General features: G+C 44.0%; 1 protein-coding gene across 1 annotated transcript; it reads left to right on the top strand.

Annotated features, from left to right (window-relative positions):
* The first annotated feature begins 17,985 nt into the window (after positions 1 to 17,985).
* Positions 17,986 to 63,120, top strand: LOC141153629 (eukaryotic translation initiation factor 4E). The gene is made up of 7 exons (XM_073638605.1): positions 17,986 to 18,134; positions 42,876 to 42,967; positions 44,936 to 45,031; positions 54,196 to 54,259; positions 55,570 to 55,683; positions 60,334 to 60,473; positions 62,563 to 63,120. The coding sequence occupies exons 1-7, from the start codon at positions 18,117 to 18,119 to the stop codon at positions 62,675 to 62,677; spliced, it is 639 nt and encodes a 212-aa protein (XP_073494706.1). The 5' UTR covers positions 17,986 to 18,116; the 3' UTR covers positions 62,678 to 63,120.
* The last annotated feature ends 8,969 nt before the right edge of the window (positions 63,121 to 72,089 follow it).

The following is a 72,089-nucleotide window of genomic DNA, read 5'->3' as shown; positions in this document are numbered from 1 at the left end:
CCCACACACACACACACAGGGATCCAGGCTTCACCTCCACCGGAGTCCACCAGACCTCACCAGGCCTCACACGAGCGGTGTTCCCCCCATACACACAGGGAACAGCCTCGTGTCTCTCACACGGTGCCCACACAGGAGCTCCCAACACATAGGAACTCCTACACACCAGAACACACCCACACAGGAACACACAGGGTTTATATATACTGCAGCACACACACACACACCTGCAGATAGGACCTTAACTGTGTGCAAAAGGACCTGTGTGATGTCACGGTCATGTGACCAGTCAGTTAAAGGGGAAGGTACATGGTCATTCAAACTACACTGAACCATTAAAGGGATGTCTGCTACATCACATATTCCCCCCCTCTGTTCAAACTTGTGGGGTTGAACACATAATATACACAAACAGTCTATATCCCACAGTTCACACTGAGACCATGCACTTGACCCTTGCGTTGTCCAGCCCCTGGAACATTAGTCATTGACATTAGCCCACTCCTTAGGGACCTACCATCTGTCAATGTCATCGACTCCGTCAAGTCACATTTCCGGGTCGTAAACTTGTCAGACTTCCCTCGCTCCCAGCGGTCAGTCGTAACCTTGTCAGGTCTCCCCCGCTCCCAGCGGTCAGTCGAAACCCTGTCAGGTCTCCCCCGCTCCCAGCGGTCAAAACAACAGTGTGACTCTACATAGTTCCATCCTCTATTGGGTCGATTGTACGGGCCACTCAACCCTGAGTCACTGGAGGTCTCACTACCTCCAAACCCACTCCCAGGACATCTTGAAAGGTCCCTAACCTCAGCTGCTCTGATATTTAGGGAGCCCTTTCTCTGTCTGGTCTCACACTTTCTAGACGGCTGCCATCTTCCGCTGCTCAGATGATGCTGTCTATTCACTCGCAGTCTAGCGAGATTCAGCTTTTCCACCTCTCGCAGGTAGGTCACTCGGTACTCCACCAGCATGCTCATAACTGCAAGACTTTCTCCCGTTCCTACAGCGTAGAACGATACCATGCCGTCTTCATCCGGCATCCAATCCCGACGATCACGTGGACTGCTTAGTTTTACCACACCAGACTTTTTCACCATCATCTGCATGCCTCGGCCATTTCTCCCAATGAGCTCTCTCACCAGAACACGAGGCACCCGGATGACCTCTTCTCGCAGACTGTGAGCCTTTCTCATCAGCTCCAGTTGTCTAGCGGCTTGCTACGTCTTCAACCGGAGAAACCGCTTCGTGCGAATACATCGCCAATGTATGTCACTCAGGATCGCCACCCTCTTCACCGTGACTTCAGTCATGGACAGGACCACCAGCTGTCTAGCCTCTGAGGTCAAGTACACCTTACAGGCTCCCACGGCCTTCTTAAACTCCTCATGCACGAACTCACGGGTGCATTCTTCCCTCAAGTCCTTGGGTACATCTACGAGGCACTTGTACCGAGACATTTCGGTCTCACCAGTGGCTTCCAGACGATCAACCAGCTCAGGTTTCAGGGACAACTGACTTCCAGCTTCTTCACCCTGGATGCTTCCCCTGAGCTGACTCACAACTACAACTTTACAACTTTTCGTCTTGACCACCTTCACTTCACCTTTATCTTCCAACACCATACTCTTAGCTCTCCTCAGGTCCACCTTCTCATGGTCTAAGGGAGTAAGTGCAACTTGTTTGCCTTTTCCCTTCTCCAAGGAGACCTCGTTCACCGCGTGACACTTTGCTAGGTGACCTTTGAGCTCTAAAACTTCTCCTTCCAGCTCAGTTACTCGCCTCTCAGCAGTCCATCTCTGAAGCTCTTCCTGCTTCAACTGCTCTTCCAGCAGCAGAGCTCTCTCAGACCTCTCCGTCTCCAATGCGCCCACTCGGCTCTCACGCTTCTCTTGCGTCCACTGGGCTTGTAGCAACTCCTTGAGCTGCTTGATCTCGGCTCCGACATCCACCGAATCATCCGAGCTCACATCACTCGAGGAGGTATCTGCTTCATACCTCCCATTACCAGCGGTCAACTCCTGGCCCTGGTCTGTGGCTTTTCCGATGGACTCCTCCATCCTCTCTCGCTCAGCTTCCATCTTGCTGACTGTTTCCTTAAGGTACGTCTCCGCCTTCTGGAGAGTATCACAGGACATCTGTAGCTCCTTCACCTGAGCTTCCAGATCTAGGGTCTTTCCCCAGAGATCATCATTCTCCTCACGGATATCTTGCAGAGTGGTCTCAACCACTTGGCGCTCTTGCTCTGCACCCGCCTTATCCTCCTCTAGTTTTTCTTTCACCTTGAGGAGATCCTCATAATCTCTCTTACTCTGTTGCAGTTCCCTACTGCGTTCACCACACTCCTTCCTGGAGTCACACAGCTCCTGGTTATGCTGTTTGCGCAGTCGTTCTAGGATTTGTTCACGTCCAGAAACACCATCCTGCCGCGCCTCCTTCTCAAGCTTCAACTGCAAAACCTCTTCCTTGATTTTGCGGCGGTCCTCCTTAATTGCGTGGAACATCTCCTTCCACTGGACAACTTCCTCGTTGCTTTCCTTTAGACTTCGCTGTAAGTCCTTCACAACCTGGTATACCCTCTGCCGTTCAGACTCCAGGCACAGCTGGTCTGAGGACACGTTCTCCAGGTCCGTCACCTCCTCTTCTGCCTCTGAAGGAGGATCCACACTTGAAACAATGGCACACACCATTACATTTTCTTTACTTTCACTTTCAGCAAAGAGTACAGGAGCAACCTTTTTGTGGCCCCTGCGCCGTCTACGACGAGAGGTGGACTCTCTCCCCTCGTCTAGCCCCTCCTGACTGACCTCTCCTTCTACTTCCGTAGTGTCAACATCAGCTATCGGGTCTGTGTCACTCCCCATGATGTTGTGGACTACCAGGTCACCTCCCACTTTGACTTCACCCCCTTCCACTGGAGCTACCCCGTTCTCAACGGTCAAATTGTCACTTCTAGGAGGTACCAAACCACCATCATCAACAATTTCGAGTTTTCCACACTCCACACTCTTGTGAAAATCCGCCCCCTTTTTAGACTCCGCCCCCTTTTTAACAACCACACCTGTAAGGGAATTTTTACACAAAAAATCAGCGACAGTCTTAGGACTCAGTTCACAAGACCTCTTACCACCTCCCCGGGCACTCTGGGACAACACGGGCGCCCCCGGAGAGTCCATAGAATGGTCCACTGCCGCCATTCTATATGGTGCCCACAGCTCCTGCGGTTTCCGCACCATGTCCTCTAAGAGTTTCTCAAATACCTGCTCCGGTCCCAACCGGCCCTTCAAACGCTCAATAGCTCCAGACACCTCTGTTGCTTTGCTCACAGCCATCACGGTACACTGTTCACACTTGAACTTCACCGCTCTCCCCGAAAAAATTTTCGTGGCCCCGCCGAGCCACCGCAACACAGGATTCGAGTGCGACGTCAATCTTCGCAACCCCGCCGAGTTGCAGCAAGATGCTTTAACTTCGTGAGCCCCGCCGAGCCACAGCAAACCAGGTTTGAGTGCGACGACGACCTTCACAACCCCGCCGAGTTGTAGCCAGATGCTTTGACCTTCGTGAGCCCCGCCGAGCCACAGCAAACCAGGTTTGAGTGCGACGACGACCTTCACAACCCCGCCGAGTTGTAGCCAGATGCTTTACCACACTCGTCGACCTGTACAGTTGCTCCCAGCAACCAGACTGCAGATGCTCCCAGCACCCAGACTGCAGATGCTCCCAGCACCCAGACTGCAGCTGCCCGCATTCTCCACCACATGTAAGGCAGCGCTTGTCATTATCCTGGGGGATACTCGCTTTGCTGCGTCAATCACTGCACACCAGCAACTACTTTGCCGTTTTTCACAATCCACAGTTTATTACACGTCATAAACCGTATTTCCCATACAAAATGTCCACGAGCCAAAGTGGCAGACCGGCCCACTTGGCTCTAAATACAGCCTCCCGCAAGGTAATAAAACAATGTCCATGAAAATGTCCATAACATAAAGAGTATTACCTTTATCGGCTTTCAGCTGCTTTTAGTCCGCCACCACTGTGACTCTAAGGCTTGACCACACGTGGTCTCCAGCCCTCCACCCCTTAAGGCTTACTGGCGTATTTCACATACCCAGGCTTCACCCTCCAGGATGCTTGTGTGGCACTCCGAGGCTTACTGGCATCCCACACACACACACACACAGGGATCCAGGCTTCACCTCCACCGGAGTCCACCAGACCTCACCAGGCCTCACACGAGCGGTGTTTCCCCCATACACACAGGGAACAGCCTCGTGTCTCTCACACGGTGCCCACACAGGAGCTCCCAACACATAGGAACTCCTACACACCAGAACACACCCACACAGGAACACACAGGGTTTATATATACTGCAGCACACACACACACACCTGCAGATAGGACCTTAACTGTGTGCAAAAGGACCTGTGTGATGTCACGGTCATGTGACCAGTCAGTTAAAGGGGAAGGTACATGGTCATTCAAACTACACTGAACCATTAAAGGGATGTCTGCTACATCACACCCTTTTTCACATGTAAAGCGCCATGGAATAAATGGCACTATAATAAAAAATAATAATAATCTGCCCTTTTTTCCTTTTTGCCATTTTTAAAATGTAAAAGATGATTATTTGCCTAAAATACAAAAAAGTGTCATCTTTAATTTTAGCCCTTTTAGAGATCATTTCATCTTCAACTTGCTTAATTGTTCACATAATTTTGACCAGGGTGCCCAAATTTTTACATGCCACTGTATGCACCTATAATTAAGGCTGGGTTCAGACAGCCATATCAAAAACCAGGCCAGTCGTGTTTACAAAATGTGTGCAGCTTCATGTACCTGTCCACATTTCAGTCAGGTTCTAGAACTACCTTCACATTGCACACACTATATCTTTCCTGTACTGTGGGATATTAAAGGCACTCCCCGGGTCACTGACGGCCATCTTTTAAGCAGGAAGACAGGAGTGCAATCTGAGCTACAGAGGCATGCCCCGTCTCATGCTGCACATAACACATCTGCATCTCTGGCTGCTGTGGGCATAAAAGGGGACAAACTTATGGTGTGGCCCCCATGCTCCCCTGACCTCAACCCCATTGAGAACCTCTGGAGCATCATCAAAAGGAGTGTCTATGATGGGGGGAGGCAGTTCACATCTAAGCAACAGCTCTGGGAGGGTATTCTGTCCTCATGCAAAACAATTGAAGCAGAAACTATCCAAAACCTGAAAAATTCAATGGACGAGAGAGTTCAGAAGCTCCTTTCGAACAAGGGGTCCTATGTGCAAATGTTACATCACCTAGAATATAGTTTTGAGTTGAAAACTGTTTGATTTCAGTTTGTAATAACCTGCTAATGCTTATAATTTCAAAAATGACCATTTTTTTTTTTTTTATTAAAATGAAAAGGTTGAAAACTCTGCTGTGCATAATAATTTGGAACATGCATTTTGAGTGCAGTTTGAGTGTTTTATTTTTAAAAAAATATACTGTTATCATAGGCAGTTTGTACAAAAACCTTTTTGTAAGATGCAGTACCTGTATGTAATACTGTATTATCGTGCGGAACAACATTCGCATGTTTGGTGCACATTTAGTAAATCTATTAGGCTATGTGCCCACGATGCAGAAATGCTCAGGATTTTTTCCTGAGCGTTTCTGAATCTCCCTGGCAGAAAAAAACGCATGCGGATTGTACATACGGATTGTACATGCGGATTGTACATGCAGATTGTACATGCGTTTTTCCTGCCAGGGACATGCGGGTTGTCAAGCGCTTTCCAAGCGATTTTAGCATCACTTGGAAAGTGCTTGACAACTTGGTCACACTATATAAATCCATGCAAAAGGCATGGATTTATATAGTGTGACCCGAGAGAATGTCAAAAAAGAAAAAAATAAATATATACTTACCCTCCGATGGCCCGTGCTGTCTTGCTTCGCTCGGTCCCGGCTGCCGGCAGCCGTAGAGTGAAGGACCTGCCGACTTCAGCGTCGCGTGACCCGTCACATGACTCTGACGTCAGCGCAGGTCCTTCATTCCATCGCGAAGTGCCGGGAAGCAAGGAGGAGCGCAGCGCGGGCCGCCGGAAGGTAAATATACATTTATTTTATCTTTTTTTTACTGCTCTTTTAATGGTACCTGGGTGTGGATGAGACTCTGGTCTCCTCTACACCCGGGTACCATCCGCACATTAGAACGCGCCAATTACGCAAGTACAGATGCAGTCTTACGGAATTGGCGCGTTCTAATGCAAGTCAATGGCGGCGAAAACGCAGCATTTCCGCAAAATAATTGGTAGTGCTGCGTTTTTTTCCGCAATGATAATCTGCAGCGGAAATTTCCGCAGCATGTGCACAGCACATGTGGATTATAATTGGGGAACGTGGCAGGCCTTCTACCATGCGTTTTTAAGCGTTTCTGCAACGTTTTTGCCGCTGCGGAAACGCTTAAAAAACGCATCGTGGGCACACAGCCTTAGTATTGGTTCACATCTGTGTTACAGATTTCCTTTTGTCTTTCCAAGTTTAGGAACAGACAAGTGAAATGAACCCCTTTGTGCACTTTGACATAACTATGTCACCAAAGGGATGTGCTTGTATGTAGCGGTTTCCTGAGCTGAGCCATATCAGGCAGATGTCAGCTGTGATACATAGCTGATGTCTGCGTAACAACAGTGATCAAAGCTCACTTTAACCCCTTAAGGACCGAGCCACTTTGTAGGTTAATGACTAGGCCTCATTTTTTAAATTTGACCACTGTCGCTTTATGAGGTAATAACTCTGGAACGCTTCAATGGATCCCGCTGATTCTGAGAATGTTTTTTCGTGACATATTGTACTTCATGATAGTGGTAAAAGTTTTTCGATAAGACTTGTGTTTATTTGTGAAAAAATTGGAAATTTGGCAAAAATTTAGAAAATGTCACAATTTTCTAAATTTTAATTTTTATGCCCTTAAACCAGAGAGATATATCACACAAAATAGTTAATAAATAACATATCCCACATGTCTAATTTGCATCAGCATAATTTTTGAAACATCATTTTTTTTTGTTAGGAAGTTATAAGGGTTAAAAGTTGCCCAGCGATTTCTCATTTTTCCAACAAAATTTTCAAAACCATTTTTTTCAGTGACTACATCACATTTGAACTGACTTTGAGGGGTCTATATGACAGAAAATACCCAAAAGTGACATCATTCTAAAAACTGCACCCCTCAAGGTGCTCAAAACCACAAGCAAGAAGTTTATTAACCCTTCAGGTGCTTCACAGGAACTGAAGCAATGTGGGGGGAAAAAATGAACATTTAACTTTTTTAACAATAATTTTACTTTAGACCCATTTTTTTTTATTTTCACGAGGGTATCAAGAGAAAATGGACCCCCAAATTTGTTGTGCAATTTCTCGTGAGTACGCCGATACCCCATATGTGGGGAAATACCATTGTTTGGGCGAACGGCAAGGCTCGGAAGGGAAGGAGCACTGTTTGACTTTTTGAACTCAAAATTGTCTGGAATCGAGAGCGGATGCCATGTTGCATTTGGAGAGCCCCTGATGTGCTTAAACAGTGGAAAGTGACCCCATTTTGGAAACTAGACCCCTCAAGGAACATATTTAGATGTGTGGTGAACACCTTGAACCCCCAGGTGCTTCACAAAAGTTTATAACGTAGAGCTGTGAAAATAAAAAATATTTTTTTTTCCACAAAAATTATCTTTTAGTTCAAAATTTTTTATTTTCGCAAAGGTAACAGGAGAAAATGGACCTCAAAATTTGTTGTGCAATTTCTTACGCCAATACACAATGTGTGGTCGAAAACTACTTTTGATGCACAGTGCAAAGCTCAGAAGGGAAGAGGTGCCATATTGGAGTTCAAATTTAGCTGGAAAGGTTTGAGTGTGCCATGTCACATTGGCAGAGCCCCTGAGGTGCCAAAACAGCAGAATCTCTCATAAGTGACCCCATTTTACAAACTATACCTCTCAATGAATTCATCTATGGGTGCAGTGTTTACATTGACACCACGGATGTGTCACACAATTTCATACCATTGGGCAGTGAAGAATTTTTTTTTACCACAAATATTTCGTTTTAGCCCCAGAATTTACATTTTCACATGGGAAAATTGGTAAAAAAAAAAATGGCACCAAAATGTGTCACACAATTTCTGCTGAACGTGGCAATACCCCACATGTGGTTGTACTGCTTAGCCACACGGTGAGACTCGGGAGGGACGGTGCGCTATTTGCCTGCTGGAGCACAGATTTTCCTATAATAGTTTGCGGACTCCATATACAGAGCCCATAAGTGCTAGAAGAGCAGAACCCCCCCCCTCAAGTGACCCCATTTTGGAAATCATACCCCTGCCAAACATGTGGACACTAAATGTGGTTTAAACACACTGTGGGGCTCAGACGGGAGGGGGATTTGAATTTGGGAGCGCAGAATTTGCTGAATTTCTTTTGGGGGCGAGGAGCCATTTCGCTTTTCCAGAGACTTTGTACTACCAGTAACGTGGAAGCCCCCTATATTTACATTAACACATGACAGACCTGAGTGGGGGCTTTTTATGTGAAGTTTTTATTGGGAACATTTTACATAACATTTTGGATCACATTTATCCGGCGCCCTACGCTGAGCACTTACTTTGGGGTTTCCAGCTAAATCTCCGAATGACGTGATTCATATAAACCCCCGAGGGATCCATTCACTATAATGAGATGAGGCACCAGAGTTACTCTAGACTCCGTCTGGCCTCTGTTCAGCGTTGTCCTTTTCAGAGGTTTAAAAAAAAAGGTGGCCGACACGCTTTTATCTACGCCTAAAAGGAAGGACACCGCTGGATCAAAGGTCAGACGGCGTCCACAGTGCCTCCATCTGCTTCATTATAGGGAATCTTACGCCGGGGGTTCCATCTGAATCACGTATTTCAGAGATTTACACAGAAACCCCGGTGTAAGCGCTCAGCGCAGAGCACAAGATAAATGTGAGCAGAGCCACATCTTAGGGATGCAGAATGAACAAATAAACAGCAGGTGAAGAATTGGTTTTATTTATATTTTACGTTGTTTCTCGTGCGGTATACAGTACAGACCAAAAGTTTAGACACACCTTCTCATTTAAAGATTTTTCTGTATTTTCATGACTATGAAAATTGTACATTCACACTGAAGGCATCAAAACTATGAATTAACACATGTGGAATTATATACTTAACAAAAAAGTGTGAAACAACTGAAAATATGTCTTATATTCTAGGTTCTTCAAAGTAGCCACCTTTTGCTTTGATGACTGCTTTGCACACTCTTGGCATTCTCTTGATGAGCTTCAAGAGGTAGTCACCGGAAATGGTCTTCCAACAATCTTGAAGGAGTTCCCAGAGATGGTTAGCACTTGTTGTCCCTTTAGCCTTCACTCTGTGGTCCAGCTCACCCCAAACCATCTCGATTGGGTTCAGGTCTGGTGACTGTGGAGGCCAGGTCATCTGGCGTGGCACCCCATCACTCTCCTTCTTGGTCAAATAGCCCTTACACAGCCTGAAGGTGTGTTTGGGGTCATTGTCCTGTTGAAAAATAAATGATGGTCCAACTAAACGCAAACCGGATGGAATAGCATGCCGCTGCAAGATGCTGTGGTAGCCATGCTGGTTCAGTATGCCTTCAATTTTGAATAAATCCCCAACAGTGTCACCAGCAAAGCACCCCCACACTATCACACCTCCTCCTCCATGCTTCACGGGGGGAGCCAGGCATGTAGAGTCCATCTGTTCATCTTTTCTGCATCGCACAAAGACACGGTGGTTGGAACCAAAGATCTCAAATTTGGACTCATCAGACCAAAGCACAGATTTCCACTGGTCTAATGTCCATTCCTTGCGTTCTTTAGCCCAAACAAGTCTCTTCTGTTTGTTGCCTGTCCTTAGCAGTGGTTTCCTAGCAGCTATTTTAACATGAAGGCCTGCTGCACAAAGTCTCCTCTTAACAGTTGTTGAAGAGATGTGTCTACTGCTAGAACTCTGTGTGGCATTGACTTGGTCTTTAATCTGAGCTGCTTTTAACCTGCGATTTCTGAGGCTGGTGACTCGGATAAACTTATCCTCAGAAGCAGAGGTGACTCTTGGTCTTCCTTTCCTGGGGCGGTCCTCATGTGAGCCAGTTTCTTTGTAGCGCTTGATGGTTTTTGCAACTGCACTTGGGGACACTTTTTCAAAGTTTTCCCAATTTTTCGGACTGACTGACCTTCATTTCTTAAAGTAATGATGGCCACTCGTTTTTCTTTACATAGCTGCTTTTTTCTTGCCATAATACAAATTCTAACAGTCTATTTAGTAGGACTATCAGCTGTGTATCCACCAGACTTCGGCATAACACAACTGATGGTCCTAACCCCATTTATAAGGCTAGAAATCCCACTTATTAAACCTGACAGGGCACACCTGTGAAGTGAAAACCATTTCCGGTGACTGCCTCTTGAAGCTCATCAAGAGAATGCCAAGAGTGTGCAAAGCAGTCATCAAAGCAAAAGGTGGCTACTTTGAAGAACCTAGAATATAAGACATATTTTCAGTTGTTTCACATTTTTTTGTTAAGTATATAATTCCACATGTGTTAATTCATAGTTTTGATGCCTTCAGTGTGAATGTACAATTTTCATAGTCATGAAAATACAGAACTGTACTGTAAGTTGTTAGATGACTTTATTCTTCGGGTCGGTGTGATTACAGCGATGCCAGATTTATAGCGGGTTTGTATGATTGACAGCTGTCACACACTAAAAAAAGCTTTTTTTGCAAAAACTAGTTTTTGCCTCGCCATATTTTGAGAGCTATAATTTTTCCATATTTCGGCCAACAGAGTCATGTAAGTGCTTGTTTTTTGCGGGACAAGTTGATGTTTTTATTGGTACCATTTTCAGGCACGTGACGTTTTTTGATCGCTTTCTAATCCGATTTGTGAGAGGCAGAATAAATAAAAACCAACAATTCAGGAATTGTTTATTTTTATGCCGTTCTGCGTGTGGTAAAATTGATAGGGTAGCTTTATTCTTCGGGTCAGTGCGATTATAGCGATACCTCATTTACGTAATTTTTTTAATGGTTTTGCGCTTTTACATAATAAAAACTTTTATAGAAAAACTAATTATCTTTGCATCGCTTTATTCTGAGAGCTATAATTTTTTTATTTTTCAACTGTTGGAGCTGTATTGTGGCTTGTTTTTTGCGGGACAAGATGACGTTTTTAGCGGTACCATTTTTTATTTACATTCGTCTTTTTGATCGCGTTTTATTCCACTTTTTTCTAGCAGTATGATGAAAAGGCATAGTTTCCCATGGTTTTTTTTACGCTGTTCACTGAAGGGGTTAACTAGTGTGACACATTTATAGATCGGGTCGTTCCGGCGATACTAAATATGTGTACTTTTTTTGTTTGTTTTTATTTTACATAAAAATGTATATTTATTAGTGTAATATATTTTATTATTTTTTAACTTTTTTTATTTTTTTACAATTTTTTTTTACTTTTTTATTTAGGCCCACTATGGGACTTTTTTCACAAGTATAATGTATTGCAATGCACTAGCATTGCAGTACATTATACCTATAGTGAAAGCTCCTGAGACCATGCTGTGAGCATGGCAATGGTCGGGCCCCAGCGTTAACGTTGCGGGGGCGCTGATCTGAAGGCAGAGGGAGCTCCTGTCCCTCTGCCTGCCTCCTGAACACTGCGATCGCGCTCAATCGCAGCATTCAGGGGGTTAACAGCCAGGGGCGGCGCTGACACCGCTCCTGGCTGTTTAGTGCCGGAGCTCAGCCACTGGCAGTGCTGAGCTCCGGCACTGATCGGGCAGGAAACTGACCAATCACAGCGATCTGGGTCCGGGGGCCACCGGCATGGGTCCCTGCACCCCTTCCCCTGCTGCTCAGCTGTCTGTGACAGCAGTCGGCACTGAACTGTCACTGCGTGTTTACACGCAGTGACAGTTCAAAGTCATGACAGAGATAACCTGTCATGGTGCGCGAACTAGCATCATGCCATGACGGGTTATCCCCGTCATTGGGCGTCATGGGGTTAACTGCTGCTGTTTTAAGTATTAAAATGCCCTTGTCAATCACTGTCAGCAGCATTTAGATATCAGGATGGCCGGTGCATTAACTTACCAGCTCCCATCAGCCCCCTATGGTGCAGTTGCAAGTTTCTGATGGATTGCCATGTGTTGCTGCCATTTTGATCATTCTATAAAGCCCAGCCTGTGATTGAATCCTCGGAAGATGTCACAAGGTGCCGGGACATTATTACAGCAGACTCACGTTGTAGTGAGCGGTGACTGTAACAGCTCCTTGCACCGTCCCTATGACAGGAAACGGAGTGGGGTCTGGGGGAATAAAACTTATTTTTTTCCCTGTAGCCAACACTTTTCCAGTACGCAGGCTAACCAGGCTTTAAACACTATTTACCTGCAGATAAACCCAATATCTGCAGATAAATAACATTTCTCAAGGTGACAAGTTTCTTTTAAAGAGTTGTCCAGTACAGTTGTAGGATTTCTCTCTGACTCTTAACATTGTGTAATGTACTATTAGGATTGGGATATTTTCACGCTCTCTGTGCTTGTCACATTACCGCTCGATGTGCAATGTGCATAGAGACAATCACTTGCCACCCAGTTTCTTTTATGCTTCTCTCATTGTTTTAATTAAGAAAAGTAGAAGAGAAAGGTTGGCACATGATTGGCAAACTGAATAAGGATCAATGATGTGACGAGCGCAGAGTGTGAAAACTGCTGAATACAAAAACAAAATCAGAATATATTTTTTAAAGGTGAAAAAGTTTCCAATATTATTTTTTAAAGGGCCTTACTATATAACTTTATTATAGTGTTCAGTTTTTGTCAACACAATTTGCTGTTTGATGAATTAGGCAAAACTATGAGAATAATTTGCAATTACAAATCCACAGACTTTTTATTTCGAGCTGTTCCCACATCACAGTAGTAAGCTTGGTTTTGCTCATGTATCTATGTTGTAAGCTCAGCTCTGGTACTTTACTTATGTAGTAGGTGGCTCAATTCTGTTTCATATCTATGTAGTAAGCTCGGTTCTGTTCCTGGATCTATGTAGTAAGCTCGGTTCTGTTCCTGGATCTATGTAGTAAGCTCGGTTCTGTTCCTGGATCTATGTAGAAAGCTCGGTTCTGTTCCTGGATCTATGTAGTAAGCTCGGTTCTGTTCCTGGATCTATGTAGTAAGCTCGGTTCTGTTCCTGGATCTATGTAGTAAGCTTGGTTCTGTTCCTGGATCTATGTAGTAAGCTCGGTTCTGTTCCTGGATCTATGTAGTAAGCTCGGTTCTGTTCCTGGATCTATGTAGTAAGCTCGGTTCTGTTCCTGGATCTATGTAGTAAGCTCGGTTCTGTTCCTGGATCTACTGTATGTAGTAAGCTCGGTTCTGTTCCTGGATCTATGCAGTAAGCTCGGTTCTGTTCCTGGATCTATGCAGTAAGCTCGGTTCTGTTCCATATCTATGTAGTAAGCTCGGTTCTGTTTCTGGATCTATGTAGTAAGCTTGGTTCTGTTCCATATCTATGTAGTAAGCTCGGTTCTGTTCCTGGATCTATGTAGTAAGCTCGGTTCTGTTCCTGGATCTATGCAGTAAGCTCGGTTCTGTTCCTGGATCTATGTAGTAAGCTCGGTTCTGTTCCATATCTATGTAGTAAGCTCGGTTCTGTTTCTGGATCTATGTAGTAAGCTTGGTTCTGTTCCATATCTATGTAGTAAGCTCGGTTCTGTTCCTGGATCTATGTAGTAAGCTCGGTTCTGTTCCTGGATCTATGCAGTAAGCTCGATTCTGTTCCTGGATCTATGTAGTAAGCTCGGTTCTGTTCCTGGATCTATGTAGTAAGCTCGGTTGTGTTCCTGGATCTATGTAGTAAGCTCGGTTCTGTTCCTGGATCTATGCAGTAAGCTCGGTTCTGTTCCTGGATCTATGTTGTAAGCTCGGTTCTGTTCCTGGATCTATGTAGTAAGCTCGGTTCTGTTCCTGGATCTATGTAGTAAGCTCGGTTCTGTTCCTGGATCTATGTAGTAAGCTCGGTTCTGTTCCTGGATCTATGTAGTAAGCTCGGTTCTGTTCCTGGATCTATGTTGTAAGCCCGGTTCTGTTCCTGGATCTATGTAGTAATCTCGGTTCTGTTCCTGGATCTATGCAGTAAGCTCGGTTCTGTTCCTGGATCTATGCAGTAAGCTCGGTTCTGTTCCTGGATCTATGTAGTAAGCTCGGTTCTGTTCCTGGATCTATGTAGTAAGCTCGGTTCTGTTCCTGGATCTACTGTATGTAGTAAGCTCGGTTCTGTTCCTGGATCTATGCAGTAAGCTCGGTTCTGTTCCTGGATCTATGCAGTAAGCTCGGTTCTGTTCCTGGATCTATGTAGTAAGCTCGGTTCTGTTCCATATCTATGTAGTAAGCTCGGTTCTGTTTCTGGATCTATGTAGTAAGCTTGGTTCTGTTCCATATCTATGTAGTAAGCTCGGTTCTGTTCCTGGATCTATGTAGTAAGCTCGGTTCTGTTCCTGGATCTATGCAGTAAGCTCGATTCTGTTCCTGGATCTATGTAGTAAGCTCGGTTCTGTTCCTGGATCTATGTTGTAAGCTCGGTTCTGTTCCTGGATCTATGTAGTAAGCTCGGTTCTGTTCCTGGATCTATGTAGTAAGCTCGGTTCTGTTCCTGGATCTATGTAGTAAGCTCGGTTCTGTTCCTGGATCTATGTAGTAAGCTCGGTTCTGTTCCTGGATCTATGTTGTAAGCCCGGTTCTGTTCCTGGATCTATGTAGTAATCTCGGTTCTGTTCCTGGATCTATGCAGTAAGCTCGGTTCTGTTCCTGGATCTATGCAGTAAGCTCGGTTCTGTTCCTGGATCTATGTAGTAAGCTCGGTTCTGTTCCTGGATCTATGTAGTAAGCTCGGTTCTGTTCCTGGATCTATGCAGTAAGCTCGATTCTGTTCCTGGATCTATGCAGTAAGCTCGGTTCTGTTCCTGGATCTATGTAGTAAGCTCGGTTGTGTTCCTGGATCTATGTAGTAAGCTCGGTGCTGTTCCGGGATCTATGCAGTAAGTTCGGTTCTGTTCCTGGATCTATGCTGTAAGCTCGGTTCTGTTCCTGGATCTATGTAGTAAGCTCGGTTCTGTTCCTGGATCTATGTAGTAAGCTCGGTTCTGTTCCTGGATCTATGTAGTAAGCTCGGTTCTGTTCCTGGATCTATGTAGTAAGCTCGGTTCTGTTCCTGGATCTATGTAGTAAGCTCGGTTCTGTTCCTGGATCTATGTTGTAAGCTCGGTTCTGTTCCTGGATCTATGCAGTAAGCTCGGTTCTGTTCCTGGATCTATGTAGTAAGCTCGGTTCTGTTCCTGGATCTATGTAGTAAGCTCGGTTCTGTTCCTGGATCTATGTAGTAAGCTCGGTTCTGTTCCTGGATCTATGTAGTAAGCTCGGTTCTGTTCCTGGATCTATGTAGTAAGCTCGGTTCTGTTCCTGGATCTATGCAGTAAGCTCGATTCTGTTCCTGGATCTATGTAGTAAGCTCGGTTCTGTTCCTGGATCTATGTTGTAAGCTCGGTTCTGTTCCTGGATCTATGTAGTAAGCTCGGTTCTGTTCCTGGATCTATGTAGTAAGCTCGGTTCTGTTCCTGGATCTATGTAGTAAGCTCGGTTCTGTTCCTGGATCTATGTAGTAAGCTCGGTTCTGTTCCTGGATCTATGTTGTAAGCCCGGTTCTGTTCCTGGATCTATGTAGTAATCTCGGTTCTGTTCCTGGATCTATGCAGTAAGCTCGGTTCTGTTCCTGGATCTATGTAGTAAGCTCGGTTCTGTTCCTGGATCTATGTAGTAAGCTCGGTTCTGTTCCTGGATCTATGTAGTAAGCTCGGTTCTGTTCCTGGATCTATGCAGTAAGCTCGATTCTGTTCCTGGATCTATGTAGTAAGCTCGGTTCTGTTCCTGGATCTATGTAGTAAGCTCGGTTGTGTTCCTGGATCTATGTAGTAAGCTCGGTGCTGTTCCGGGATCTATGCAGTAAGCTCGGTTCTGTTCCTGGATCTATGTTGTAAGCTCGGTTCTGTTCCTGGATCTATGTAGTAAGCTCGGTTCTGTTCCTGGATCTATGTAGTAAGCTTGGTTCTGTTCCTGGATCTATGTAGTAAGCTCGGTTCTGTTCCTGGATCTATGTAGTAAGCTCGGTTCTGTTCCTGGATCTATGTAGTAAGCTCGGTTCTGTTCCTGGATCTATGTTGTAAGCTCGGTTCTGTTCCTGGATCTATGCAGTAAGCTCGGTTCTGTTCCTGGATCTATGTAGTAAGCTCGGTTCTGTTCCTGGATCTATGTAGTAAGCTCGGTTCTGTTCCTGGATCTATGTAGTAAGCTCGGTTCTGTTCCTGGATCTATGTAGTAAGCTCGGTTCTGTTCCTGGATCTATGTAGTAAGCTCGGTTCTGTTCCTGGATCTATGTAGTAAGCTCGGTTCTGTTCCTGGATCTATGCAGTAAGCTCGATTCTGTTCCTGGATCTATGTAGTAAGCTCGGTTCTGTTCCTGGATCTATGTAGTAAGCTCGGTTCTGTTCCTGGATCTATGCAGTAAGCTTGGTTCTGTTCCTGGATCTATGTTGTAAGCTCGGTTCTGTTCCTGGATCTATGTAGTAAGCTCGGTTCTGTTCCTGGATCTATGTAGTAAGCTCGGTTCTGTTCCTGGATCTATGCAGTAAGCTCGGTTCTGTTCCTGGATCTATGTTGTAAGCTCGGTTCTGTTCCTGGATCTATGTAGTAAGCTCGGTTCTGTTCCTGGATCTATGTAGTAAGCTCGGTTCTGTTCCTGGATCTATGCAGTAAGCTCGGTTCTGTTCCTGGATCTATGTTGTAAGCTCGGTTCTGTTCCTGGATCTATGTTGTAAGCTCGGTTCTGTTCCTGGATCTATGTAGTAAGCTCGGTTCTGTTCCTGGATCTATGTAGTAAGCTCGGTTCTGTTCCTGGATCTATGTAGTAAGCTCGGTTCTGTTCCTGGATCTATGTAGTAAGCTCGGTTCTGTTCCTGGATCTATGTAGTAAGCTCGGTTCTGTTCCTGGATCTATGTAGTAAGCTCGGTTCTGTTCCTGGATCTATGTAGTAAGCTCGGTTCTGTTCCTGGATCTATGTAGTAAGCTCGGTTCTGTTCCTGGATCTATGTAGTAAGCTCGGTTCTGTTCCTGGATCTATGTAGTAAGCTCGGTTCTGTTCCTGGATCTATGTAGTAAGCTCGGTTCTGTTCCTGGATCTATGTAGTAAGCTCGGTTCTGTTCCTGGATCTATGTAGTAAGCTCGGTTCTGTTCCTGGATCTATGTAGTAAGCTCGGTTCTGTTCCTGGATCTATGTAGTAAGCTCGGTTCTGTTCCTGGATCTATGTAGTAAGCTCGGTTCTGTTCCTGGATCTATGTAGTAAGCTCGGTTCTGTTCCTGGATCTATGTAGTAAGCTCGGTTCTGTTCCTGGATCTATGTAGTAAGCTCGGTTCTGTTCCTGGATCTATGTAGTAAGCTCGGTGCTGTTCCTGGATCTATGTAGTAAGCTCGGTTCTGTTCCTGGATCTATGTAGTAAGCTCGGTTCTGTTCCTGTATCTAAAAAAACCCCTAAAATTGCCTGGTTAGGAGGGGATTAAAACCACCTGCCTAATATTGCAGCCAGAACACAGTACACCCCTGCCCTGAGGTGGCCTCACCAGCTGCTGGTTTTAATGTTGTGGCCGCTCACACACCGGTGTACAGCACTAGCCCGCCCTCTGATTCCATACTAGGACATAACGTGCCAGCTGTCGGGAACTTTGACTATTTGCAGGACACCACACTTGTGCCCTTCACCAGCCGCCAAGTCTCCCTCCCCTCTGACGTCAGCCATACTCGCAGGCTCTCCACTATGTTCCACAGGACGCGGCTGAACTACAGCTCCCGGCATGCAATGGGGCGGGGCTGCGCAAGCTCAGCAGTTGCCGGACGTCACGTGACACGCCTCAAACCAACCGTCTTTGAATATTTTTTTTTGTCGTCTCCTCTTCTTCCCTGCCAGCGGCTGCTGTGCAGTCACATCTATCTAAAATGGCGACCGTGGAACCGGTGAGTGGACCCGTGAGCAGGATAATGAGCCCATAAAGCGCAGCTTGGCTGTGGCGGCAGTTTGGCGGTGCCGATGGCTCTCTGAGGAGTGAGACTCGCCGTCAGCGGTAGTGTCTGCTCGCTGGGAGGGGAGAGCGGCGGTGATCTGGGGGAGGAGCCCGGAGCAGCGTGTCTCTTAGCGGAGTAGCAGGCGGCTTGTGCTGCTGCTGTGCCGGCACCGCGTTTCTCCGGCCGCGCCTGCGACGTGTGTGTAGCGCTGTGTGAGGCGGAGGAGTCGGCAGAGGGGAAGGGGGCGCTAGTGCGCGCGGCTGAAGCTGTGGTGGGGGCGCGTGCAAGCGGGCGCGAGGAGAGGCCGCGTGGCGGGAGGTGAGGAGAGCCCGGGCCCGCTCCTCTCCGCTCACACCCAGGCGGCGGCTGCGCGGGGTCTCCCGGCCTCTCAGCGGTGGCGGCCCGGAGACGTCCTATCAGGGCTGTCAGCGCTTCTCTCCCGGGCTCAGGCCGAGGGACATGTGCTGGCGGCTTCCATAGACTACTGTACACACATGGAGGTCACTGCACCCTCAGGAGGCGGCTGACAGCAAGCAGAGGTCCTGCCAGCGGGGAATAGTGGGGTCAGTGTAGTGTCAGCAGCCCGGGTGTTCATGGTGGGCTGTATGGCCCTGCTGGTGTCCATGGTGGGTTGTCAGTCACCGGTGGGCTGTATGGCCCTGCTGGTGTCCATGGTGGGTTGTCAGTCACCGGTGGGCTGTATGGCCCTGCTGGTGTCCATGGTGGGGTGTCAGTCACCGGTGGGCTGTATGGCCCTGCTGGTGTCCATGGTGGGGTGTCAGTCACCGGTGGGCTGTATGGCCCTGCTGGTGTCCATGGTGGGGTGTCAGTCACCGGTGGGCTGTGTGGCCCCGCTGGTGGGTGTCCATGGTGGGGTGTCAGTCACCAGTGGACTGTAGGTGTCCATGGTGGGGTGTCAGTCGCCAGTGCGCTGTGTGGCCCCGCTGGTGGCGGTCTCTGGTGGGGTGTCAGTCGCCAGTGGGCTGTGTAGCCCCGCTGGTGGCGGTCTCTGGTGGGGTGTCAGTCGCCAGTGGGCTGTGTAGCCCCGCTGGTGGCGGTCTCTGGTGGGGTGTCAGTCGCCAGTGGGCTGTGTGGCCCCGCTGGTGGCGGTCCATGGTGGGGTGTCAGTCGCCAGTGGACTGTGGGTGTCCATGGTGGGGTGTCAGTCACCAGTGGACTGTGGGTGTCCATGGTGGGGTGTCAGTCGCCAGTGGACTGTGGGTGTCCATGGTGGGGTGTCAGTCGCCAGTGGACTGTGGGTGTCCATGGTGGGGTGTCAGTCGCCAGTGGACTGTGGGTGTCCATGGTGGGGTGTCAGTCGCCAGTGGACTGTGGGTGTCCATGGTGGGGTGTCAGTCGCCAGTGGACTGTGGGTGTCCATGGTGGGGTGTCAGTCGCCAGTGGACTGTGGGTGTCCATGGTGGGGTGTCAGTCGCCAGTGGACTGTGGGTGTCCATGGTGGGGTGTCAGTCGCCAGTGGACTGTGGGTGTCCATGGTGGGGTGTCAGTCGCCAGTGGACTGTGGGTGTCCATGGTGGGGTGTCAGTCGCCAGTGGACTGTGGGTGTCCATGGTGGGGTGTCAGTCGCCAGTGGACTGTGGGTGTCCATGGTGGGGTGTCAGTCGCCAGTGGACTGTGGGTGTCCATGGTGGGGTGTCAGTCGCCAGTGCGCTGTGTGGCCCCGCTGGTGGCGGTCCATGGTGGGGTGTCAGTCGCCAGTGGGCTGTGTGGCCCCGCTGGTGGCGGTCCATGGTGGGGTGTCAGTCGCCAGTGGGCTGTGTGGCCCCGCTGGTGGCGGTCCATGGTGGGGTGTCAGTCGCCAGTGGGCTGTGTGGCCCCGCTGGTGGCGGTCCATGGTGGGGTGTCAGTCGCCAGTGGGCTGTGTGGCCCCGCTGGTGGCGGTCCATGGTGGGGTGTCAGTCGCCAGTGGGCTGTGTGGCCCCGCTGGTGGCGGTCCATGGTGGGGTGTCAGTCACATCTGTGTCCATACTCTGCCCCCTCTGAGATGCCACATGTGGTCCGGGTAGCGCTATAGGGCACACTCCTGGGGCAGTTGGTTGGGGCACAGTGGTAGGATCATGCCCACTAGTCATGGGTAACATAATCCTGGTACAGCTTTGTGCTCCCCTCCCTATAATTACTGGACCACTCAGAAAACCGTAACTTTTTTCCCTGTTGTAAAAAAATGTCTGAGTTTTATTTTTTGTGATGCATGAAACGTTTGTAAATTGCACACTTCCAGGGGTACAAGTCTTATCCATGGCTGCGTAAAGGTACTTATCAATCGGGGTGCTCATCATCTGGCACCCCATGGATCCAGCACAGATTACTTTGGTGGATGGCACCGACTCCAGAAGTGAAGGCTGCACAGTTCTGATGTCACAAGACCACTGAAGCCTGTGATTGGCTGCTGTGGTCAGCTGACCGGATGTTCTTTGGAGTTGCGCTGTTCTAGTCACTTTATCGCTGCAGCCAATCACAGGCTCCTAACGTCAGTGCTGCCGTCGCTTCGGCAGCCTTTGTCTGTTGCCAGAGTGGCCTGCACTGGATCCATGGGGGTGTCGGGTGAGAATCGCTGTGATAATTTTAACAAACTATTGGTAGAACACTTTTATTGGTAAATGTTTTTGTAACCACATAATTTTTTTTTTTTTTTACTTATAACTCTATTCATTTACAAACTTTAGTTTTTTCATGTGAGTTGAGTATTTTTTTTTTTTGGTGGGCGTTATATTGACCAAGGGAGACTTCCGACCAAAGCCATAGATGCCCTGGAGCTGTTGACTTTAAGGGGTTAAAAAAATGTAGTGGCTCTCGCATTGTAGCTACTGCTGTATAACAGCTTCTGTACAGCCAGAGCTATAAGTGGTTGCGCAGTACTGATAAGTTCATGTTCATCTCTTCAATGTCTGAAATATTGGTTCTGGTCCCTGTGTTTGGCTGTGTGCCCACGATGCAGAAATGAAGCAGAAAATTTCTGCATCTCCCTGGCAGAAAAAACGCATGCGGATTGTACATGCTTTTTTCCTGCTAAGGCTGTGTGCCCACGATGTGTTTTTAATGCGTTTCTTCAGCTGCAGAAACGCATTAAAAACGCATGGTAGAAGGGCAGCAATGTTCCCCAATGATAATCCGCATGTGCTGTGCACATGCTGCGGATTATCATTGCGGAAAAAAACGCAGCACTACCAATTATTTTGCGGAAGTGCTGCGTCTTCGCCGCCATTGACTTGCATTAGACCGCATGGATTACGCATCACTGTATATGTAGATGCGCATTCCATGCGTTCTAATGTGCGGATGGTACCCGGGTGTAGATGAGAGAAGAGTTTCCTCCACACCCAGGTATCATTAAAAATTCTGTAAAAAAAAAAATAAAAAATAAATGTATACTTACCTTCTGGCGGGCCGCGCTGCGCACCTACTTGCTTCACGGCACTTTGCAGTGAATTGAAGGACCTGCGCTGACGTCAGAGTCATGTGACGCTGACATCGGCAGGTCTTTCAATTCATTGCAGCCGGGACGGAACGAAACAAGCCAGCGCGGGCCATCAGAAGGTAAGTATACATTTATTTTTTTATTTTTACCACTCTCTCAGGTCACACTATATAAATCCATGCTGTTTGCATGGATTTATATAGTGTGACCTAGTTGTCACAAGCACTTTCCAAGTGATGCTAAAATCGTCTGGATAGCGCTTGTCAATCCACATGCGGAAATGTCAGTGGGTAACCGCTCCATTTCCGCATGTCCATGGCAGGAAAACGCATGTACAATCCACATGCGTTTTTTTTTCTGCCAGGGAGATGCAGAAATGCTCAGGAAAAAATCCTGAGCATTTCTGCATCGTGGGCACATAGCCTAATACATGCGGATTGACAAGTGCTTTCAAAGCGATTTTAGCATCACTTTGAAAGTGCTTGACAACTAGGTCACACTATATAAATCCATGCAAACAGCATGGATTTATATAGTGTGTCCATAGAATGGTTAAAAATAAACCTTGATACTTGCCTTCCGATGGCCCGGCGTGTGTTGCTGCGCTCCTTCCTGGCTGCCAGCTGATCGCGGGACACTGCACTGAAAGACCTGCCGTCACATGACTGTGACGTCAGCGCAGGTCCTTCAGTCTGCTGGCAAGCACAGGGAAGGAGACCTTGGGCCGTCGGAAGGTGAATATAATCTTTATTTTTTATTTTATTTTTTTTACAGCTTTTAGGGTACCTGGGTGTGGAGGAGAGTCTCCTGTCCTCCACACCCGGGTACCATCCGCACATTAGAACGCGCCAATTAAGCAAGTATAGATGCAGTCTTGCGGAATTGGCGCGTTCTAATGCAAGTCAATGGCGGCGAAAACGCAGCGCTTCCGCAAAATTAATGGACATGCTGCGGATTTTTGAGCGCAGCATAAACGCTGCGGAAAAATCCGCAGCATGGGCATTGAAAGTGTGGAATTGCATAGGGGACCATGGCAGGAGGCTTACCATGCGTTTCCCAAGCGCTTGCGCTGCGGAAAATTCCGCAGCAAAAAAACGCTTGAAAAACGCATCGTGGGCACACAGCCTTACACACATTAACCTACAAATTCCAGGCAGCACCCTTGTAGATAAATGCTTGCAAGATGAACTCCTCCAATACCTCCACTGTGTGATGTTCCATGAACTACAATAACGCCCGTAGATATCAAATCTGGTGGCCACTCAACTGTCGCCCCGTCCAACGCTGTGGATGTGTTGTCATAGTAGGTTACTCTTTGCCTGTGCAATAAAGAGAAAAATATCTAGGTGGTGATGTGATCAGTACTGTGTACCTGCTTTAAGCGAGACTGTGTACTAATATGAACCTATGCATACAATTGCTGTTATATGCCCATTGTGAGCATAGGTGAATTACCTGGATTGTATGGGGACCTCTGTGCTGTTGGCCTCTCCCCACCCCCTTCCTTCTGCTAGTTTCATAAGATGACCTAGCCATTTACTCAGTCCTACTTGGGCATTACCTAACATTGATATTGACCGTCATTAATTTATATGGTATGTACTGCTTCTCTCTGTATGTTTCCCCTATCACTGAACTGTTGCAGTATATTTTGTGTAAGTGACCAAACAATTCTAGGTACAAGTCCCCTTGCAAGGCTAAAACATAAGAAAAAATAAATTAAATCGAACCTGTCACCAGTTTTTTGTCCTATATGAACTAAAACTCGCCTTATGCAACTCCTATGCTGCATTTCATAAATGCTTATGTAAACCCCTGGCTCCCCCTGTAGATCCCCACAAACCTTTTTAAATTCTCCCGCGCTGCATGGTTGTCCGGTCATATGGGCGTTGTTTCGGGCCTCTCCATCCCTCCCTCCGACTGCTGCTCGCCGTCCTCCACACTGCTGGGCGAAATCTTACGCCTGCGCACTATGCTTTGCCCTATTGTGGGCGGAGCCAAAAAACATGTGCACATGTTCCCGCAGTAGGGCAAAGCATAGTACGCGGACCACAATTTCTGTGCGCAGGTGCAAGATTTCGCCTAGGCGAATTAAGAGGAGGACAGCAAGCAGCAGCTGGGGGAAGGGATGGAGAAGACTAAAACCACGCACATCAGACCGGACCAACCGCATTACCATGCAGCACGGGACAATTTAAAAAGTTTTTGGGGAGGTCTACAGGGAGTTATATAAGCAGTTATAGAATGCAGCACAGGTGCTGCATATGGTGATGGTTTTAGTTCATATAGGACAAAACTGCTGACATGTTCCCTTTTAAGCTTAAAAGTTCAAATCGCCCCCTTTCTCAATTTTGAAAATGAAAAGTATATCTGGTATTGTGCATACTTAAAAGTGCGAATTTTCAAAATCGAAAATTATTTGCCCTTTTTGTTAAATGTAGTGAAAAGATAGAAAATAAACATTTTGGCATTTTTATTTTCATCACCTGGCTCGCCAAAAAATTAGCTTTTATTCAATTTTCTAACAGTCATTTGTACCCCAAAATGATGCCAATAAAAACTGTCAATGGAAAAAGTGTCCTACAAAATTGCAACATAAAATTGGATTTGAGTACTGAGTATCAGTAAAACACTCAACTTTTTTTTTTTTTTTTTTTGTGGTAATTCTACAGACTTGAAGAATCAAATTACTGCTTCATTTGAAGCAAAAGAGACAAAAGTACCCTGAAAACGCAGCTACACCTGCTTTTTGAAAGCAGCTTAAAATTTTCATTAAAAAACGCTTCAAAAATGCAACATGTGAACATAGCCTTAGGGTGCTTTCACATTAATAATAATAATCTTTTTATTTATATAGCGCCAACATATTCAGCAGTGCTTTACAATTCAGACAACTTACAGTCGGCACTGTCCCCATTGGGGCTCACAATCTAGATTTCCTATCAGTATGTCTCTGGAGTGTGGGAGGAAACCGGAGAACCCGGAGGAAACCCACGCGAACACAGGGAGAACATGCAAACTCCTTGCAGATGTTGTCCAATTGCAATCTTGTCCACGTTTTTTGGTCCCATCGGGGCTTGCGTCTGAATCCCCTACTAAACGGGATTTGGACGTATGTGACGCCTGAAAATGATACACGTCAGAGCATACATTGACTCAGTCAGCACCATTATAATCAATGGCCCCTTCGGATCCCTTTTTGTGGGGGGTTTGGATGCAAGCCTTGAAAGAACCAACAAGCGTGGGCAAGAACGCAATGTGAAAGGGGCCTTAATAGTTTGTCAACAATAAAATTCAAGGTGAATGAACAAAAGAGAATTCTAAATCAAATCAATATTTGATGTGACCACGCTTTGCCTTCATCACAGCATTGATTTTTAGGTACTCAAGAGTTTTTGGAGGAACTTGGCACAGAGGTTGTTCCAAACATATTGGAGAACTAACCCCAGATCTTCAGTGGTTGTAGGTTTGTTCAAATCGTTCTGTCTATTCATTGTATCCAATACAGACTCAGTGATGACACCAGGGCGCTGTGGGGACCATATCATCTCCAGGACTCCTTGTTCTTCTATACAGTGAAGATAGTTCTTATTGACATTGGCTGTTTGTGGTCGCCCCACTGCAAAATAAATTTCGAGTCAATCAGTTGCCTGCCTGATAGAATTGCATAATGGATAAGCATCTGCCTGTATTTCTCAGCATTAAGGACACAATCTTGACCAAATCGGCAATTCAATTTACTGAAATGCGCCCTACACTTGTAAGGAACCTCCACCATGCTTCAGTGTTTGCAGACATTCATTAATGTACCACTCTACAGACTCTTATTACAGCCAAATGCTTTGCATTTTGACTCAATCCTGAGCACGTGCTGCCATTTTTCTGCACCCCAACTACTATGTTTTTTGTGCATAGTTTAGTCACATGGCTTTGCTTGCATGCTGAAGGTATGTGTTTTGTTTTTTTTTGCCAACAATTTTTCCATGAAGACCACTTTAGCCAGACTTCTCCAAAGTAGATGGTCCCACTGATTGCTGCTAGTTTTGAGCTGATGCCACCAGGGCTGTGGATTCGGTAAGCCAAACCTCTGACTCCTCAATTTCCACGATTCCGACTCCCTCATACATGGCTCATGTTTAAGTGATAAATTTACTGTAGCACAGATTCATCTCAGCTAAGTCTAGACCCTTAGATCAGGAATAGGACAGACATTTATAGGACATTTCATAACTTTCCCAAATTCTTATGAAAAAATATTCCCCACAAACTGCATTGAACTACTGTACCCAATTTATTATATATTTTAGGAGTCAGAGCTGGTCCATTTTATACTGACTGCACCAAAATGGGCTCCGACTCCACAGCCTTGGATACCACTGCTGTACATCCTACAATTTTGAAGGAACATTAACATGGTGTGTCTTATGCTATACTAAGTTTCCTTGTCACCACTGTGTCTACGGTCTTTAATGATGCCTATTTGTGTGAATAGCGCATCATGAAACCTCAGTCTGCTTGAAATATTTGCCTGGGAGATTCCTTGCTGATGCAGTATAACGAACTTGTGTCTTGTTGCTGACCCCAGTCTTGCCATGGTGTATGACCTATATACATGAAATGGTTTTCTAAAACTTCTCCTTTTGTAGCCCTCACGGCTGTTAATGATTGTTTCAGCGTACATTTGAAAAAGTTAAATTTTCACCTTTTTGGTGTGATTGGTTATTCCTACGCTTAATTATAATTCTACAAAATCCTTGACTTAGTGCAAGTGTACCTTTTTTTTTTTTTTTTTTTTTTTTTAAATGTATTCTTTGCAGTATTTTTTTCAACACTCGCCAAAAACGTTAACGTTTGCACTGTACTGTATAGGTTAAAGTGAATAGCGTTATTCAAAACTACAATCAATGGAGGGGAAAAAAAAAAAAGTTATGGCTCTTGAAAGAAGAGGAGGACAAACAAGTGTTAAAAAAGAAAATTGCTTGGTCAGTAAGGGGTTTAATGTACATAGCAGAGATTTGTAAATCTGTATAAAAAAAATCCCTATAAAGAGTTTTCTTTAAAGGGCTATTCCCATCTCCAAGATGCTGTAGGTGCAAAAATAAAAAAATCACACAATGGTTGAAAGAATACTATTTTGGGAATACCCCTTTATCTACTATCTATAGCAGGGTGCCACCAACACATCATGTTTTCAGGACTTCCCTAGTATTGCACAGGTGATGGAATGATTTCCTGTGTAGGTGATGGAATTATCAGCTGTGTAATACTAAGGAAATCTTGAAAACATGACCTGTTGGTGGCCTTGAGGACTGGAGTTGGGGAACCCTGATCTATAGAATATGAGATGCACCGCAGAGCCCCCCAGCAATCCTGAGACTGCCGCTCTGGAACTCTGTAAAGCCTCATCTTGAATGAAACGCAGGATCTCGTGCCCCGCCTTCCCTCCCTCAATTCATTGTCTTAGAGACTACCAAAACTAACCAAGCGCTGGACTCTGCATAGCGTGATTTAAGAAGTAACTAGTTTTTGGTACATTTTGTTAGGGCTTCTGCTTATCTGTATAGTCACCACTTACGTGACAGGCCAACCGTTTAACATTCCACTCATACTTTTCCATCTCTTTAATTTATCCATCATTTTGTTGTCAGTGCCACTTATCCATGAGTAGTTTAGAATTTACAGTCCTTATAGAAGAGCAGGTAAATTTGAGCAAAGGGCCCTCACTCTGTGTTTTGCAGTCTGTGGCCAGTGGGAGGACTAAATGACTGAAGCCCAAGTTCACATGACCGTATTTTCGGCCTGAGTGCTTTTTTCTTTTTCTTTCATGGACGAAATCTACGCGTTAATAAAATCCCAGCATGCAGTAGTTTCTTCCATGTCAAATAAGACTCACCAATTCAGGTCTTTGTGTGCGTAAAAAAAAAAAAAAAAAAAAAAAAAAAGTACCATATACCAGCCCATTTTTACAGCTACATGGCAGTTCTTCAACATAGTAAACTGCTTAGTCTTGTACATTTTTAATAACTACTATATAAAACTGATTGAACATGGATGACAAGTTTAGAAAGTGTCGAGGTTTCTGGCTAAAACTTTAAACAATTTTTTTTCATTTATATGTATGTTTTGGTGAATTTAGATTGGAAAATTCCCTTTAAGGCTTAAAAATAAAAACCTGTCACCTTGCGACTGCAGACTGCTGAATCATGACATACGCAATGTGCACATTCATGATTGCCAATATTCCCTGTGCGCAAAATGCGGTCACATGACCACAAGTGTGCGATTTGCATAGTTATGCTTATGTGCCTCTGCAGCATTGGAGGAACACGGCTGCACTGAGCTGACTGTATTGGACTGTAACAGTGTACAGCAGCGATTCGGACAGCTTATAGAGAACCTGTCGCCTGAAAAAAAAGCTCTTAACCTGCAGATATGGGGTTAATAGCGTTCTGAACTTGCCCGGCGCCGGCACTTAGCCCCACTGCTGGAAGAAATTAACTTTATTCCTGCTGTCAGCGCTCTGTGTTCAGTCATAGGGGTGCTATTGGTGCGGGTTGTCACCGCTCAGTGTATAGAAAGCGGCGGTTATAACGGCGCCCTCGGCCCTGACTGACAGTTGACACTAATGCGGAGCTGCTGTCAGTCAGTACTGGGGGTGCGGTTACAACAGTCTCTCTGTACACAGGGCAGTAACTGACCCTCAGAACAGGATTATTGTTCATAACAATCAGCATATTGTTGCTTCCTTTACAAGGTAAGGCTGCATTTACTGTCCTACCACCTGTTTAGACAGGCCGACTACACTTCTATAACCTTGTTCTCGGCAGCAGATACTGGTTACACAGGGGGATGAGCTGCTGAGAAGGTGATATTTAAGCAAGGTTAAAAATGATTAATTCTGACAAACGAGCCTTATGTTTGTTCGCCTGGTGATTGGCGACTTAGACAGGCCAATAATTGGGAAGCGCTCATTCTGCTATGTGGTTATTTGACCAACTGATTCCAGCGTCAGCAGTTTTATTAATTTACTTAATTAACATTTGCTTATACTAAACTCATAATATTCAGTTTTCTCAATGTGGCGTTTCATTAATTTTAAGGTTTCTTTAGATTATTATTCTCCTGTGTTACCCCTCATTGCTTGGCAACCAGCCACTGCTGCTCCCTGCCCCGCACGCTTCATGTGTCAGGACCTAAGGGTATGTGCATACGATGCAGAAATGAAGCAGAAAATTTCTGCATCATTTCTGCATCTCCCTGGCTGAAAAAACGTATGCAGATTGTGCATGCGTTTTTCCTGCGGATTCACATGCATTTCCGCATGTGGATTGACAAGCGCTTTCCAGGCGATTTTAGCATCACTTGGAAAGTGCTTGTGACAACTAGGTCACACTATATAAATCCATGCAAACAGCATGGATTTATATAGTGTGACCCGAGAGAGTGTATATACTTACCTCCGATGGCCCGCGCTGTCCTGCTCACTCCGTTCTCCCGGCAACTTTGAATTGAAAGACCTGCCGACGTCAGCGTCACCTGACTCTGACGTCATCGCAGGTCCTACAACTCACTGCAAGTGCCGGGAACCAAGCAGGAGCGCTGCGTGGGCCGACAGAAGGTAAGAATACATTTATTTTTTATTTTATTCTAGTTTTACAGCTTTTTTTAATGGTACCTGGGTGTGGATGAGACTCTCCTCTTCTCCACACTCGGGTACCATCCGCACATTAGAACGCGCCAATAACGCAAGTACAGATGCAGTCTTGCGGAATTGGCGCGTTCTAATGCAAGTCAATGGCGGCGAAAACGCCGCGTTTACGCAAAATTAATTGACATGCTGCGGATTTTTGAGCGCAGCGTTTACGCTGCGGAAAAATCCGCATCATGGGCACAGCACATGCGGATTTCTATTGGGGAACATTGCTGCCCTTCTAGCATGCGTTTTTAATGCGTTTCCGCGGCGTTTACGCAACTGCAAAAACGCCGCGGAAACGCATTAAATACGCATCGTGTGAACTCAGCCTAAAGATGCAGATTCTCTAGTTTTTCTTTGAACTGGTAAGAAGTGTTCGTTTTGCAGCTGTGTAGCATTGTCAGGGCATACAAGAAGTATACACGGTGCGTCCATAGAATATAATGAGCCTTTTTTTTTTTTTCTAACTACCCACATACGTTCAGCAAGCAAGTCAGGTGAGTTTTCCTAGTGTAAGCTGTGACCTGCACTAGTTAGTAATGTTCCTCTTCTGTTGCTCCAGAAGCTTGTGGCATTCTAAGGCTATGTGCACACAATGCTGAATTGATGCAGATTTTTCCCGAGCATTTCTGCCTTTTTTTCAAGTGCTTTTCCAAGCAATTTTGAGCATCACTTAGAAAAGTGCTTGACAAATTGGTCACACAATATAAACCCATGCAACCGGCATGGATTTATATTGTGTGACCAACTTATGCTGCTTTTAAATGCAGCATCAATAGTAAAAAAAACAAAACTATTAAAACGTAAAAAATAAAAACATTATAGTTACCTCTCCGGCGGCCCCTGGTCTCCTCAACGGTGGTGTCATCTGACCTCGGCCTCCCGTGGTGTTCTGAAAGGACCTGCGGTGACATCATTTAGTCAGCAGAAGGGTCACGCGACCATCACATGACTAAATGATGTCACCGCCGGTCCTTTCAGAGGACAGAGGGGGCCGCCGGAGAGGTAAGTATAATGTGTTTTTTTTTTTATTTTTTTACGTTTTAATTCTTTTTTTACTAATGGTACCCGGGTCTGGAGGAGAGTCTCCTCTTCTCCAGACCCGTGTACCATCCGCGCATTGAACCGCTTAACATCCGCATGCATGCATGTATACATGCGAATGTTATGCAGTTCAATGCAAGTCAATGGTGGCGATTTCGCCGCAGAAATGGCTGTGCTGCGGAGCATTCCGCAGCATGTTCACACTACATGCAGATTATCATTGGGAAACATGGCAGAAAACTTAACAAGCGTTTTTAATGCGTTTTCCCGGCGGAAATGCATTAAATCTGCATCGTGGGCACAAAGCCTAAATCCAATTTTTATTAAAAACAGGTGGACATCATTCTAGTTTAGAGAGTATGTTCAATATCTTTCTTTACATAGATTGTTGGAAAATATTTGCTGGCCTAGTAGATTTGAGGGCCTACTGTCCTTTTTAGGGATGGAGATTTTCACCTTGCAATTCTTTTTAAATAGTTACTCTTTTAATCTTAACCCCTTAGTGACCATGCCAATTTTTTCAAATCTGACCAGTGTCACTTTATGGTAATAACTGGAACGCTTCAACCTATCCCAGTGGTTTTGAGATTGTTTGTTTTTTCCTGACTCATTATATTTTGATAGTGGTAAATTTAAGTCGATGTGTTTATAAAAATATCAGAAAATTTACAAATTTCAAAATATTTGCTATTTTTAAACTTTGAATGATTATCCCTTAAATCCAGACATTTCCCTCATGTCTGCTTTATGCTATGTGCCCACGACGCAGAAATGCTCTGGATTTTTCCTGAGCGTTTCTGCATTTCCCTGGCAGAGAAAAAAAAACGCATGCGGATTGTACATGCGTTTTTTTTCAGCCCGGGACAAGCGTTTGTGAAGCGTTTTGATCATGCAATTTCACATGCGGGTTGTCAAGCACTTTTCAAGCGATTTTAGCATCACTTGGAAAGTGCTTGACAACTTGGTCACACTATATAAATCCATGCAAACGGAAATTTCCGCATCATGTGCACAGCACATGCGGATTATCATTGGGGGACATAGCAGACCTTCTACCTAGCGTTTTTTTAAGCGTTTCTGCAGCGGAATTGCCGCTGCGGAAGCGCTTAAAAAATGCATAGTGGGCACACAGTCTTACATCAGCACCGTTTTGTAACATGTTTTTATTTTGTTAGCGTTTTAGAAGGTTTAGAAATGTAGCAGTAATTTTTCATTTTTTTTTTCAAGGAAATTTACCCCCCAAAAAAATTTAGGGACCTATTCAGTTTCAAAATGACTTTGGGGTCTTATACAGCTCTGGCAAAAATTGAGACCACTGCAAAATTTTCATTTTCTCTGATTTTTCTCTTTATAGGTATATTTTTGAGTAAAATGTACATTGTTGTTTTATTCTATAAACTACTGACAACAAGTCTCCGAAATTCAAAGCTAAAAATGTTGTATTTATTTGCAGCAAATGATAAAGCGTCAAAATACTAAAAAAGAAACAGTGCTTTCAGACCTCAAATTACTCATGTTTATCCCCGGAAGAGTTCAGAAATCAATATATGGTGGACTAACCATGATTTTTAATCACAGCGTTCATTCGTCTTGCCATGCTTTCCACCAGTCTTTCCATGCTTTCCAATAGAAAACTGTTCAGTGGTCTCTTAATTTTTGCCAGAGCTGTATATTGGAAAACCTGCAAAAGTGATACCATTTTAAAAGAGCGCCCCTCAATATCTCCAAAACTGCCATCAGGTAGTTTATTAACCCTTCAGGTGCTTTTGAGGAATTAATGCAAAGTGGCATGACTGGAATGAAAAATGTTTTTACCTCCTAAATGCTTCTATAGTCGGCGGACTCTAAGGCTGTTAAATGCCATTACAAATATCAGGACCACACAATCCATGCCGATGGGGTTAAAGAGGGAGCCCCCACGCTGTTAACCATTTAGATGCTGTAGTCACTGACAGCCGCATCTAAGGGGTTAATAATAATAATGCGCCAACTTATTCCACAGCACTTTACAATTAAGTGGGAAAATATACAGACAATATAAACAATACAATGTATCACATTTCAACAGTTACAGGAGAATTGAGGGCCCTGCTCGCAAGCTTACAATCTATAAGGAAAAGGGGGGACACAATAGGTAGAACATGCTCGTCAGCCAGTATCCATCTAATACCGTGTGCTATTGGGTGCATGGAGGATGTGGAGACAGATGAATACGCAGGGGTAGATTAAGATTAACATTTAGGAGGGGACGGGAGAATTAGGTTGGTGAGTTGAGGTGAAAGGCTTGTCTAAACAGATGAATTTTTAAAGCATGTTTGAAGTCAGGGGGGCTAGATATCAGTCGGATCGTTTGGGGCAGTGCATTTCAGAAAACTGGTGCGGGACGAGAGAAGTCTTGGAGACGCAGGTGTGAGGTTCGGATTATGGAGAATGTTAGTCTTAGATCAGTTGCAGAACGGAGGGCACGGGAGGGGTGATACACAGAAATGAGGGATGAGCTGTAGGGTGGTGCAGAACTGTGGAGAGCTTGGTGAGTGAGAAAGATGAGTTTGTATTGTATTCTGTGGTGAATGGGTAACCAGTGCAATGACTGGCACAGGGTAGAGGCGTTGGTGAATCAGTCTGATAGAAATATGACCCTGGCTGCTGCATTCTGGATGGATTGGAGAGGAGAGAGATTGTTTACAGGGAGACCGATTAGAAGAGAGTTGCCATAGTCCAGACAAGAGTGAATAAGAGCGACAGTAAGCATTTAAACTGCAATGGTCGGTGCCGGCAGTGATCATGGCTGATGCAGTAAGTTGTCAGTTATAGTGTACAGCTGCTTGATTATCACCTTATATCTCAGGTCAGTAAAAATACGTATTGGTGGTCACTAAGTGGTTAAATGGGTAAAATTGCAAAGTGCTGTTCTCAAGAGAAAGTGATACATTTACTTACAGCTTGTTGCTTAGACTGCAGCAGTGGTTCCCTATCAGCTGTAGATAAACTTGTGAAGTGTCTACAAGCTCGTCCCAATAGAGGGTGTAAGCACTGGTCTCAAGCTGTCTGGGCTGGTGCGTCTGGTCAGTGTGAGTCCCTGCGCACCAGTGCCCAGCTGCTGCTGGATTGACCCTTCGGACCAGCTGCATTGATGCACTGCTGGCTAGAACTGTACGCTCTGATGCTGCAATATGAAGCGGCGTTGTCAGGCTTGTCATTTACAAGAAATTCAGGATGAAAACTATCAGCTGTAAAATTGACAGGAAAGGAAGCTGTAATGACAACAGTAGATCAAAAGGATCTTTATCTTCCAATCCATCAGTTTCCTCAACAATTTCTTCTTGTGCCCTGAAGGCAAGACTAGGGATTCTCCACTGTAAGGGCTTGTGCACATCACACTCTGACCAATGTGATAGTTGGACTGCTTCACTTTTTCTCTTTCAATAAATTGAACTGATCTTTGGCCCTTATAGAATTGATTAAAAATTAGTTTATTCAATTTGTGGGGTATAAACAAGGGGAAAAAGGCATCCAAAAGTTAGGTTCTAGAATTCCTGGTTTCACTTGGCCATCTGTGAAGCCTATACATTTTTTTTTTAAAACCCTTTTCCATGAAAACTTCAAAGTTGATTCTGCGAAGCCCATTTCTGTTTCCTGGCCGAGAGAGCTTTCTGGCTCTGGAACAAATTTGCAAAGCTGCAACATTACAAAATACTACAGAGCGGATGTTTTCTCTTCTGAAGACATGGCTTTGGGCAGGAAAGTCTTTAATGCTGGTGTCTATACCTAATTATTTAATATTTTATATATATTATAGGATCGTAAATCGGAAACATTGAAATGGAGTCGTAAAATATTTAGTATAGCATGTTGCTTTTACGTCCAACAGAGAGATAGATAATTTATATGTATATCTCTCAGATAGGGCAATGCTGGCGCTGTTGATAGTTGTGCCCATCAGGCAGGCATGGTGGCAGCCTTTACCCTGTGACCCCTGCAGGCCTTTATTCTGCACAGGTCACTAAAGAGGTCGGCACTTGCTGTCAGGTGTGACAATGGAGCCGCTCATGTTAGGGATTGCTAGTTATGCAATTCCCTAATACAGAGGGAATGTGACAGGAGTGGGTGCAGAGGAGGAGGGGGTGATCCGCCTGATATGCCCTGGGGCTGTACCGGCCAGATCACAGCGTCGATTGCGCAGTGAGATTTGCAGTTACTCGCTATCTGCCCACTGCTGCGAGGCTCGGGCCCAGCTCATCGCCCAGAGCGTATGGTGCGACCTGCGCCTCTGTGCAGCCTCCCCCCGCTTGTTGCACAGTCGGGAAAAAAACCTCACCTGTCGGAGAAGAAGCAGCCGCAGCGGTGCCAGAGAGCAGAGGCGGCCGACTCTCAGGCGGTGGTTTTGATGAGCAGCAGTGTCTTTCGGCCTTGAACAGACTGTCTCGTCACCCCCCCCCCCCCCCAAACCCCTTGGGGGACACGAAAGGAGCAGAGCATAGGCAGCAGCTGGGGCGAATGAAGAAGAGGGAGAAGGGTTTATGAATGAGATGTCACTAAGAGGGGGGAGAGTCAGCCTGGGACTGAGCTCATAACACCCCCCTCACTGTTGCTTTTACGTCCAACAGCTGGTATATAAAAACGTGTGTATTCGAATGCAACGTTGTAACAAAATTTCAAAGCAATCGGTGAAGAACTTTAGGAGATATACGATTTTGAACATGCGAACATGTATACATGCACTTAGCACTCCAGCAATTTTTATGTGTACAAATAAAGCTACAGGAGCATTTCCTCCAGTTTGGTAGTTTGTTCATTTTCTGATATAATCTTAGAATTTATTGTTTTGTCATTTGGGGTATAGTTAAACTTACGATATCTGAGTGTCCACTTCCCGTAGGCTTACACTCCTGAAAATGATGCACGACAAAGCGCACTATTATAGTCTATGGCTCGTCGGCGCATATGCCCAATTCCTGTTTTGCGGGGGGGTTTAGATGCAAGCCTCGACAGGGCCAACGAACAGGTATAAGAACACAGTGTAAAAGCACCCTTAGGCTATGTGCCCACGATGCAGAAATGCTCAGGATTTTTTCCTGAGCGTTTCTGCATCTCACTGGCAGAAAAAAAACGCGTGCGGATTGTACATGCGTTTTCCTGCCAGGGACATGCGGAAATGGAGCGTTATTCACTGACCTTTCCGCATGCGGATTGACAAGCGCTTTCCAAGAGATTAGTATCACTTGGAAAGTGCTTGTGACAACTAGGTCACACTATATAAATCCATGCAAACGGCATGGATTTATATAGTGTGACCCGAGAGTGGTTAAAAGTAAAAAAATAAATATATACTTACCCTCCGATGGCCCGCGCTGTCTTGCTTCGCTCGGTGCCCGCAGCGGTAGATTGGAAGACCTGCCGACGTCAGCATCGCGTGACCTGTCACATGACTCTGACGTCAGTGCAGATCCTTCAATCCACTGCGAAGTGCCGGGAAGCAAGGAGGAGCGCAGCGCGGGCCGCCGGAAGGTAAATATACATTTATTTTTTATTTTATTCTTTTTTTTTTTTACAGATTTTTTAATGGTACCTGGTTGTGAAGGAGACTCTCCTCTCCTCTACACCTGGGTACCATCCGCACATTAGAATGCTTGGATTCCGCATCTACATATACAGTGATGCGGAATTGGCGCGTTCTAATGCAAATCAATGGCGGCGAAAACACAGCATTTCCGCAAAATAATTGGTAGTGCTGCGTTTTTTCCCACAATGATAAACTGCAGCGGAAATTTCCGCAGCATGTGCATAGCACATGCGGATTATCATTGAGGAACATTGCTGCCCTTCTACCATGCGTTTTTAATGTGTTTCCGCAGCTGCAGAAACGCATTAAAAACGCATCGTGGGCACACAGCCTTAGGATTTCATCCTTCTGTTTGGTTCACCTGACCCCAGTAACACCGAGGTCAGCATTCTGCCTTATGTCCTAATTCTAGAAGTCTCGTTTTTAGGAAATAGGTATACATTTAATGGTTACCTGGGTGGTTCATGCTGATATATATTTGGGCTTCTCTTCATGTTTAGTCAGTTCGTTGCCATGCTCCTCTGTTAGGACTATTAGCAGCTGATGGCATCAAAAGGTCGTTCTAGAGTTTTTCAAAAGTGGCCTAGGTAAAGCATTGTGTGGAAATCGTAAAGTCTGCAACTTTAGATGCTGCCAAGCAAGTCATTTGTGTTTTGGTATTGTCATGTACGGCCTTGTAAACGTTTTTGCTTATGTGTTGGAGCCTCCTTTGCATTGTATAAAAAAGTAACTTTTTTAGCTGTAACTGCGAATCTCGATTCAGACCAACATTGGCTCCAAAGTAGTGCTGCAGCAATTTTTGTGTGTACAAATAAAGCTAGTCTAGGCTTGCTGTGAGCTCCACCATTAAACTACATGCTCTCCTGTGTAGACAAGATGACCATCTCTGACTTCCAGTGACTTGCAGGATAACATCCCCTATTAAAGGGAACCTGTCAGCAGGACTTCACCCTCACCCACTCTCCCCCAAAACTATTTATATACACATTTAGTTCTTTCAAGTCCAGCAATACTTTTACATTGCCCGTCCATTACGGAGAAATCAGCATTTGAATCAATATGCAAATGAGGCTCCAGTGCTTTTGGCACATGGATGCTTTCTGAGCCTCTGTCATTCAGACTCTATTCCCTCCCAGCTCCACCGCCTCCTGCTTGTTCTTTTGCGTAAAGTTGCACAATCTGTGCAAGCTTGTTTGTTATAGCCATAATCATACTGACCTTGAGAATCATGTTTGTAATTTTTCCTATAGAATAAACGATAACGACAAAAGGCAGATTTGCATTCCCTTCCCTCCACCCACCATGATTTCATCCCACTTGTACATTTTTCCTGTACATTGAATGGTAAACTGAATGGTGTCACTCAGAACTGTAACTCGTCTCCTGATAAATATGAAAAAAAATGGTATGGCTATTGGAATAAGAGGAGGAAAAGAACAAAAGCATGGAAGCGAAAATGGTTTTGTAAAAATGTTTTGATTTATAACTCTGGATATAATGGTATATCAATGAATTGACTGCAGAGGTGCTTGGGTGGGGTGGGGGGGCAGCAAACGAACAGTCTGCTTTATATAGCAAGGCCATATGTAATACACATACAATATAAAATACATAAAAAATAAAAATAACTTAAACATTCTCTTATTTTCTGATACACTCCCTTTAACCCCTTTTTGACAAGGCATCTTTTTGTTTTTTTTTCCTTTGCTTCTTCCAACTGTCATAACCATTAGTTTTCCATTCATATAGCTGTAGGAGGGCTCTTAAATTCATTTATTTTTTCAGAATGAGTTGTATGTATTAGACATGTATGACGTGTGGTTAAAGATGTAGCATCCTCTAATTCCAACTCACCTTCCAAAAATAAAAACACATGCAATCGTAGTATTTTAATTTGCTGTTTGCAGTGGAGATTAATTTTATATATTTTAAACAAAGTTTTTTAGGGCCGTGAATATTTTTTTTTTTAATGGGGAAGGGAAGTGGTGAATCCCCAGCTTAGGTCTAAGATGAAAACAAAGCCCAAATGTCAATGATGCAATTGCCTTTTTTACCCCATTTTTGGCACACTTAGAATTTTTATTCCCCTTTTTCAGTACCTTGTAATGAATAGTGACATTCAAAACTACAGCCTCTCCCAGAAAAAAAAGCCCTCATGCATTTAACAGAAAAATAAAAAAGATCACTCTTAAAAGATGAAGAGAAAACTAATGTGCAAAAATGAAAAATTCTATGGTCCTTTAAAGAGTTAAATACCAATTGAGTCTCCTGTTGACCTGTGACAAGACTGTTGTGTTTCTAGCAGGTGTGATCATTTGTTAGGCAGTGAGAAATGAAACTTAGTTGCTGGGATTTGGAGGTTTGTTTGAATCCTCCCTTTTTATATGGCTTCAAGTCAGTCCTCCCATGTGTTAGAGGAGGGGACTGAATAGGAAAGTAAACTCTGATCCATTGTCTCATTGCATGAGGGCAGGTCTACTGGTGTGCTGCACATCCGACACACCCTGAAGCAGTGAAGAGGTAACTGAACACTGCATTGAGCTATACTGGTGGGAACAAAAAAACACCCAAACTTTCAAAGATGTTTCCCAAGTTTGTACTCACTACTATTTTCGCAATGTGGCATTTAATTCTGATTTTTCACATATGGGTCTTGTCATAAATTTATAATCTTTTCCACGTGTCATACTGTACTGAACTCTCCTATAGCCTAATCACATGGTCCACACAGAGTACTGTACTGAACTCTCCTATAGCCTAATCACGTGGTCCACACAGAGTACTGTACTGAACTCTCCTATAGCCTAATCACGTGGTCCACACAGAGTACTGTACTGAACTCTCCTATAGCCTAATCATGTGGTCCACACGTAGTACTGTACTCTCCTATAGCCTAATCACGTGGTCCACGCGTACCGTACTCTCCTATAGCCTAATCACATGGTCCACACGTAGTACCGTACTGTACTCTCCTATAGCCTAATCACATGGTCCACACGTAGTACTGTACTGAACTCTCCTATAGCCTAATCACATGGTCCACACGTAGTACTGTACTGAACTCTCCTATAGCCTAATCACATGGTCCACACGTAGTACTGAACTCTCCTATAGCCTAATCACATGGTCCACACGTAGTACTGTACTGAACTCTCCTATAGCCTAATCACATGGTCCACACGTAGTACTGTACTGAACTCTCCTATAGCCTAATCACATGGTCCACACGTAGTACTGTACTGAACTCTCCTATAGCCTAATCACATGGTCCACACGTAGTACTGTACTGAACTCTCCTATAGCCTAATCACATGGTCCACACGTAGTACTGTACTGTACTCTCCTATAGCCTAATCACATGGTCCACACGTAGTACTGTACTGAACTCTCCTATAGCCTAATCATGTGGTCCACACGTAGTACTGTACTGAACTCTCCTATAGCCTAATCACGTGGTCCACACGTAGTACTGTACTGTACTCTCCTATAGCCTAATCATGTGGTCCACACGTAGTACTGTACTGAACTCTCCTATAGCCTAATCACATGGTCCACACGTAGTACTGAACTCTCCTATAGCCTAATCATGTGGTCCACACGTAGTACTGTACTGAACTCTCCTATAGCCTAATCACATGGTCCACACGTAGTACTGTACTCTCCTATAGCCTAATCACATGGTCCACACGTAGTACTGTACTGAACTCTCCTATAGCCTAATCACATGGTCCACACGTAGTACCGTACTGTACTCTCCTATAGCCTAATCACATGGTCCACACGTAGTACTGTACTGAACTCTCCTATAGCCTAATCACATGGTCCACACGTAGTACTGTACTGAACTCTCCTATAGCCTAATCACATGGTCCACACGTAGTACTGTACTGAACTCTCCTATAGCCTAATCATGTGGTCCACACGTAGTACTGTACTGAACTCTCCTATAGCCTAATCATGTGGTCCACACGTAGTACTGTACTGAACTCTCCTATAGCCTAATCATGTGGTCCACACGTAGTACTGTACTGAACTCTCCTATAGCCTAATCATGTGGTCCACACGTAGTACTGTACTGAACTCTCCTATAGCCTAATCATGTGGTCCACACGTAGTACTGTACTGAACTCTCCTATAGCCTAATCACATGGTCCACACGTAGTACTGAACTCTCCTATAGCCTAATCATGTGGTCCACACGTAGTACTGTACTGAACTCTCCTATAGCCTAATCATGTGGTCCACACGTAGTACTGTACTGAACTCTCCTGTAGCCTAATCATGTGGTCCACACGTAGTACTGTACTGAACTCTCCTATAGCCTAATCACATGGTCCACACGTAGTACTGTACTGAACTCTCCTATAGCCTAATCACGTGGTCCACACGTAGTACTGTACTGAACTCTCCTATAGCCTAATCACGTGGTCCACACGTAGTACTGTACTGAACTCTCCTATAGCCTAATCATGTGGTCCACACGTAGTACTGTACTGAACTCTCCTATAGCCTAATCATGTGGTCCACACGTAGTACTGTACTGAACTCTCCTATAGCCTAATCACATGGTCCACACGTAGTACTGTACTGAACTCTCCTATAGCCTAATCACGTGGTCCACACGTACCGTACTCTCCTATAGCCTAATCACATGGTCCACACGTAGTACCGTACTGTACTCTCCTATAGCCTAATCACATGGTCCACACGTAGTACTGTACTGAACTCTCCTATAGCCTAATCACATGGTCCACACGTAGTACTGTACTGAACTCACCTATAGCCTAATCACATGGTCCACACGTAGTACCGTACTGTACTCTCCTATAGCCTAATCACGTGGTCCACACGTAGTACCGTACTGAACTCTCCTGTAGCCTAATCATGTGGTCCACACGTAGTACTGTACTGAACTCTCCTATAGCCTAATCACATGGTCCACACGTAGTACTGTACTCTCCTATGGCCCTATTGGTGCTGTGACACTGATTTAAAACGATACCTGCGGTAAAGAAAATTTTTTTGTGGGTGTTGTGTAAGCAGGGTTTGATGTGTTCTTATAATCATAGCTCCTTGCGTCGGGGCTGGACTGTGGGCAGTGTCTTTGGCTCTGCCACAGTCCCTTTGCTGCTCCTTTTGTCTTTATCATCCCTTTGGGTTAAACTTTGTGCAGTCCTAGCATAGGAAAATGGTAGCGACACATGAGCAAATTGACCTCCTTGCGGCCTTCAGTAAGGTAGCAACGCATGCGCAGGTTGAAATCTCGGCTCGTCATTTGCCAAGGTCTAAATTTGCGCACGTGCAGCTACCGGCACCATTTGCCTGAAGACCGCCAGATCAATGTGCGCTAGCGCTGCCCGTGGCTAGGATGGTGCCGGCATGAAACTTCGGCTATGTGCCCACGTAGCAGATTTGATGCAGAGCGTTTTTGCCTCTCTGGCAGAAAAAGCATGCAGATTTACAGGCGTTTTTTTCTGCCAGAGAGAAGCGTTTTTTGCATGCGTTTTTTCAAGCACTTTTCCAAGCGATTTTGAGCATCACTTGGAAAAGTGCTTGACAAGTTGGTCACACCATATAAATCCATGCAACCAGCATGGATTTATATTGTGTGCCCAACTTAGATGCTCTAAATGTTGCATCTGTAGTAAAAAAAAAAAAAAAAAAGTTAAAAAGAAAAAAAAAACCTGTATACTCACCTCTCCGGCGGTGATCCTCTCTCCTCGGCGTCCTGCTGTGTACTGGCCGGACCTGCGGTGATTTAATTTAGTCAGCTGATGGTCACCTGACCGCTGATGTCAGCGGTCACGTGACCATCAGCTGACTAAATGACGTCAACGCAGGTCCTGCCAGAACACCGCGGGACGCCGCCGAGAGAAGACCGGAGAGGCTAGTATACAGGTTGTTTTTATTAACTTTATTTTTTTTTCACCGCGTGGTAGCCAGGATGAAGAGTAGTTGTAGTCTCCTCTTCATCCCAGGTACCACAAGCACCGCGATTATTCTGCAAATTTGCAGCCATTGAATTTAATTGAAACGCAGCAAATCCACATATACCTGCAGGTTTGCTGCCTTTCAATGTTCCTCAATGGCCGCGAATTTGCAGCGTAATCCCGGTAGAAATGGTCATGCTGTGTTTTGCAACGCAATGCGAATTCGGCATGCTAATTAGCGAATCATGTGCACAGCACATCCGAATTCACATTGCTTTGCATGGCAGACTGTTTTACAAGTGTTTTCGCGGCCGTAAAAATGCCGCAAAAACGCTACGTGGGCACATGGCCTTAAACCAGGAGGATGATAACGACAACAATAGCAGCAGAGAGGCTGACTGGATTATTTGTGCTGGAATTAAAATCATTGTTGTCAACTGTACATCAGCCTATGTAAGCAGGGACTGTGCATGCGATGGGGGAGAGTATGATTGTGTTACCGATCGCTAAGCCAAATGCATCCTCTGTAGAATGGAGGAAGGCCATTATCTGGTAATACTTCTTCCCTAGTCCTTATCTGTATATACAATGCGAAGCATGCTAATGTAGTGTCAACACTTGGATCGTTCTCAGGATATATTCTAGGGCGGAGATTGGAAGAGCTGAAGGATTTTTTTGTAACATCGATATTTTGAGGGACTCATCTGATCCCATTTAATGTGGTAGCAGTATACACGAGGAGAGGACAAAGCATTAGGACGTCATCCCCAACAGTCCGTGTATTTCTGCAAATGGCGTTCATGCTTAATACTGTATAAATCGAGATTTTCAAAATGTTGTATCCATTTTTTTCATCATACCATCTATCCTATGATTATCTTAATTCCACAACTTTTCCTTCTTGACTTTCCAGTTTCAATGATGAGTGTATATGTGCTAATTTTAGGTTTTACTGACATTGATGGTGACAAGTCTGTGGATATAAATTATTTTCATTTATGTAAAATTGTTACTTTCTTTGTAGGAAACTGTCAGTACTCAAGAAGAAGAAAAAACAGAGACTAGTCAGGAGATTGTAAACCCTGAGCACTACATTAAGCATCCACTACAGAACAGGTATGCAATAAGTCACATTAAGGCAGGAATAACACTTTCAGGTGCTGTCTTTTGAGCCCAACACAGAAATGGATCCCAAAACATGGAAAAATTGACTCTTCTATTATTAATATCCATTCCTAAGCTTGGCCTCATAAACTGCTTCGTGTTTTTTCAGGCCTATGACGTACTATTAAGACTAAATAGTTATGCCTTCCCTCCAACCTAATGTCACTCTGAAGGAACATCTCTTCTGGGTACTGAATGATATAACACACACCCTGCACTAATAAATGAAAGGTAGTCACCCTCTGATATGCTGTGGTCTGTGCTGATCACAGCATCTAAGTAGTTGGACAGAGGGTGGAGGTCTTCCTCTGTCAGCCCAATGACCTAACAATGGCACCCAGAATCATCAGGGCCTTAATTGGCTTCCTGTCACTATTGTACTGACAGGCATATGCATTCCAATGCAAAAGTATCCCAGCGTACTATACAAGCAGTCAGGATCATATCTGCAAGTTACCTACTCAGACAAAATAAGGTTTTAGAAATGAAAATTTTTTTTCTGAAGGACAAAATTGACGTGGTCATTAAAAGGACCTTGTTACCAGATTTTCCCAATATAAACTAAAGCCACCACCTTTAACTCCTCTTGTACCGCAGTCCAACAATCTGTATATAAGCCCACCTGGATGTCCAAAAAAATTTTATAATATAGTTATAATTCTGCCACGCTATAGGCTAATTGGTGCTCTGCGGCCCAATGAGTGTTGCTGGTCTTTGCTTTGTAACAAAAAGTGATGACAGATTCTCTTTTAAAAAAAGAATCTGTTACCAATGTCGTCCCCTTCCAGACCCGTGCTCTCCACCTGGACTGGAAGTGATGACATCCCGACTGCCAGTCCTGAAGTGTGCTGTTAAATACATGGTCAATGGTTTTTCTCTTCATAGTTTGAGTTGCAAAAGACACTTGGCACTCATGAAATGTGTTCAAAATGATTTTTTTTATATTATAGTGGAAACTCCAGAAAATAATAAGAGAAGTTTCGGTCAATACAAGACCTTCATCAGTCTTCTGGATGGTGAAGTGCTGCCTATAACAGCGCTGAGTACACGTCTGTGGTGTCCAAAGCTCAGACAGGAAGCACACCCTGAGGAAGGTCTTGTATTGACTGAAACATCTTATTTTCTGGAGATTCCACTATAATAAAAAAAAAAAAAAAATCATTTTGAACACATTTCATGAGTGCCAAGTGTCTTTTGCAACTCAAACTACGGATTGGGATCCTACTGGGTCCAGAAGTGCCGTGCTTTTTTTCAGACCATGTTTTTCACTTCAGATGCCTAAAATTTTATTTGCAAAATGTTGAGAGCCCTCTAACAGTGCAGTAACAGACATGAATTTATTGACGGCCATCACTTTTTGTGGTACCTAGAGTTTTGGAAAGTGATGCCTATATTTGTGTGCCTATCATTGACTGTGCCCTCATTCTCTGCTTTTCTCCTGTATGCGCCATGTTTTCTCTATGCTTTGGCAGTATTTCATCTTGAGATTTGTTGGATTATCTAGAGATCTCATGATAGACTACCTCTTGTTGGTTGCAGTTTTTCTAAGATTTCATTACCTGGAAGACTCTCATTCCCTCTTGGAACTCTTTATTCCACTGGTTCCACCAGTAAATATTTCATTTATTGTACAGATCATGAAAAACTGACCACTAATGTTTGTGCTTTACAAAATGATGCAATAAAGTTCTTACCTTTTTAGTTTCATAGTCTGGCGCCACCTCTTGTTCAGTGAGTATATTTCTGTGCACCTCCACCCGCTGAGCTGAGCGCTGACGGACCCACACACTTGGTGTATATATCACCCATCTCGGCTGTGGTTTTCAAGTTTAGAAATGTATTTTGCACTTTTAATTGATTGCATTAACCTTTAACACGACACTCGCACTGCCCTATTTCATTAACATTTCACTGTTACAGATGGGCCTTGTGGTTCTTCAAAAATGACAAAAGCAAAACCTGGCAAGCCAACCTTCGCCTAATTTCAAAGTTTGACACAGTTGAAGATTTTTGGGCGTAAGTATCCACATATTTGGTTAAGACTTCCTACTTTTCTGAATGTCTTTGCTATTGTGGTAAAAAACTAGCCGCTCCTCAGATTATGGAAAACAAAGTATAACATGGCTAACAGTGCAGCTGATGTCCTTCATTTATAGTGTTGCCTGGCGTTACACTTTCTGCCACATATAGGCACTGTACAGATCCTACCTGGCAATGTGTCCCATTTGTTCCAGTAGTTCAGTGCCCATGTGACGAGGCAAAGGGTGAAAGCCATTGGTTGGCTTGTCGGAGAAAAACTGATAAAACAGGTAAAAAGTCATGTTAGCCCAAATAAATAAGGTAATTAACCGCTTCCCACATTGAGACCATAGTAAACATCCTGGGCGGGGGTAGGGGTCTGCAAGTGTGCAGGAGGCTGAGGAGCTGAACTCCTTCCACATGCTGTTGATGTTGTCTAGGTTACATCTAAGGTTAGGCAGCTGCTGTTAATCCTTTAGATCAGGGCTCGACAAACCCAGGCGCCTGGTCGCCAGTGGCGCCTAGAAAATGTTGTCTGGCGCCTAGCCCACACACCCGCCCGCCCACTCACTGTCGGGGCCCGGGCCCACACACCCGCCCGCCCACTCACTGTCCGGGCCCGGGCCCACACACCCGCCCGCCCACTCACTGTCGGGGCCCGGGCCCACACACCCGCCCGCCCACTCACTGTCGGGGCCCGGGCCCACACACCCGCCCGCCCACTCACTGTCGGGGCCCGGGCCCACACACCCGCCCGCCCACTCACTGTCGGGGCCCGGGCCCACACACCCGCCCGCCCACTCACTGTCGGGGCCCGGGCCCACACACCCGCCCGCCCACTCACTGTCGGGGCCCGGGCCCACACACCCGCCCGCCCACTCACTGTCGGGGCCCGGGCCCACACACCCGCCCGCCCACTCACTGTCGGGGCCCGGGCCCACACACCCGCCCGCCCACTCACTGTCGGGGCCCGGGCCCACACACCCGCCCGCCCACTCACTGTCGGGGCCCGGGCCCACACACCCGCCCGCCCACTCACTGTCGGGGCCCGGGCCCACACACCCGCCCGCCCACTCACTGTCGGGGCCCGGGCCCACACACCCGCCCGCCCACTCACTGTCGGGGCCCGGGCCCACACACCCGCCCGCCCACTCACTGTCGGGGCCCGGGCCCACACACCCGCCCGCCCACTCACTGTCCGGGCCCGGGCCCACACACCCGCCCGCCCACTCACTGTCGGGGCCCGGGCCCACACACCCGCCCGCCCACTCACTGTCGGGGCCCGGGCCCACACACCCGCCCGCCCACTCACTGTCGGGGCCCGGGCCCACACACCCGCCCGCCCACTCACTGTCGGGGCCCGGGCCCACACACCCGCCCGCCCACTCACTGTCGGGGCCCGGGCCCACACACCCGCCCGCCCACTCACTGTCGGGGCCCGGGCCCACACACCCGCCCGCCCACTCACTGTCGGGGCCCGGGCCCACACACCCGCCCGCCCACTCACTGTCGGGGCCCGGGCCCACACACCCGCCCGCCCACTCACTGTCGGGGCCCGGGCCCACACACCCGCCCGCCCACTCACTGTCGGGGCCCTGGCAGCTTCCTCGGCACCTGTTCAGGGACGCAGGCGCTGCTTGATTGCCGGCACTCCCCCCAGACATGGCCGCGCGCTGTCCGGCTGTGTCTGCTAGTAATGACACGGCAGGGTCGACGGCACTGCACCTTTTAATTGTGCTTGTGTGTCGCTCCTGCCGCGTCATTACTAGCAGACACAACCGCACAGTGCGCGGCCATGTCTGGGGGAAGTGCCGGCAATCAAACATCGTCGGAGCGGAGGTCCTGCACAGATGGGCAGGAGGGGCCCGGACCCGACCGCAAGTGGGCCCCTCTGATGTTCCAGGGCCATGAAGTCTGTGACACGCCGGGGGCCCTGCACTGCCCCATACCCGAGGAGCTGCTGGACAGGACACTGGACCGGGGACAGGTGAGTGAGGCTTCCCCAATCCCCATATTAAAAATATTAGTCATGGGTCTGTGTGAGTGCATGTATGTGAATGTCAGTGTATATGACTGTGTATATATATTTGTCTGTTTTATCTGTGTATGTCTGTGTGTGCGCACGCATATGTCTGCGTACCGTGTGTGCGCACGCATATGTCTGCGTACCGTGTGTGCGCACGCATATGTCTGCGTACCGTGTGTGCGCACGCATATGTCTGCGTACCGTGTGTGCGCACGCATATGTCTGCGTACCGTGTGTGCGCACGCATATGTCTGCGTACCGTGTGTGCGCACGCATATGTCTGCGTACCGTGTGTGCGCACGCATATGTCTGCGTACCGTGTGTGCGCACGCATATGTCTGCGTACCGTGTGTGCGCACGCATATGTCTGCGTATGTGAAGGATGAGGGGGCAGGCTGGGCCATGTGTAAAATATATATATATATATATATATATATATATATATATATATATATATATATATATATATATATATATATATATATATATATATATATATATATATATATATATATTTTATTTATTTATTTCTCCGCCGTATCTGTGCATCATGAATCGTGTATGTGTTAAAAGGGCCCACTGAGACTCTTTCGCCCGGGGCCCAGAAAAACCTGGAGCCGGCCCTGGGGGGAAGGATCGCTGTGGCCGGGGGCCCGTTCTCATCTCCCGCTACCTGTGTAAGTACATACAAAGGCCGTGCTCCCCGGGGAGACGCCGTGTGTGAGGGGGTCTATATGTACAGTTTGTCAACAAAAAAAATTCTGGCTCCTAAATTTTTTGGCTGGCTCCTAGATTCTGAACAACTTTGTCGACCCCTGCTTTAGATGCCGCTGCCTATCTCTGAAGGGGTACCATGGCAGTTGGGGGGCCTGCTAAAGGGTCCCCATGGCTGTCATCCTGCTACCCCTGTGAAGATCAGCCATAGGAGAGAATGATTTCACCTACATGCTGCAATAATGTGGTACAAGCCATGGAGACTAATAATGTAAAAAAATGAAATCACAGTATAAAAATAACCTCAAAACACTGTAAATGATAAAAACCATAGAACTGCAGATTTTTTTCCCCCAGAATTGCGTGTTTTTGGCCACCGCGACATTTCAATAAAAGGCGACGAAAATGTATCTACCCCAAAATGTTATTAATAAAAACGTCCGCTCAGGGCTCAAAATATAAGCTCTCACACAGCCACAGATCCCAAAAAATGGAAATGTTACGGGTCTTGAGAAAATGGTAACAAACGGAAAAAAAAAACCATTTCTATACAAATTTTGGAATTTATTTTCACCACTTATATAAAAAATAAACTATATATGTTTGATATCTGCGTACTCATACTGACCTGGGGAATCCTATTGCCAGGTCAGTTTTACCATATACGGGTGCATCTCATTAAATTAGAATATCATCAAAAAGTTTTAATTATTTCCGTTCTTCAATACAAAAAGTGAAACTCCTATATTATAAAGAGTCGTTACAAACAGTGATCTATTTCAAGTGTTTATTTCTGTTAACCCCTTTCCGACCTTGTCAGTAATAGTACGTAGCTGAGCCCTGGGACTTATGGACCAGCTACGAATTATTACGCGCGCTGCGATCGCGCCCGCACACTCGGTGTGGGACGATCGCCGCGGGGTATCAGCTGATTGTTATAGCAGACACCCGGTGCTATGTGCAGGGAGCGGTCCCGCACAGCTCCCTGCACATTAACCCCCGCAATGCTGCGATCGAAGTCTATCGCAGCATTGCGGTGGCAAGGGGGGAGGTGATCATTATACTCACCTCTCCTGCCGGCGTCGTCATGACAACATCCGGGTCTCCAGGAGGCAGGATGTTACTTTGGACATGCGCAGTGCGCAGCCAAAGTAATGTCTCCCCTGTGTGCAGCGCTGACAGGCTGCATGACATGGGGAGCTGCTGCTCTCTATGCAGTACAGCCGATCAGGCTGCAAAAAATGAAAGTCCCATAGTGGGACAATGTGTAAGAGGAAAAAAAAAAAAAAAAAAAATTGTAAAAATAAAAATAAATAAAATAAAAAAATGAAAAAAATAATCCCCAAAAAATAAAAATATATTGAACCCATAATATTTATTTATTATGAAATAAAAAAAATAAACCAATAAAAGTACATATATTTGGTATCACCGCGTCCGGAACGACCTGACCTATAAAACTGTCCCACTAGTTAACCCCTTTAGTGAACATGGTAAAAGAATAAAAATAAACGAAGCAAAAAAACATGCTTTATCATACCGCCAAACAAAAAAATGCAATAACACGCGATCAAAAAGACTAATATAAATAAAAATGGTACCGCTGAAAACCTCATCTTGTCCCGCAAAAAACAAGCCACCATACAGCTCCATCAGAAAAATAAGTTATAGCTCTCAGAATAAAGCGATACAAAAAAATTATTTTTTCTAGAAAATCGTTTTTATTGTGTAAAAGCGCCAAAACATAAAAAAATGATATAAATGCGGTACCGCTGTAAACGTACTGACCCAAAGAATAACGCTGCATTATCAATTTTACCACACGCGGAACGGCATAAAAAAAAACTCAAAAATCCTGAATTGTTGGTTTTTGTTTATTCTGCCTCCCAAAAATCAGAATAGATTTGTCCCGCAAAAAATAAACCATCACGTGACTGTCGGCCAAAATATGGAAAAATTATAGCTCTCGAAATATGGTGATGCAAAAACTAGTCTTTGCAAAAAAAAGCGTCTTTTAGTGTGTGACAGCTGTCAATCATAAAAACCCGATATGAATCTCCTATTGCTGTAATCACTCCGACCCGAAGAATATAGTCTAATCACTTATACCACGCGAGGAATGGTGTAAAAAAATAAACTCTAGGGTTCGGGTTAGGGTTGTATTAGAGTTGGGGTTGGGATTTTTTCAAAAGTAAAGAAAAAAAAAAATGATGACTATGGCGATCAGTGTTGAGCGCAAGTGCTCGCTACTTGAATTTGCATCGGGTGCTCTGGTATGCACTGAGCATCGCGGGTGTTCGAGTGACATGCTAGAGTCTCTGCCCCATATGCTTAACGGCCAAAAAAACTTTGCTGGGATCGCCTGCCATGCACGAGCGATCCCCGCATGTTTTTTTTTTGGGTGTCAAACAACCGTGAAACATGCGGGGCAGGGAGTCGAGCACCCGCGATACTTGGTGAGTACCTGATGCAAACTCAAGTAGCGAGCACTTGCACTCGACTAATGACAACTTAGTCAATATGATGACCTAATGTTGTCAAATTCTGTCGTACATTTGGGTTCAAAATGTACACTATACCCCTTGATAAAATCCTTGAGGGGTCTGGTTTCCAAAAATTGAGTCAATTGTGGGGGGGTTTCCACTATTTCGGCACATCAGGGGCTCACGAAATGCGACATGGCGTCCGCTCTTGATTCCATCCAATTTTGCGTTCAAAAAGTCACACAGTGCGCCTTCCCTTCTGGACCCTGACGTGCGCCCAAACAGTGTATTTTCCCCACATATGGGGTTTTGGCGTACTCTGGAGAAATTGCACAACAGTTTTTGGGGTCCATTTTCTCCTCTTACCCTTGTGAAACTAAAAAATTTGGGCAAAAATCATTTTTGTGGAAAAAGTTAATTTTTTTTATTTTCACGGCTTCATGTTCTAAACTTCTGTGAAGCACCTGGGGGTTAAGGGTGCTCACCGCACATCTAGATAAGTTCCCTCAGGGGTCTAGTTTCCAAAATGGTGTCACTTGTGGGAGTTTTCCACTGTTTAGGCACATCCGCTAATTATTCAAGCAAATTTTACATTCAAAAAGTCAAATGTTGCTCCTTCCCTTCCGAACCCTGCCGTGCGCCCAAACAGTGGTTTTCCCCCACGTATGGGTTATCTGCTTACTCAGGAGAGATTGCTCAACAAGTTGCATGGTGCAATGTCTCCTGTTACCCTTATGAAAATGCAAAACTGGGGGCTGAAAAACATTTTTGTGGGAAAAATGTGAAAATTTTATTTTCACAGCTCCATGTTATAAACTTCTGTGAAGCACCTGAGGGTTCAAGGTGCTCACCATACATCTAGATAAGTTCCCTGAGGGGTCTAGTTTCCAAAATGGTGTCACTTGTGGGGGGTTTCCACTGTTTAGACACATCAGGGGCTCTCCAAACGCAACATGGCGTCCGCTAATTATTCAAGCAAATTTTACATTCAAAAAGTCAAATGTCACTCCTTCCCTTCTGAGCCCTGCTGTGCGCCCAAACAGTGTTTTTTCCCCACATATGGGGTATCTGCGTGCTCAGGGGAAATTGCTCAACAAATTTTGGGGTCCATTTTTTTTCCTGTTACCCCTGCAAAAATAAAAAAATTGGGGTCTAAAGTAACATTTTTGTGAAAAAAGTTAAATGTTCATTTTTTTCTTCCCCATTCCAAAAATTCCTGTGAAGCACGTGAAGGGTTAATAAACTTCTTGAATGTGGTTTTGAGCACCTTGAGGGGTGCAGTTTATAGAATGGTGTCACTTTTGCATATTTTCTGTCATAAAGGCCCCTCAAAGTCACTTCAAATGTGATGTGGTCCCTAAAAACAAATGTTTTTGTAAATTTTGTTGGAAAAATGAGAAATCGCTGATCAACTTTTAACCCTTATAGCACACTAATAAAAAAAAAAATTTGGGTTCCAAAATTGTGGGAAATGTTAAGTATTTTGTGTAACATATCTCTGACTTAATGGAATAAAAATTAAAATTTTGAAAATTGTGAAGTTTTCGCCAAATTTCCAATTTTTTTCACAAATAAACGCAAGTGATATCAAAGATATTTTACCACAATCATGAAGTACGATATGTCATGAAAAAGCAGTCTCAGAATCAGGGGGATCCGTTGAAGCGTTCCAGAGTAATTACCTCATAAAGTGACAGTGGCCAGAATTGTAAAAATTGGCCTGGTCATTAACGTGCAAACCACCCTAGGGGGTAAAGGGGTTAATGTTGATGATTATGGCTTACAGCCACTGAAAACACAGAAGTCATTATCTCAGTAAATTAGAATACTTTATAACAGCTTGAAAATGTTTTTAAAATCTGAAATGTATGTTCAGTAAATGCACTCAATACTTGGTCGAGGCTTTTTTTGCATCAATTACTGCATCAATGTAGCGTGGCATAGAGGCGATCAGCCTGTGGCACTGCTGAGGTGTTATGGAAGCCCAGGTTGCTGTGATAGCAGCCTTCAGCTCGTCTGCATTGTTGGGTCTGGTGTCTCTCATCTTCCTCTTGACAATACCCCATAGATTCAGGCGAGTTTGCTGGCCAATCAAGTACAGTGATACTGTTGTTTTTAAACCAGGTATTGGTACTTTTGGCAGTGTGGACAGGTGCCAAGTCCTGCTGGAGAATGACATTTCCATCTCCAAAAAGCTTGTCGGCAGAGGGAAGCATGAAGTGCTCTAAAATTTCTTTGTAGGCGGCTGCGCTGACTTTGGTCTTGATAAAACACAGTGGACCTACATCAGCAGATGACATGGCTCCCCAAACCATCACTGATTGTGGAAACTTCACACTAGACCTCAAGCAGCTTGGATTGTGGCCTCTCCACTCTTCCTCCAGACTCTGGACCTTGATTTTCAAATGAGAATTGGAACTCTGGGACCTTGTGGAGTGTGTCAATGACTGCCTTCTGGACATCTGTCAAGTCAGCAGTCTTCCCCATGATTGTGGAGCCTACTGAAAGAGACTAAGGGACCTTTTTAAACGCTTAGGAAGCCTTTGCAGGTGTTTTTTGTTAATTATTTCAATTTACTGAGATAATGGCTTTTGTGTTTTCATTGGCTGTAAGCCATAATCACCAACATTAACAGAAATAAACACTTGAAATAGGTCACTCTGTGTGTAATGACTCTATATAATGAGTTTCATTTTTTGTATTGAAGAACTGAAATTAACTTTTTGATATTCTAATTTAGTGAGAAGCACTTGTAGTGAACATGGTAAATTAATTGTGGAATTGCACTTTTTTTTTTTGTTGCAATTTCTCCTCACTTGAAATTTTTAATTTTTTCCTGTCTTCCAGTACACTGTTGTAAAATTAACTGTAATTCAAAAGTGCATGTTGTCCAGCAAAAACAAGCCATCATACGGCTATGTGGACGGAAATGTAAAAAAAAAAAATTCTCTCTTGAAGGAAGGGGAGTTAAAAAAACGGAAAATGGCCCGGTGGTGAAGGAGTTAAACAACTGCCTATTGGTAAAGGTTTACCGATTGGAAGTCATTTAGTGCTGCCCATTGATCATATTCTTGGTCTGTGTGCACACTTTAAGTATTTGCTGCTTTTTTGTCATGCTTGTTTTGCACATTTGTCATAAAAAGTGAAGGATTTCTAGTAGCAGCAACGTGAGTGAATGAGCTTTCTGAAGGCTTATGTACATGTTGCTTATTTTTTCCTCGTAGATTGAAGCAGCAACATGTCATTTTGTAACTTTTGTCGCCTATTCTAATGAATGGTAAAAATACATGCCAAAAAGCGCTTATTTTATGTTGCATTTTCCTGCCAACACAAGTATTTGCAGCAGATTTTTCTGCTGTAAATACTGAACATGTGCACATACCCTTAGTCTATACTTGTTTCTTGTCTATGCAATAATTATCACAACCAGAACTTGCTGGGAACAACACCTTTGTGCTTTGCCACGGTCTTCCCTTAATCTATTGATATAGATTAGCGTTTTTATGAATGGCCTCCATAGCTCTTGTTCTTTTTTCCTTTCTGATATTAACTTATGGGAAAAGCACAGTGGTCCTAATTATGCAGGTGAAGCGTGCAGCACGGTGGCTCAGTGGTTAGCACTGCAGCCTCGCAGCGCTGGGGTCCTGAGTTCAAATCCCACCAAGGACAACATCTGCAAGGAGTTTGTATGTTCTCCCTGTGTCTGCGTGGGTTTCCTCCGGGTTCTCCGGTTTCCTCCCATACTCCACATACTGATAGGGAATGTAGATTGTGAGCCCCAATGGGGACAGTGCCGATAATGTCTGTAAAGTGCTGTGGAATTAATGGTGCTATATAAGTGAGTAAAATAAGAAGCATATTCTAGGTTCGTCATTGTAGTCCTGACTACCAGATTTCTGCTGATTCTTCATGACTTTTTTTTTTTATCCCCCTCTCAGGCTATACAATCACATTCAGTTGTCTAGTAACTTAATGTCAGGTTGTGACTACTCCCTCTTTAAGGTAAGTCTTACACTATATATCAGATGGCTGATTACTGATAGCGATTTTGTGTGTAGCATATAATTGTTTAAAATATCAGCATTTTTGCGGTGGGCGGTATGAACCAGCTGACGAATTCCATTTTAAATGGCAACTTTCATTTTTAGTTATGGGTGATCAGTGCCCTCCATTGTTATTTTAAATTACTCAGAATTAGAACTTCTGCTATGGGGCCCCATGATTTTTATATACTACCCTGCCTGCGAGGAAATACCCAATTCTCCGGCCATGTGATCTGACTCTTAAGGTCTGTTAGTTACAATGGAGGACAACCCCTTTTAAGTTTGTTTCCACATGAAAACGTTTATTATGTTTCATAAGGAAAAACTTCCTCAATTGTAGACATTTTTTAAATAAATATCAAGGTTGGCCTGTGACTTTGTCTAAGTTTTAAATGTTGTCCCTCTGTGTATTTTAATTGGACATCCATGCTTTAAAGGGAACCTGTCGCCCCCAAAACTGAAGTTGAACTATTTGACATTCATATAGGGAGCTTAACCCAGTTTCATTTGATATGTAAATTAGGGCCCTTTGGTGCACCCTTGGCGTGGCCAAGTCTCGGCACACCTTTCTGACACCTCACTTACCATCCTTCTATCCCTTCTGTTATGGTGCTTGACTGTGGTTACTATAAAGCACTGCCTGATCTAAATCCCCAGCCCTGCATGCACTGACATTTGTGGCCTGAGAGTAGACTGTGTCAGCGTGTACATGTTCTCATCTCCCCTCCTGGCAGCACCTGCTGAGTGATGCTTTGTGCAGCGAGCACACAGGAGAGGTATAAGAAGGCACCTGCACCACTGACACTGTGTGCGCTCTAGGATTCAGAAGTGTCAGTGTGTACAGGGCTGTACTGACCTAGATCTGGCAGCCCTTCATGGCAAATGCTGTCAATCACCATAAGTTATGCCTGGTGAGCCTTACAGGCAATCAGCTGCTGTTCTTGTGCTGATTCACTCTTATTACTCTTGGACGTATGTTCGAGAAATGGAAGTGAAGCTGCAAGGCTTATCTAGCATAATGTCATCATACCCAGCAGGTGATACTTTTATTTTAAAAGTGGGGCTATGTCATTTAAAAAAGGGTTTGTTCGTACTATGGACAGCCCCTTCAAGCTCTTCATCCATCTATTACATTCTTATGAGCTGTATGAACCTTAACCAGGAAGATCTGCCTCTTGGGCTGCTATAATAAGGTTGAAGACCAGTCATGTCTTGTTTTAGCTCACTGTATGATGTTAACCTGAAATTGACCTTTTTTTTCCCCTCTAGGATGGAATTGAGCCCATGTGGGAGGATGAGAAGAATAAGCGTGGAGGAAGATGGCTAATTACCCTGAATAAGCAGCAAAGAAGAAACGACTTAGATCGCTTTTGGTTAGAAACGGTAGGTTTTTATTCCATCATACCTTACACTGAAGTAGTTTGGAGGAAACTCTACATTCACCAAACAAGGCACAGTTGAGTCACAACAAAACTGCCTTTGAATGACCTTCCCAATTTGCCAAAGAATAGAAAGATTCATTACTTACACCCTTCTGGCTAATGGCCAGATCCTATTATTTATTCATACCTGTAACCCTATATATTGAGTTTAGAAAAGGGGTTGTTTCTTAACGTCTCTCTAGAAAGCAGAGGACTTCATCTGCTCTCTTATGCTGCCTCTGAGAAGGGTAACGATGTTGTCAGTAGTTTGCCTTGGATGAGAATTTGTGCACACGTATGTGTACAACCTTTCCTCATAGTTAAAATCTGACATATCCCTTTAAAAGGGGTGTCTAGTGAACAACAAGTCATCAGCTATCCACAGGAATGGTGGGTGAGCCACCAATGGGGGTCCTTCACCAATCGGCAGACCGAGGAATTTTTATTCTCAACAGGAAACTTTATCCCCGTTACACCTAACTGCTGGTCCATCCATTGTCTGAGGCTTCCAGCAAAAGCCAAGCACAGCTCGGCAATGCCATTGGAAACAAATGAAGGTGCAGGTCAACATCCACACTGCCGCTCCATTTTAACGAGGATAAAAGTCCCACCTTATGCCGATGGCTGCAGGTCCCATCTGTCAGACCCCCCCCCCCCCCCAATCTGTCCTGTGGATAGGTGGTAACTTGTTTTCAGCCGACAACCCTTTTAACAACTTTGTTTCCACTTTTGATGCACTAAACACATGTAAAAAGTATCATGGTACTGGCAGCTGCAAATCTATAATGAAAAACTGTACTTGGATTTTTCACCTTGGCCTGACCTTTACTGCCAACTTTTACAAATGTTTTTAAGATCTTTGTAAACTGTAGTTATATTTTTGCCTAATGTGTTATCTTATGCGCGGATTGGAGGACTAAGAAAGTAAAGCTAAAGCAGTTGTATGGCTTTTACTGATACTATCCTCCTATAAAAAACAAAATGGTAGAGGAACAGGCATGGTTCCAAGACTGACTCTGAGCCTACTTAATCTACCAACATTATTTTACGAGCATTGGTACATTAATGTATTTTAATATCAAGTGTTTTGATGAATATGAAGCATTTAAAAAAAAAAAATACATATTAAATACCCCCCACCCCTTTTCCCCCTTGCCAAATTTCTGTTGTATCCTAAAAAGTCGCATCAAAATATATTATGTAAACTGTATGTTAAACTCCAAAAAGAAAGGGAAAAAAACAAAGCCAAAATTGCCATTTTTCAGTCACCGCACTACCAAAAATAAATATGCAGTACTCGCAAAAAGTTAGGGATATTTGGCATTTGGGTGAAATTACAGAAAATATAAAAGGTTCACATTAGGGTATGTGCCCACGTAGCGTTTTACAAGCGTATTTGATGTGGAATTTCCGCAGCGGAAACGCTTGTAAAACGCTTACTAATCCGCACCCCGTGGTCCCTAATGAGAATCCGCAAGTTCTATGCCCATGCTGCGGATTTTTCCGCAGCGTTTTTGATGCGCACAAAAATCCGCACCATGTCATTTAATTTTGCGTTTCCGCATGTGGAATTGCCATTTCAATGCAATAAAAAACACGCGATAAACGCTTGCATAATTCCGCATGCGTTTTTCCAGGAAAGGACATGCGGAAATGAAGCACAAATTTTCCACAACGTGGGCACATGAAAGTAGGGCATTTAAGTAGAAGCGTGCAATGGTTATTTTCTCCTCTCGAACAATATATTGAAACAAAAGCCAACAACCTTGGTGGATATATCCCCAAAAAAAGTCAATGTTTCAATAACTTGTCATGTAGCCTTGAGCATCAAATACAGCTTGACAACATTGTCTCATGCTGTTCACAAGTCAAGTTGTCTGCTGAGGCATGGCATCCCACTCTTCTCAAAAGGCTGCCCTCAGGTCATTGAGGTTCTGGGGTACAGAGTTACGAGCCTCTACACGGCGACTCAGCTCATCCCATAGGTTTTCTATGGGATTCAAGTCTGGTGGAAGTGCAGGCCACTCCAGCAGACGTTCCCTAATGATGTGACCTCGATGAGCTGGAGCATGGTCATCCATGAAGATGAAATTAGGCCTGTGTTGTTCGTGCAGAGGTACAATGACTGGATTAATGATATTCGATAGTAGTAGTAGCTTCTCACTGTATCATTCACAAAGTGCAGGGCAGTTCTGTATTGACTAGACACAACTGCCCACAATGTAACACCACCAGGACTGGTGACAACAGTGGCTGATGCACAGCTCTCCTTGACGTGTCCAACATCTCCAATAGCTGACTATTAATAACAGCTCACAACTGTTTGGTTAGCCATTACTGGCTAGATTACAGGGGGATCCCAGAAAAAAATTACTGTAGGGACCCCTATAAAATCTAACCAGCAAAGGCTAAACCGACAGCTGTGGGATGATATTAATAGCCAGGGAAGGGGCCATGTATACTGGCCCCCTCCGAGGCCAATATCAGCTCTCAGCCGCCCCAGATATGGCGCATCAATAAAATGCGCCAAATCTGTCACTTAGCCTCTCTTCCCACTTGCCTTGATGCGGTGGTGTGAAGATCCAGGGTCTTCTGTGGGCGTAAAACTATTTAGACAACACAGGGTGAGGATAAAACAGCGTGGTAATACTTTATTGAACCACCAAACGGACAATAAACACATAGAACAATCTCGGCAAATACCCAAGATGGTACAACATTACACAGTCTCACCCTTCCTCTGGCCCACCTGGGATAGAACAGCTGCGACTTTGGGACTTCCAGGGCCAACTACCTTAACCAGTGGCCCCCTGCTTCTGGCGGGCACCCACAGAGAGGAGGTAGTGGCAAGCTTGGGAAGCTAGCAGTCCATCTAGGTACAAGGCCAGGAGACCCGAGGATCCCACCCTGACCTGTCCGAGAGTTTCCATGGGGCCAGATGACTGGCTGGTCCCAATATGGCTTCTCTGAATGTCTCCATGGGTTCCAGGCGACCGGAGGGTCCCACTTGGCAACCCCAAACAACATATCCATGGGGCCAGGTGACTTCATCGTCCCAACCTGGTTTCCCCAAATGTATGCATGGGCACTCTGATGGTCAAAGGAGCAGATCCGTAACTTTCCAGTCAGGGCCATATACTCATAGGCTGGAATCATTTAGAATCCAAATTTGTGTCTCTTTGGTTAAAGCCATGCTTCCAAGCTGATGGTCTGAGAGAGTCTGATCTTTGATTCTCCTTGTAAGGTCTTTCAGTTCTCCTTGCAGCAAGATAGAAAAACCCTTTTTATATTTGCATATGTGGCTAAAGTTATCAGTCACAGGTCAGAGGTGCAGGGCTCACTCGGGTCTCATTGTTTTTGAGCTAATCAATTTACATGGTTGGTATACCAGGGGACTCTTTAAACATCTATCTGCCTTTAGTATAATATGCAATTAGCATAGTAACAAACATCATTGTTCATAGACCAATAGAAGGCAACAATCAGGGTTATACAAATACTGGTCTGTCCTTCTTGACCAGCCACAGAAATACATTTACACGTAAACATGAACACAATACTGTATTTCTCCTGGCTTAACAAATCTAATTGTCTGGCTGATTAAGATTAGAAGCTGTGCTGTCACAGGTGGCAAGTAGGTTAATAGGGTTGGGGTTCATGTCAGCCTTGTATTGGCAGCTGACATGAAGGCTAGGTTAGTAATGTGGGCATCTACAAGACACCCCCATTACTAACCGTATAGTAAAAGTTTTGAAATACACTGCCTGAAAAAATCCTTCATTTGAAATTAAAGTCAACACAGTTTTAGTCATTTATTTAAAAATAAAAAAAACCAGTATACTTGCCTAATCCCCTGAAGCCATTGTCACCTGTAAAAATTTTAAAAAACAAACAAAAAACTATCGCTCATCTATCCAAAGTGATGAAATAATCCAGAGTGTCCCACGGCGATCGGATCATTTGTAGAACAGTCACATCAGCAGTCACTGATTTGACTGCTGTACATAACAGCAGACTGACACAGGAGTGGAATTTCTCGATGTGACTGTTCTGCAACTGATCCGATCGCTGTGAGATACTCTGGATTACAGGAGACAGGTGAGGGATGTAGTGGTTTATTTTGATTTTTTTACGGTTGACATGGGCATCGGGGATTTGGTGTTGGGTGAGTATAATGTGTTTTTTTTTTTGTTTGTTTTTTTTTCTTGTCCGCGGGTCACAGGCACCGGCTGATGAGACTACTTTTCCCACCAGCGGTAACTGTTCACGCTGTTATCAGCGGCAGCAGCAGTAGGCTGATGGGAGTACTAGACTCTCATCAGTCGACGCCTGTGACCTGTGGTCAATTCTTTGTGTTTTTGCTTTGTTTTTGACCCATTAACTTCAATTGAGTCAGTCAAATATGCAGCAAAAATCCACAGCAAATCTGCAAACCTTTTTATACCTGTGGATTTGACTGATTGTCTTAGGCAGTATTTCGGAGTGAATGATAGTGGTTGCTAAGGAAAGTTAGAAAAAAAAAAAAAAAAAATCCTTTTATCTCTTGTACAACTGTTTTAAGAATAAATTTAAACTGTAGTTAATATTTCAATGTATATATATATTTTTTTAGCTCATGTGCCTTATTGGAGAGTCCTTTGATGACTACAGTGATGATATATGTGGAGCTGTTGTAAATGTTAGAGCAAAAGGAGATAAAATAGCAATTTGGACTACTGAATGTGAAAACAGGGACGCTGTTACACATATAGGGTAAGTTATAACATTTAAGTAATAGATAAAAGCGTTGTTATAGTAAATGTAATGTATACTATAGTGTTTAGTTTTTTTTTTCAAGTATAAGATCAATAATCTTTGTAAAGCTGGAAAAGTTGAAAAAATGTGTTTGCGTGTATATATGTATGCACATACGCGCTTGTTTAGTGGTTGGTATACAGCGATGGAGAAGGCACAGAAAGACAGAACGCAGAGTTTATTACTATGGGCACTCCGGCTGTCGCTGACAGCTGGATCCTTACTCCCGCTGCTACACGATCATGTAGCTGCACTGCGCTACTATGCCTTAATGTTTTAGACTGTGTCACTGCAGAGCTGGAGCTAGACCGCCCGGATGTTTAAAGTCTATGGGTGGTTTGGAAGCTCTTAAGGGAGGAAGGCTGGAGTCCAATGGACTGTCTACAGGTAACGGTAAAGTCTCACTATTTTGACAGACCTGTAAGACTAGATGCTTCTGAGCTGGGATGCATTACTGATAGTGGGGAAACTGAATGTGCAGCATGTAAACACAAGGGGTGATCTGGGCTGCTGTTATATACACAGCAATGTAAGAAGAATACTTTGTAGCAGCAACAACAGAGGTAAAGTCTGGAACAGCCAGCCTTCAATGAGGGGTGGCTGCTTCTGGCTTTCTTTTGTAACAGAATTGGTCTATTTAGCTTTCTCCATACAGAAAGCACAGCACAACCTCATACAATACCAGCGAAGCAGATGAGATTTCAGCAAATGTTATCTACACATTGCTGTGTAGAAATTGACCCTTTGAGAAAATTTGCAGCATGTCAATTCGTTGTGCAAAATTCAGTGCAGGTTCCACCCTTTTCCATTGGAAAGCGCAAAATCTAAGACAATTTTGCAGCAACATCCACCCCAAAGGTGCAACTTGTGAGCGGTTTACCGGGATTTACAAAGCTTGACCAAGAGTAGGAATCTTCTAAAATATAATGACCACTACTTGCCCTTTGAATCCTGTCCCTCATAAGCCCCCATCTCAAATAGCGAGATCCCTAGCGAGATCGCTGCTGAGTCACGGTTTTGGTGACGCAACAGCGACCTCACCAGCGATGTCGCTATGTGTGACACTTTGCAGCTATCAGGCCCCTGCTGTGAGGTCACTGATCGCTGCAGAATGTCCTGGACCATTTTTTGGTCTTTGCCCTCCCGCTGGTCAGCACACATCGCTGTGTGTGACCAGCGGGAGCAGCGATCAGGCTTTTAACCATGATAAACAGCGGGTTACTAGGGGCACACGCGCACTTAGTAACCCGCTGTTTATCATGGTTACCACTCTGCTACGGTAAACGGTAACCTCCCGCTCACCGTAGAAGGCTCGTAACCATGATAAACAGCGGGTTACTAAGTGCGCGTGTGCCCCTAGTAACCCACTGTTTATCATGGTTACCAACCTGCTCCTGCTTCAGCAGGCTGGAAACCAGGATCAGGACATTGTGGAAAGATTCTTTCCACGATGTCGCTGCTCCCCTGATCGCTGGTGAGCCTGCCTGTTTGACAGCTCACCAACGATCACATAGCGACGCAGCAACGATCCCTGACAGGTCATATCGTTGTCGGGATCGCTGTAGTGTTGCTAAGTGTGACTGGGCCTATAGTTATGTTAATCATTTCATTGTTTAACGCCAGTTGTTGATATGCATGAAAAAGGCACCGCTGAGCCCAAACATTGTCTGCAGAGGTCACATGAATAATATGCAGCCTCATCTTGCAGAATAACCATTTAGAAGCTGCTATGTTCTCTCCCATTAGCTTGGCTGCGTAATCCAAGAAGGTATGTCAAAGATGGCAAATAACTTGGCTATGGTTGCTGTTTCTAAATATATCATGGCAAATATCAAGTAATGCATATCTATAGATAGTTTTATATATCAGTATAACAAAGAACTGTTTTTTTTTTTAAAACAATTTCTAAGAAATATATATATATATATATATATATATATATATATATATATATATATATATATATATATATATATATATATATATATATATATATATATATATATATATATATATTATAATATAATTATTTTTTTTTTTTTTACAGGAGAGTTTACAAGGAAAGGTTAGGACTTCCCCCAAAAGTAGTGCTTGGATACCAGTCCCATGGAGACACGGCTACTAAGAGCGGCTCCACCACTAAGAATAGATTTGTTGTTTAAGAAGACGCCTTCTGAGTAGGAGACTGCGTCAAGCAATCACAACTTGGGAGCTGTACCAAAGCCTCTACAAAAGCAGAGTGGACTGCATAAAAAAATATGATTTCCACCTCAATATTGCTAAGAATTGTGAAGTCATTCGCCTTTTGTCTTGTGCTATGTTCAAATTTCCTCACATTTTATTTTTTTTATCTTATTTTTCATAAAATAAGTTGCCCAATCAGAACATTTCAACGCGCAAATGCCCTTCCTCCCAGTTATCTCATAGGTTGCCCAGGTTAACGCTGTAATAGTCATTATTTTTGCCTCTCTACTATTACAGACCTATTTATCCAGAGTGTGCACTTGCAACTCCCACAGGAAAATGAATCTTTACATTTGCATTGTATGCAGTTACAATAGTTTGCTGATTTGCAAGGCGGAGGATTAAAATGCATTCAAACTTATCTAGCGATTCATGGTTTGTTTTATTTTATTTTTTTCTCATTTTAACAGCATTGTTCTGGCTGTATTTTGTGCTGATGTTGGCTGCTAGGTTTAATTTATTTGTTCCCTCCTTGATAACATTAGTAATATTCTGATTTTTTTTTTTTTTTTTTTTTTAAGTTCATGTAACATTTGGTGATGGATCTGGGGGATAAAAAAAAAGCAAATTGGTTGAATAAAAGTGTTATTTTTTTTGTGCGTTTAGAAACCTTCTTTAATTTAATTTTTTATTTTGTATGCCATTACAAAGCTTTGCTGCAAGTTTATGCATTTCAGTAGAATCCGTGATCTGTTTCTGTGATTTCTTAAACATAATTGTGGAATTTTTTTTTAATGTACATCATAATGACATTCCTTAATCTTTACTAGAAATAGTATGCCTTTGTTTTCGTCTTTTTTTTTTTCTTTCTTTTTTTTTTTTTTTTTGTATCCTATTGCGTATTTTAACACATTGTATTAGACTATATTTTGCTTTGGTTATACAAGAAAAAAAAAATGGCTCAAGTAGCAAAGCAGTCACCATTCATATTAAGACAGTGTACAAAACTGTAAATAAAAGATGTACAGTGAATTGTCTTTTAGACAACTAGATTTGTCATTTTTTTTCCTTTCTATAAGAGGAATCACTCCCTTCAAAATGGCAACAGCCTATCCTCATATTTCTAACCTTTTATACACACTGGCATACAGCAGGTAAAATAAGTATTGAATACTTCACTAATTTATATTATATTTCTAAAGGTACTATTGGCATGAAATTCTAACCAGATGTCTGTAACAACCCATCCAATCCACACAGGCAAAGAAATCACACTATAGATGTCCATAAATTGTGTAATAATGAGAAATGACACAACGAATAAGTAATGAACACGCTTACTGAAATGTATTTAATACTTTGTACCAAAGCCTTTGTTGGTGATTACAGCTTCAAGACTCCTCCTGTATGGAGAAACTAGTCGCATGCATTGCTCAGGTGTCATTTTAGCCCATTCTTCCATACAAACACTCTTCAAATTTATATCATCAGATTTTTTTCTAGAATGTCTCATTACATTTGTCCATTCATCCTTCCTTCAATTACATGAAGTTTGCCACTGCCATATGCTGAAAAACAACTTCACTGTTGGTATGGTATTTTTGGGATGATATGCAGTGCCTTTTGGCCTCCAAACATGGTGTGTATTACAGCATCCAAAGAGTTCAATTGTGGTCTCATCTGACTAGACTATATTCTCCCAGTATTTCACAAGCTTATCTAAATGTTGTCTAGCAAACTTTAAATGTGCTTGAACATGCTTTTTGTACAGCAATGGAGTATTGCATAGTGAGCCTGCATACAGGCCATCGAGGTTTAGTGCATTACTTGGAATCAGCAGGTACAATTGTTTTAAAGTCTTTTTGTAGGTCTCCACAGGTGGTCATTGGCTCTTGGACAACTCTTCTGATAATTTTTTTTTTCACTCTGTCTGAAATCTTGCAGGGAGAGCACCTGGTTGTGGCTGGTTTATTGTGAAATTATATGTTTCTTCACTCCCAGATTATGGCCCCAACAGTACTCATTGGAACCTTGAGCAGTTTAAAAAAATCTTTTGTAATAAATGCCATCAGTATGTCTTGCAACAGTAAGGTTGTGAAAGTCTTGAGACAACTCACTGGTTTCATCCATCACAAGATGTTTCTTGTGTGGCGCCTTGGTAATGAGACACCTTTTTTTTTTTTTTTTTTTTTTTTTTTATAGGCCATCAGTTGAACTAGCTAATATAATTTTTCACTAAGTGGCAGGATTGCTTTCTATCTGATAGAGATGAGCGAACCTGAACTTAAACGTTCAAGGTCCCGAACACTGACTTCTGGAAGTCCGTTTTAATGTTCGCAAGTCTGGGAGGAGGGAGAAAATTTTCAAGCTCCAAAGTTCGGGTCATTAATTTCAATGGGGTCTGGGTACAGTTCTGCGAACCAAACTATGTAATAAAGTTTGATCAGGTACCAGAACCTGAACTTCCATGGGTCCGCTTATTCTACTGATAGATTTCAGCTGATGTCATGACTTTTGTCTTCATGTGTTCAATTCGATTTCCTTGTGCTATTTCTCATTATTAAAACTTAGTTTATAGACCCCTATGGTTTGATTTCTTTGCCTATGTAGGTTGGATGGGTTGTTACTGACATTTGATGAGAAGTTCATGTCAATAGCACCTTTAGAAATAGATTTACTTAGAAAATTAGTGACATGTTCAATACTTCACCCGCTGTAGAAATCTAACATAGTGTTCGTCTAAATATGGCAAGAATGTATTTGACTCTGGTGCCTGCATATCTGCAACTTTAAAAAAAAAAAAAAAAAAAAAGTCCTTTCATCTGGTACCTACTGCTGTTCTTAAAGGGGTTTTCCATTACGGTTTGTCCCCCTTTAAAAAGCACTAACCTTTCACAATCGCTTTTTTAAAAAAAAAAAAAAAAATTAAAATATGCTTTTATTACCTGCGCAGCTTCAATGAGCGCATTCTTTGTGGGTCACATAACCCTTTTGGTGTCATGTAGACACTTCTTCCTGCTGTTACTTCTTTGGGCACCTTAATTAGACAAAATGACAAGCGCATGTCCCTGATTCGGGTGGAGCTGGCCTTTAGTGATTGCCAGAAGTCTGACTTCATTGTCCTTCTTTGCACAGATCCTGCCGATTGTTTTGGGGCACCAACCCTGTGAGCATGGCAAGCGATGTGCTGATTGTTATTCGCATATTACCGTTTTTGTCAGCTGAAAGTTCTCTGTTGCATTGTGCACCACGCATCTCCAAGCTCAGATCAGGCTTCACGGTACTCTGCACGGTTCCTGCCGATGCTTTGGATAGTCTGGATCTGTGCAGAGGACCGTGAAGTCAATGATCTGAACATGAGTGCACAGACTCCTGTGAATGATTGAAAAGCTTCTGTGCCCACATCAGTAAGGTCCTCTAGTCATTTCTTCTGATTCCGGTGCCCAGATTGGAAGTGACCGCAGCAAGTTGTGTTTCAAGACACTAGAGGGTTATGTGACCCACATAGAGCTGTGCTCATAGGACAGCACAGGTATAAAGTTTTATTAGCAAAATGATTGTTAGGAAAAAGGGTCAAATAGTGGAAAATCCCTGGCTTGTCAGACATCTGTCATAACATTCATTAAAACATACTTTAAAAGCGGTCAGGGACTAAGTCGCACGAGTCACTAGTCGGACAGCCAAGTTCCCAGCAGATTCTCACTGCCGGCTTCCCTTGAGTGATGAGTCCCTGTTCTGCATGTGCATATAGGGAGAGATCTGTCACTCATTGGCAGCTGGTAGGGAGAAACTGCCGGCGAGTTGTCTGTCCCACTAGTCTCCCCAGCCTCGGTCCTCAGCAGCTCTTAAAGTCTTTTTCTTAGAAACACCGCACCGTTGGGAGTCAAACCATATCTGACTGAGTTTATTCAGCTGATGTGATACATGGTGTATGTGGATTGGGCAGCAGGTATCCGCTGTCAGGTTCCCTTTTATCTCTTCAGGACCACATAGGAAAGGGCAGATGTCCTTCCAGCGATGGGTTTCATGACCTCATAAGACTGGTGCACCATTTAATTTTTCCATCCACTCTGACAGAATATTGATGAGCAGTCATGTGACACAACAATACATATAAATTTTGTTTTTATTCCTTGTGGCTATAAATTGATTTTGCAGGGATTGCTCAGTAGTAGACAACCTCTGTAACCTATTCTGAATGTGACTATAAATTTGTGTTCCCACCGCTGGTGCTGTGTGCCTGGAGAATTGTCATGCTATGAAGACTTCTTTAAATTGTAGGAAAACCTTTTTATTGCTGTGATTTTATTACGATAGCTTGATATATTGTATTAGGAATGAAGAGACGAAACTGTTGCTTTGGGAGTGAAACAAGGCTATTTAAATAGATTTTTTACAATTTAGACAAATAACGCTGTTCTATATATTTTCAAAAGTTGTCGGGTTCAGTTATGAAATGAGCCATTTCTTAATGATTTTGACCTCCTGAATTCAAATCTGACCATAAATTTTTTAGTTGGCTCTTGTTTCTATGATATCAAATAGTTTTCCTTTTTACTGCTACATATAATTAATGCATACAAGTTTCAGCACTTTGAGACATTATTTTTGCAAATCTAAAGATGCAGAATTTTGTGATGCCAATATATTTAGTGGAAAAATGGCAACAATTCAACTAACTAAAACATTTCTAAACACCATTGCGAATTATAGACAGTTACAGAAATTGCACTACAAAATTTGGTCCTCATTCAGTGACACCTTTTTTTTTTTTTTTTTTGCCTTTCTCTTGTACTTCTGCAGTGGATCGTCTATTACAATTGTCCCACAGTAATCTGCAAGCATTGATGGATTCCATTATCCGTGATCTTTCTCCATAGCTGCAATATCTTGGTGAAATCTCTCACCATGATCGTCGTTCACTGCTCCGCAGTTTGGTGTAAAAAAGTCGATATGTGAATGTAAGAAATTAATCTTTCAGGACATGTTACAGCCAAGATCCTTCTGTATTGAGGAGATTTACCACCAACTCTTCATAGTTATTTGCGCTTGAGTTTTCCCAAAAAAATTAGATGCTACCCATGCAGCCTTTTCCTTGTCCTGCATCAAACTGTGAAACACTTAAAGGGGTATTCCCATCTCCAAGATCCTATCCCAATATGTAGTAGGTTTAATAATAGTAATATTAGCAAATATCTCCGATTAGAAATGTATTTTTTCTGACTTGCTATCTCTCTTACATCATGTGCAGGTATAGCAGGACCTTAGGTATCCATGGTTACGTCCACTGATAGTCACAGTTGCTGCTAGCTAGCTGCTTGTGGTCGTAACCATGGACACCTAAGGTCCTGCGATCCCTGCACATGAGGTAAGAGAGATAGCGAATCAAAAATACTATACTACATTTCTAATTGAAGATATTTGCTAATATTATTATTATTACACCTACTACATATTGGAATGGGATCTTGGAGATGCGAATACCCCTTTAATCTTGAAGAAGATTATGAAACAGGTCCAATAAAGACTCCATCCTTTATCTTTGCTTCACCTAACCTTGGAAATTCATCAATGAGATACTTGAATGCTTTTGCATTTTTCTCTATTGTCTTTACAAAGTTCTTCATTAGGCCCAACTTGATATGCAATGGTGGTACCAAAATCTTATGTGGGTCAAGTGCTGGATGCAGGACATTTTTTCTCCCTGGCTTAATTGAATGTCAGAGAGGCCAGTATCTTTTATTGTAGTGATACTCTCTTGCTCAACTGTCCCACTCACACAGAAAACAGCAGTACTTTGTGAATCCACACTGCAGACCAAGTAAGAGGGGCCACATATGTTGGTCATAGTTCAGGCACCTCAACAGCTGTTTCATGTTGTCATAGGTTTCTTTCATGTGGACTGCAGAACCAACTGGAATTGAAGGTAATGCATTGCCATTATCCAGCAGGACTGCTTTTAGGCTTGTTTTGAACAAATCAATGAAGAGTCTCCATTCCTCTGGATTATGACTTCTCTTCAGAGCTTCCATTAAACGATTGATGATGTTGAGTGCCACAAGATCGCCCTTCGTGAAGTATTGGACAAGATCTTTATCACAGTTGCGTAACAAAGAAATCTGAGCATTGCCCGCTAAGAGATTCCACTGCTGTAGCTGGAACCTAAGAACTCAGCCTTACTCTTGGGCAGATCAAAATCTCTTCACAAGCTCGTTCAGTCCACTTTGTGTTATAAGGTGTGGTTCAGTTGAGGTTGCTGATGAAGTCTGGGTCATGAGAGGAAGATGCTTCATAACACCAAGCGTCCTCTTCTTCCTCACTTGACTCGACTGAAAATGTTTCTTGTGCTTTTGGAACCGGCAGTTCTTCTGTATGTGGTACTGGGCGTATTGTAGATTAAACTTTTGGATACTGTAAAATCCACTTCTTCCCTGAAACTCCTTTTCGAATGGGGGGCACCATGCAGAAATAGCAATTGGTAGTTGACTGGTTGCTCTCTCCAGATCATTGAAACTGCAAACGGCATAGATTGCCTCTTCCCATGCAACCACTAGGTAAGCTGTAATGTACATCTATTGCCGCATATGTGTGGAGCCCAACTTTTATCCTGATCTCCTATTTTTCAGCCACAATACAGGTTACATGCTTTCCTTATCACAGTAGTCAAGTTTCGCCTTTGTGATGCAAAAGTAACTTCTCCGCATATGTAACCAAAACTATCTGCTTTGTTAATGCAACAACAAGGCATATCTTAAAAAACATATCAATATACTAAGAAATCCTAAAACTATACCTTACACAAAGAGCATTTATAAAAGTAGGTAATGCAACTGTAATTAGAGTTACGTCATCGGAGCTGAGTTGGCGTTTTTTGATTGATCACTCTCAGATGATAGAATACTGAAGGCTCAATAGATTAAATATATGATGTAATGGACTAGCTACTAACAATGCAATAATGATGATGATATAAAGATGCAATTTTTCTATAACCCTGCATGAAAGGTGTAACAGCCTGCTCTGGATCTTAAAAATTAGAGCCTAACTACAAAGTTAGTTTAAGATCAACTGTTTTCGTCTGTGAACCAATTTGGCTGTAGAACAGTGTACTTAAGAGACTGTGCGGGAGGAATTTTATTTTTTAATCCAAAAGCTAGTGTAGCAGTTCTAGCACATTATTTCACTGTGTGTTCTTCAAGAACATGTTTTGGCATTCATACCTTTGACTACAGCTGTGCAACAGGTGTAAAACTGGAGCCAAAAGCTAAATGGGTTGTCCACTCTCAGGACTAGCCTTTTTTTAAATGAATTAGTCACCCTTGTCAAATAAAAATAACACATACTCCCCTTTGCCACTGGCGTCGGAATTAATATAACTTGTTATGCCACGTGAGCCCTGCAGCCAATCGCCTGCCACTATTGGGTTGCTACGTTTTAACTACTTCCACTTGTCTGAAATTTGTCTGAGGGAAGTGAGAGCACAGCAGCCTAATGGTGACCACTGGTTGGCTAGAGGGCTCACCTGGCATAACCGTGCTATGTCTAACCGGCGCTGACGTTGCTGGAAGAACGCTGGTGATGGAGATGAGCATATGTTATTTTACAAGGGGGGTTCCTATATTTAAAAATAGGTTGTTTAGGTAGTGAAATCCAAATGGGAATAGAGGAAATACTTTCCCAAAGTGTGTTTGTGGATTTTTCCTCTTTTCACGATTTCTGTTTTATGGCACTAAATATCCTGAAGCTCTTATAGAGGTTTCACTGTAGCTTTAGGGGACAATATGAGGAAACATTAAATGTTTCTCAAAACCTAGATTACAATTCACCCCATTCCCTCTCCTGAGTGATCATTAGGGCTACTTTCAGTCAGTAGTAAGGGGGTAAATTTTAGCATCTATTGTCTTTAGTACCCAGACCTCCCATAGTTATACTCTGTAGAACTCCATATGCATCCCCATGACGATCTAGATATGGTTCCATGTTACATAGTTAGAAAAATGGCTAGGCTTAAAGGGGCTGTCCAATACTTAGACAACCACTTCTCATTCCCAGTGTTTGGCCCCATTAAAATAAAAAGTCTTATACTCTCCTACCGTGTTGGTGCCGATCTAGCGATGTCGGCATTTGCGTTTCTGGGGCTCACATGAGGTTATGTCACGTGATCACTGTGCCCAGTCAGTGCTGATGTTACTTTCCCCGCCTTCAGACATATAAGTAATCAAGAAGATGTGAGAGCTGCGGCTGGCCTACTGGCATGTAGTACCACATATTCATGAGATCTGTATAACTCCACCCCCACCACTGATTGGCAGCTTTCTGCCTATACACAGTGTACTCAGAAAGCTGCCAATCAGTGGTGTGGGTGGGGTTATACAGAGCTCATCATTCAGAGAACTGGTAGGTCTGCAGCAGATAAAGCAGTGATTTTATCAAAACTGCAACAAGCAGCCCAGAAATTGATACATCACTGGATTTGGGTTCTCTACCACTACATCATGCTGCTCTCAGATGGAGTAGCGAAAACCTGATGACAGATTCTCTTTAAGGGTTTGCTCACATTTGAGTATATAAACTAGCTGAGATTCTCAGCCAGAAAAGTTGTCATGCATTTTTTTCCTCACTTAGCATCCGTATGACATACGTATGCAATGTGTTTTTAATATCAGCTTTTACATACAGTAATTCTCTGTCATTTAAATCTAGTTTTCGAACTAATAAAACAATCTTATATACAGATCAAGATAGTTGAAAGTAAAAGATGTGTCCCCCCGTTTTTTAATACCCAGCTGAGGGAAAGAAGACAGCTGGGGGCTGGTGTTATTATTCTGGGAAGAGGCCAATATCCATGAAGCTTCCCAGGCTATTAATATCAGCTCTAAGTTGTCTGCGTAGCCTTTACTGGTTATCAAAAAGGGGGGACCTAAAATAAAATGACTTGCGGTCCCCCATATTTTTAATAACCAGCAAAGGCTAAACAGATAATTGCGGGCTGATATTAATAGACTGGAAAGGGGCCATGGATATAGGCCCCTTCCCAGACTAATAACACCAGCCCTCAGCCGCCCCATAAATGGTGCGTTATCAAGCAGGGTAATGGTTTTGGGGTTGATGTCAGCTGTGTAATGTCCGCTAACATCAAGCCCAGGGGTTAGTATTAGAGATGCATCTATAAGACACCCACATTAATAACCCCGTAGTCAAAAGCAATAGAGACACAGAGAAAAGTCCTTTAATTGTAAAAAGCACTCTTTTACCCAATTATTACCTTTAAAAAAATCCCTCAGCTGGTTAATAAAAATAAGGGAGACCCCACGCTATTTTTTTTCTTTTTATTTATTAGCTAAATACATGTACAGTAAGCTACACACACACTGCACTAATTCTATATCT

Source organism: Phyllobates terribilis, unplaced genomic scaffold (genome assembly GCF_046119375.1).
Source record: "Phyllobates terribilis strain yellow unplaced genomic scaffold, ASM4611937v1 Scaffold_1__5_contigs__length_1240528914, whole genome shotgun sequence".
NCBI classification, from domain to species: Eukaryota; Metazoa; Chordata; class Amphibia; order Anura; family Dendrobatidae; genus Phyllobates; species Phyllobates terribilis.
Note: the sequence above shows the minus strand (reverse complement) of the source record. Positions and strands in the feature narration are given on the sequence as shown.

What these genes read in the sequence shown, in the direction of transcription:
- LOC141153629 (XM_073638605.1), top strand. An exon ending in ACAGTTGAAGATTTTTGGGC is followed by an intron (nt 45,032 to 54,195) that starts GTAAGTATCCAC and finishes TCCCCCTCTCAG; the next exon opens with GCTATACAATCACATTCAGT. An exon ending in ATCGCTTTTGGTTAGAAACG is followed by an intron (nt 55,684 to 60,333) that starts GTAGGTTTTTAT and finishes ATATTTTTTTAG; the next exon opens with CTCATGTGCCTTATTGGAGA.